The sequence below is a fragment of the Amphiura filiformis genome, chromosome 17 (genome assembly GCF_039555335.1).
Source record: "Amphiura filiformis chromosome 17, Afil_fr2py, whole genome shotgun sequence".
NCBI lineage: Eukaryota > Metazoa > Echinodermata > Ophiuroidea > Amphilepidida > Amphiuridae > Amphiura > Amphiura filiformis.
Genome location: NC_092644.1, coordinates 1,590,065 through 1,662,153, shown reverse-complemented (window position 1 = coordinate 1,662,153; position 72,089 = coordinate 1,590,065). Strand labels below are relative to the sequence as shown.

The window sequence follows — 72,089 nt, the reverse complement described above, 5'->3', positions numbered from 1 at the left end:
TATTGCATTAGCGCATCTGTCGCACACCACAAGGTATTTGCATAGTAGGAACACTGTAGCCATGTCATCATCCATGCAAATCTTGCAGAGCTGGCTGTCGTGGTGTCAAGTTCAGCTTTCTTGGACTGTGGAAGAAGAGTAAAACAAATGCTGAATTGGCTACAAAAGAAGTTTGCCTTTGATAAATTGGTTAAAAATTAAACCAAAGCACTTATTTGACAGAATGTATAAGAACAAAACCAGTGGCATGGGGGGGGGTAAATATTGACAAAATGGTAAAAAAATGGGCTAAAAAATACAAAAAGAGCCTACAAATCTTAAATATCAGGGAGGCCACCATCCCACAGGGGGACAAAAAGGAGGCAACCAAAGTCAGTTTTTGCAGGTCCTTGGCAAGCTGGCTGACATTGTCTCTTACTGAAGCTGCTTTATCTTCTGTGATACCTTCTACATGTGGTTCTTCTTCTCTTTCAATACTTCCTTCAACATCAAAGAAGGCCTCCTAGAGACCTTGGACATTGGCAAAAGGTGTGTGAGTGGACAGCATGTGCCGGTGAATGAGGGTTCTTTGAAACTCATGTCTAGAACAGATTGGGCTACTTTACTTTCATCATTTGTTCAATTGCAGACTATGATAAATAAATTCCCGGCCCCAACTCAACACAAAAGGTGGTAATCATGACAGTTACCAAATAGCACTGAAAATGGGTAATTTTTTACCAGCAGAGAGGACCGCAAAATTGGCAAAAAAGGGGGTATTCAATTAATTTTTGCACTGTCCGCGAAATTTGACTGTGAAATCAGCAAAATAGGGGGCATTTAATTTGCACTGTCCGCAAAATTTGGATAAAAGGGATACTTGGGAAAATCCAGTAATTTTATGTCAATATTTAGTGTTATTGAAAAAGGTTGTTTGAAATTCTAGTCATTGTAAACCACAAAAAAGGATTGTTTTTGGCCAAATTTTGTCCTTGATTTTGCATGAAAAAGGGAGGTAAATATGATGAAAAATCATTGCAAAGGGGGTCTTTGAAAGATTTGGTAACACACATGGTTATCAACTTTTGTGTTGAATTGGGGCCGGGAATTTTTTTAATATTTTTGATATTAACCCCATGGGCAAGTCTGAAACCTTACAATATTGTAACATAAATGTGGACCAGCATAACAATAAAATTTACAATTGAGGAGAGCCCGTACCGACAGTAGATTTCCTATTCAGGAACTTGCATGGCCCATTTTGACTCATTTTGAGCGTTGTACCAACCTCAAATTATTATTAACAGCCCCTTCATATCGTTCATTCTCCAAGTCTTAGCCACTGGCCTGCATATCATTGTGATCACATATTTTTAAAAACAGGGAAAATGTGACACAAAACATATAAACAAAGTTAAAAACCCGATGTTTCGAAAAGACAAAACTTTTCTTTCTAAAGGGATAAAATAAGAGACCTGCTTTCAGTATAGTATAAACCATCCGTGTCCACATCCCATTGTATTATCATGACAACAGAGAGCGATATTACCAATTCTACAGCGGGAAATTTCGATTGAATGAACACAGCTGCAAACAGCTGTACGCAATTCGACCGCAATCGTATCAGTGCATATTTCAAAATATAACACGAACACACGACCTTGGAAAATACTAACCAATCACAAGTGCGTTACCATGGTTGGATTCACTTCCGTGTTATGCACATGAGAGCGTTCATCACACAGTGTATGCGGACCATCGTCACGGTGTTGGGTAGCTGTGTTCATTCAATCAAAATTCCCAAAAAGAGAGCTTCATGGGTTAGATGGGGATGGTTTGTAATAACGTGGTAATCACCAGTTAGGCGATGAAAAAAGAAAACCCTCATCTACAGGCCCGACAGATTTTGAACAAATTGGGAAAAAAAATTTCCTGTACAAATGAATGCCAACCCAAATTTTGGAAATTTCAGGAACAATTTTTTTTGTATTTTCTCAAATTGCAAATTATTTACCGATTTTGGTGTTTTTTAGGTCATTTCAAAAAAAAAAAAAAAAAGCCGACCGACCCTACTTGAAAGGTCCGTCCGTCAGCTCGTAGAACAGGTTTTCTTTTTTTAATCGCCTTATGTGGAAATTACAACAATATCAATCCGATTTGCCCCTATAGAAAAGCATACAGGCATTTATAATATAAATTTCATCTTGTCAAAACCCATTACAGTTTTACTGACCTGACAGTTTTGACCATCCCGTACACCAGTAGAGGGTGCAAGAGCGCCTAGAAGGGGCTCCTAAATTACGTTCTTTCTCGAAGACATAGCCTTCTTTCTAATTGATAGCATCACTCTGAAGATGGCCATCGCCCAAGATGGTTGAAACTGTCAGGTCAGTAAAAATAAAATTGGTTTTGACAAGATAAAATTTATATTTAAAGAGTGTCTACAAACCTAATGAACCTCTTCAAGAATGAAAGTTTCACACTTGTTTTCTAGCTGCATCAGGTGGCAACTGCATTCCTTCGTAAGTACTAGTACACATGATCTCAACTCTGATGAACAGATGCAATATTTCACGAAAGCCACAAAATAACATCAATGTTATTATGAATAAATCACATAATAACAAACAAGGTTACCCTATAGCTTCATGAGTAAATCAAGACAATGAGAGTGATGCGACAGGTCTGCCAATTGGAGTTCCAGTCACATGTATCCTTGATAATATAGGTAGGTAGGTAGGTAGGCTGTGTTGATGACAATATTTATTCTAATATCATACCAGCACCTGGAAAAAGTAAAGAAAACAAGAATGCAATTCAATATTTTCATAGTTTTTTTAGGGGGGTGGGTGGGGGTGGGACTTGATCAAAGCATTAAAGAACCAATTGATAAAGATGACAGAAAATGCATTTTTGCAGGTTTCCTTATTTCGTTAGGTTTTCCTTATTTTGGACTCTGATAACATCTGTGCGAGTTTCAGTACCACTAAGCTGACACACCAAACAATAAATTTATGTTAAAAATTTAAAAGTATATCGACTATGAATGGAATGGTATGCTAAAATCTTTACATAAACTCAAATTATGCTAATGTGATTGTATTTTAGGTACTATATGGGCATGGGTGTCAATCCTGGGGGGCACAGGGACATGTGCCCAACTTAATGTTGACAAAATGAGCCATTTTTGTTCTTTTTGGCCACTTTTTGACAATTTAGACCACATGCCCCCACCCACACCCACTTTTCGTGACGGATTGATGCCACTGTATGTTGAAGGGCACCCCCCTTTTCAAGATGGATTGACGCCACTGTACACTGGTGGCACCTACATCAAATAAAAGCTTAATTAATCAAAGCATATGAAAAAGTTGGCTGAACAGTCAGGGGCGGATCCAGGAATTTTCAATAGAGGGGGCGCCGAGGCACCGCCGCCCACACAAAGTCAGGCGCTGCTCTGCAAAAAATAATCAGGCACCGATCTGCAAAAAATAGAGGGGGCGCGCGCTGGGTGCGACCCCCTCTAAATCCGCCCGACAGTGGTAGCATGAAGGGCAACTGCATGACCTTGTATTAGGCAAGCATGAAAAACTCCCATTGTACACCCAATATTTATCATTAATGCTGATCAATTTCCATTGTTTTAGGATTTACCCTGCAGTTTTGGTGATATTTATTATTCTTTTCAACCAAAAAGTTACCCCTTTTGCTGCAGACTAATAAACATGAATTTTATGAAAATTCATAGCATGTTCGAATGAAATGTTCTGAAATTATCAAAAATAATCTTCACCAAAGAAAAAAAAACTTGTATCACTCATAGTGGGAAATTGTAGACATTGTTTTTTATTGTATCTTTAAAAGTAATTATGATAAGTACATAAACATGATAAAAGTACATAAGTACATTTTCATAAAGGAAATGATGCAAGGAATCCAACTAGCATGGCAGATATCGGCAAAAATATTTTTTGAGAAAAGCGCAATAATGTACCTTACCATACACAATTTTGGTCAAAATGAAAAACAGTCAAAATTTTTAAAACAAAGAAAAAATTCTAACATTATAAAAATTCTAAACCATTACTAGTTTTGTGTCTTTAGAACACAAATATTCAATTTCTTTCGATTCGGATATTTAGGGTAAGTTGTTATGGTGGACGAATAAAAATTGGCATGGAAAATCAAATTTGGCACTGTTCTCAAAAACTGCTCATTTTTGCAGAAATCTGCCTTGCTAGTTGGATTCCTTGCATCATTTTCTTTCTGAAAATGTATACTTTTATGTACTTATCATCATTACTTTTAAAGATGCAATACAAAACAATATCTAAAATTTTCCACTTTGAGTGATCCTGCGTGCCACCTTAAAATTGGTCTAATTGGTTTTCCAGCTGAAGGATAGAAGAACCCATAGAAGCCAGCCAGGCCCGTACGCAGGATTTTTGTGGGGGGGGGCTGATTTTGAAAAAGTGGACTTTTTTCCAAAGGGGGGGCGATTTTGTGAATTTTTGGACCTTTTTTGACAAAAAAACCATAAAAAACCTGATATTTTTGCTCGCTACGCTCGCAAATTCTTAAATTTTGGGACTTTTTGTATACTTTTGCAAATTGGGGGGGGGGGGGTGCGGTCGCACCCCCCCTGCGTACGGGCCTGAAGCCAGCAATGTTCTTCCTGAATATTTGGCATAAAGGGCATATGAGTCATAATTCCTTGACTGCAAAAAATGAAATAATGTAACTTACATTGTAATATTCTTTGCAGCATTTTATTATATGTGACCATCCACATCGAAACGCTCGTAAAGTCGGCCCCTGGTCAATTTTGTTTTCTTCCGTGTTTAGAAAATATATATCATAAGCTTTACAATGATATATCATTTGACTTCAAACGATATCCAGAAGCGGAGTTATGGCTTGTTAAACTTTGCTCCTTCAGTAAAAAGGTACATTATTTTGGTGCTACAATATATCTCTTTTTCTACATTGCTGGTATTAAATATCAAATGGTCATAATTGGCGGTCACTTCAAATCATCCCCAAGTCAACGAGGTTCAGGAATGTCCTCTCATTGTTAATTGTTGGTTAACCCACCACTTGAACAGGATTTAACCAAAGCAAACAAAGACTAAAGCTATTTACTATAAGTATAAGCTTATTATCCTCTTCAACAATAGGATTAAAGATTGGTATTTGACTGGACTGAAATGAGGAACTTGTAGGACAATTATTAAGTACATTATGAATACAAGCTTTATGCACATTTTGGACTGTAACTCGAAATACAATTTGCCGACTTTACGAGCGGTTTGAGATGGATGGTCACATATATCTTTCATTGTATGTTTTATCATGCATTAAGTTATGAAAAATTGACATTTGTGAAAAATTGAAAGAACATAAATAATAGTTGTCATCACAGGAAACTTGGCCTTTGATCTGAACAAAGCCCAATATTCAATGTACCACACTTTTATTTATATAAAATTGCAACGCAACGCTGTAAATCGCATCGCAATACCCAGTCATGAACACAACACACAAGAGTTCGAGCGCTACCACATATAATGACATTGACTTTACAGGTCTGAACACACGATCATTGACAGGAAAATTTTGAAAGGTAAAGGTTGAAATTCTGTACCCCATAATAATTGCTCCGTTTTTTTCTCCGTCGGTGAGGAAGTGAGTAATTACTTTCAGTTTCCATTTCTTTTTTGAACAAACATGTAAGATATTACGAGTGCGTACACAGCAAACACTGACACATGTCAATATGTCATGTAGCTGAATCAAAACAGCCAACCCTTCCCAATTCTGCTCTTTTAAGCTTCCAAATTCTGCTTCTAGCTTCTATCAACAATTTTCTGCCATATATGAATGGCTTCATTTGTAAAATTTCTATCTGGTATTAAGACTGCTAATGTACAAAATGCTAGCTTTAGTATACTGCGCCAAGAAAGTATCCTTACACTTTACTTTTTATGCCCAATGGTGAATTGATGACACTGCTCTGAAATTTTGGGCACTTTTGGGATCATCTACAGTACTGATCAAAGGTCTTTAACTTTTCTCGTGGCATAACACGCGAGGCAAAATGGACACTCACATCAGCATGTGAGACTTTTTTTGCCACGCCAATAACCGAAACACATGGCCACGTGTTGGCGAGACCGAAGCAAATGCCTCACCATCCTAACCATTCATTCGCTACATGCAGCTGATGTAAATGTTAGGTTATCGCCAAATACACGATGCAATCTCCCAAGCAATTGCCAGTTGCAGACTACCTAAGAGCACCTTGCAACAGAATTGCACCATGAATTATGGATTTGCAAGGTGAAATTGTTAGTTAAGTTACCCTGAGCCCCGGTCCGCGCACTCCGTGCATCCGCGGGTATTCATGCTTGTCGGTGAACTTTAAAAACACCCCCTTTTGCATCTCATTTCGCGAAGTTTTCAGGGAAAACGCCTTTTTTTAGCGATTTCGTAATTATTTGCCCTTCGACAATACCCTATTTTCGCTAAAACGCGAACGATATTGCTAATATACCCTTTTCTGGCAGAAACGCGTAGGCTGCTCGATGAAAATACCCTTTTTTTCAATTTCGCGAACATGTGGTTTGAAAAACACCCTTTTTGTGTGTTTTGAATCGCGTTTTATTCATCTGAAAACACCCCTTATTTAGCGAAATTTTCGACGAGCATGAATACCCGCGGATGCACGGAGTGCGGGGACCGGGCCCTGAGCAACATGCAAAAATGTAGAGACATGCTCTACTTTTGGAGGTCACACCTTGCAATCCTATGTTAAGTAATATAATGTGAAACTCTGGAAATTGTAGTCTTTTTTAGCTCTAAAACCTATAATTTGGCCCAATTTTAGTTCACAGAGCCCCATAAAAATGTTGAAATTTCAGTTCATCAAGCCCCTATTTTGCCCCAAAATCAGTTCTTGGTTCCACACTCCTACCAAAATTTAAGTTGGGGGGGCATTCTTTGGTTATATACCCATGCTTCTATGATTGACTGTGACTAGCTCCAACAAAACCCGGAACTAGTCGCCAGGCGTGTTTTTCAGTTATAGACCTTCAAAGATGACATTCCCACAATATTGGAATTCTTAATTTCATGGTATTTGACCTTGGGACTAGTGGACTTCCAAATCCTTGAAAGTAATTATTAAAAAGAGGTTTATTTAATCAATACTTGACAGTTGAACTATGATAATCTCTATTCAATCCTGTGTAAAGCAGGAAACTAATTAGCCCATTACTCAGAAAAGCAATTTGGCAAAAATATAAAGGTATCATTTACAATTATCTTGAAAAGTATTGATGCTATGTATATAATTTTGGTATCATTTTAAAGCTTATTATCCCTTGCTTACATTTTACATTCAAATCATGAAATGTAAAAAATGTGTCTTGTTCCTGGTTTTGTCAGAACAGGTCACACATATCAACATCACAACATTTACCTATTTATACAGGTCACCGAGATGATATCAAATTTTTGTATCTCTTCAAGGAATTCCTATAAAAGGATATAAGATCAAGATGCAGGTCACAAAAAGGTATCAGGCTATATTCAAAATCCTTTGTCTCAAAGCTTCCGCACATATTATCTTTTTAGTGTAAAATTGTGTGCATTAGGTTATTTTAAAGTCCTATTTTTTTAAAACAAAAAGCCCAAAACACAAGATTTGTGATTATTTCTTTAAACAGTCATACTGCACATTGTACAATGTATATATGGATATCACAGTACCAAAATGCTTAACGGTCACCTTGACAAGCATATGGTCGAATCCAACCAAAAGTGTCCACGGGCCAAAAATAAAAGTCCGAAATAAAAATGTCTCCACAATTTTTTCCTTTTGCCCATTGATTGATGACATATTGGCCTTATAGGAACCAAAAGTGCCATTACTAATCTTGAAAAATAAATCCAGGACGTGTGATAGTAAATGTGATATCAAAACCCAATGTTACCTACGAATACCACTAGGATGCTTTCACTATCGCAATACTAATCAACCTAAAACAAATGGAATATTCCCATTAACGCTTTTTTTTTTTTTTTTAGACCACAGGGTGTCAGGAAAATGCTAACTCAACCATAAAATATGTGTTTTTATTTTATAACGCGATCAATATGATCTTAGTCAATTTATGCTAGTTTATTTTTGAAAATGAAGTTTAGGTCAGTTTCAGTATTTTATTTATCAAATGAGTATGAATCAATTTACACATTGCATAGGAACAAGTATGATATATGTTTTCAAGAATATTAGGAATTATACGCATACACCTAACGCTTTATACAATGAAAAGGTGAAGAAACCCGGTATTCGTAGGTAACATGAGCGATTTAACAATATCTATATTGAGTTTATAGGTTTAAATTTTGCTATTATGGTAATGAATTAATAAAATGGTAGTTTTTAGATCTCTTTCAGATGGTACATCCAAATGAATAAATGCTACTACCTTAGATCAAATTTTTTTGATGCTTTTAGCAAGATTTTGACCACTTCATTTTGATATACAAGTAGTTAATCAGCAATTTTACATAATAAATAATTGTTGAATGAATCCGTATATGGGTAATAATAGTGTCCTGGGGTACCGCTTAAAGTTTTTGACAATTAATTTCCATTGGTAGGGACACTTCATTACACATGTCATATATTATGCTGTATTCGTAAGTAACATTTCAGTATTTGTAGGTAAGAATTAGACTTTTGGTGGATATCGCAATCAAAACTTCATTTTATAAAGCACTTTGAATGTATTATTTTCTTTATGTGCGTTTATTGATACTTTAGACCCTATCATGTATTAATAATGTCGGTTCACAGCGGTTGAAAGAGGATTGAAGCAAGAAACAAAGGCACTAAAGTGACTTTAACTTGCTTAATTGCACACAAATCGCTTAAAACCGTTATTGCAGACTTGTGAAGTCCATCTTGGAGTAAGTTACGTCTTGTGGCCTTTCGTTTGAGGGCAACTACAATTAGCTTTATACCAGGGTCCATCAATGTGTTGTCTAGATCATGAGACAATGAGAACAGTCGTTTTTTCCATGGTATTAAGAGGTAACCTTAGCTTAAAAACGTCAAAAGTTACCTTCGAATAAATCAATTTGGACACAAATTACTCAGAAACCAGAAGGTCGGTAAACATTTAAAATGAAGCACACATGACAGTTGACAAATCCAAGTATTTATCCCCTTCTAATCTTCTTTGAATCTGATTTTTCTTTCAAATGAGCAGACCGTCGTCTATTTCAGTACATATTTTTCACCAATTAAGACGTATTCAGTTTTGCATGGTGGGCATGTATGTGAATTCGCAACTTTCATTGACATATGATTTGATAGCAAACATACAGGCCTTCGTTATGTACCAATATGGGCATTGGCATGAATGGCGGTGTTTCACAATACTGTCATGATGTCAAAGTGTATTCGTAGGTAACATTCGGTTACCGAAATTTACCTACGAATACTTGCTTTTATTGTTGACATCTCAGAAATATTTAAACGCAGGTTATTGAAACTTGGTAGAAATAAAGAGTGTATTACCCTGCACCTATTGCTTAACTATTGTTTACTATTCTCTCACTTTGTGGAAATGGCACATCTTTTAACATGTATTCGGAGGTAATGCATATTTTTTACCAAACCTACCTTTGTGCCATTTAGAATTTCTGGCAGCTAAACACAATAATAAAGATGTCCGGATGCAATGCATTTCAGTATTGGACATATCAAAGCTTGTATCAATTGCGCATTTATTAGTGATTTCCATTTTTAAAGATATATCTAGTGCTATGAAAAATTGTATTCAGTAGGTAATGTAAAAAATACCACTCAAAAAATTATCACAAAAATTCATAATTATGTACAAATATGTGAAAAATTGAACAGGCAATCTTTGAATACACACCTTTCAGGAAATCAATTTAGATTCAATCCAATGACTTCTTTTCATAACTGATTTAGATGTTTTTAAAAATACTTTAAGAAATATTTTGAAAAAATGGGTAAAAATAGCATGTTTTGGGGTCTCCGTGTCTAAGTTTTTCACAGAAGGTGGTCTTATTATATATGGCGTGAAGCGTATGATCAAGGCGAATAAACACAATACAAAAACGAATGCCAATTGATTAATACTTTTAAGTTATGGCCCTGAACATGCCGTGTACACTTTTGGTTGGATTCGACCATATCAAAATTCTATATTAAAAAAAAAAAAACAGGGAAAAAACCGCATTCTGCATTAGGTTCTTGAAGATTGCAGAGCTTTGAGGCAAACAATTAATTAATATAGCCTCATATATCAAACTTATTTTATTGAGTCATAAAGGGGCATTTCGTGATCCACAGCCTCATCCTCCCACTTTTCACAAAAAAAAGTGAAATATTTATATCACTTGAAACCTCTGGCTATATAATGTTTATGTACAAAAAAATTCTTGCAGATTAATTCGTTTAGCAAAAATATCATCAAATTTGTATTTCGATCTGGTTCTGTTCTAGTACATTTCATTCGGATTCATGAGAATCCTATAGTGTACACATAATCATGCATAACTCGCAAACACAAAATCGGAATCAACTGAAATTTTGGGATTAAGCACTTTTTGTGGATATCTACTGCAAAATGCCACAAAAACAGGATGCTGGGATCACAAAATATTCTTTGGAAGGGCTAAAAAATATTGTGATATATTTGAAGAGCTTGGTTCCAAAAGACCTTAAGTCCACAAACCCATGAATATTTGAGTAATGAGTCAATAGTTTATCAAATTTGCAAGTTGTTTCTTCATTTAATTGTTGAATACATCTATTATGACTGTGTTCCTAAATTTAATTAATAAAAACATGCAAGTTCCATAAATTATTGACTCGTTACTCAATGAATCAAAAACGTAAATGAGTAACATGGGTTTGTGGACTTAAGGTCTTTTGGAACCGAGCTCTTCATAACTTATTTTAATGAGTGCACCAAAGAGAGGAAATTGATTCTCTTTTGTACTTATGGGACCCTGCAAGTGGTAAATTCCATCAATTAGGTTGGACAAGCATGATCCAGAACCAAGTTCAACCCACCAAGATCTGGTTAACCCCACCCACCCAGCATTAGGCTTCATTGGCAAGTTAATTCAGCAGACTATTCCGCCCGGTGGGTTCAGTTTGTATTTAAAGGTAGGACGTATGACCGTTCCAGGATTTGAAAATGACCCCTATTTCACGGGGAATCGAGGACATTTGCAGCAATTTTACCCCCTATTTTGCGCAAAATCAAGGAAAATTTGCCCCCAAATACCTCCCCTATTTTTATCATTTTAAGGACGCATTTTCATTTCACCCCCTTATTACGAGGAATCGAGGACATTTTTCCGAAATAAATACCCCTATTTTTACCATTTCAAGGACGCTTTTGAATTTCCCCCCTATTTCACGGGGAAATGAAGACAATAACGAAAATTGTAGCGGTAAAACGCGGACGAAAGTCCTAGAAATACACCCTATTTTCCATTTCAAGGACAATTTTGCTCCAAAACACCCCTAATTTGGACAATCGCGAACAATTTTGTCCTCAAAAATTCCGCGGACATTTCTTGAAAAGTACCCCTAATTGGAACCATCATGCGTACACATTGTCAGTGAAGACTGAACCCGCTTGCTCCTACCCCAGAAAAGTTGTTGGGGTCGAGTGAGAAGCTTAATGAAAAAATATTTTCAACTTTTAACGTAAATTATTGAATCTCCCAATTCCAAAATGTAGCTCATCCGGAATATCTCATATCAAAACAATGTAAACATACATGTGTGTTTCTCTCAGTGAGGTCCTTATTTACATTTGCCATGCCTGATAAAACACCAAGTATGAATGAAAACTTGTCCATAAATATTTTTCATGACAGCAAACATTGGATCGGAACAAAGTTCACTACATTTTTGTATACATGATCATGGTTTGAAGGGACAGAAACAGGAAACAGTATTGAATCGAGTCGGCATACCAACTGATGCATATACAGACAGCGTGTGCGCCATCATGTGTTGCAAAAACACTGGGTCAAAGTTCAGAGCATGATATTCCTTTAATTCGTTTAATAACATTGCGATAGATAGAATCCAATAAAATCCAGTGCCTTTTGTTATTGATTATTTTCAAAAAGAGGTGAGTTGAACTAATTGCATATGGTCATATTTTACTTTCAATTTGTTTTGCTTTTACTGCAAATTTACTGCAAATTGTTGAAAAGTGCAGGATTTTCTCCAGGTGCTCTGGTTTTCCTCCTGCTTCTAAAATCGGACCTCTTCCCATATCCCTGTCCCATCATATCTGGAGGCATCCCTTGAATTTAGTAGCCTCTGAGTACTATTGGGCTTAGCCTGGCTTCGGCCGAATGTTATAAATAAATAAAAATAAATAAATAAATAAAGTAAATATTTGGCAACCTTGGCCAAGTAAAAGTCATACGATTTTTGATCCCAACAAAGTAATATTGGTATATATTGCAAGGGGTCTAGCAATATTCTGTGGCTTTCTAGACAAGGTGTAAAATAGCTACCAGGGAAAAAGGAGCAAGATCTATTGGACAAGTTTAATAATGATATTTGTTATGCCCCACACCACTTGTCCACACTGCCAAAAAACTTTGCTTCTAAAATGCAATGGCATTTTCAGCCAATCAGATGTGATGGGCCTGGCATGATGGCGACCCGGGGGGGGCTCAGAATTACACTTGTAAGCATCCGCTTGAAAGAAAAAACGAAAAAAGCAAAACGAGAATCCGTGATTAGGGTCTCAAATCACTCATTTTACTAGAAGGGGTGTTTTTTTTAAAGAATGATCCTCGCTTACGGTAGATTTTTAAAATTACCAAATTAACGGCCATTAGTGGTCACATATTTATCAAGTTACTTGGCACAAAAGAGTGGTTTCCGAGCAATTTTCAAGCCAGATTAAAAAAAATTATGACCCGACTTCAACAGTGCCAGGAATAGCCGATCATCATCACTGAATGACACTCATACCGACACACGCAATGTCTATCCTTGTTTAGGGGCAAATTTCAAATCAATTCCTCGCTTAGGGTATCTTTATTTGAGAAAAATCCTTGTTTAGGGTTAGTTTGACAAAATTTTGACATCCTCGCTTAGAGTCATTTTTGAAAGTCAGTAAACACAGATGCTTACAACTTTTATACACGAAAGTGCCCCTCCCCGATGACGATGCAGGCGTTTGATGCACTGAGAGTCATATGGAATAGTCTCCCTGTATTAGCCATATTTTATCTATTTGCGTGTGGTCTAATTCTGATGTCATTACGTAAATGACCAGCATATATTATAATATTTTAAAGCTGAAACTTTATTAAGCAAAAAATATTGTATATCTCAGAACTGGAGCCATTTCACAGTACACCTTTGTCTTTAAGAAATTGACTAAATAATTTTTGTCCCAATGTTTTTTAGTTTGCCAGATCTTCGTAAGTTATTTAAATCATAATTTCTTGGGCTTGCATCATTTAGTTCTGATCCTCACATATATTAATTGTGTCTCGCATTGTCTTACGCCCTGCTAGGTGAGGCATATATGACGCCTCGTTTCTCAACAGTATTTAAACAAAAATCAGTTAAAATAAGTTTCAAAAGTGTTTGTTGGAAGAATTTTGTGATAGGACAAAATTAACTTTGTGAAAATAATTCATCATGTGGTATGAATGTAATTTTTGAGACTTTAATGCATCTCAAGCTTATTTTGACTGAGTTTGAGTTGGGGGGAAAAGGGGAAACCCATTCTGCATTGGATTCTTAACTTTGCAAACCCAGAGACATACTTCTTTTGCCTTATAGTTTGTCAATTTCTACATATTTAAATATCTGAATATTATAGCTACAACGTGCAGAATTCTTACGACCATCAGCTGGTCCTGGACTGCCAGCTAAACTTTTAAAGGGGTTTGCATGTGAGTTAGGCACCCCTAGTTGCTGACACACTTATTAACGCATCCTTTGCTGAGGCCAAGTTCCGAAATATGGGTGGAAATACCAGCAACAAGTGCTAAGCTCAGACCTATATCCCATGCTCTTCTGGCTAGGGTCAATGAAGGTTTTGTATTCAGATGAATAGTTGAAGACATTTCCAGCTCAATTGGTCGTAACCAGTATGGGAGCATTAAAGGATCCTCAACTACTCACTGTATGATAGAACTTCTCGATGTGCTCTGTAAGGGTACTGATAAAGCTGCACATCTCATCTGGAATTTCTGCATGGGGATATGGCATTCATTTGGTGCACTTCTGCATGCGGACATGTAAATATTATGTAATACGTCAACACGAGAACATACCAGACAAACATGTGCAACTCATTTGGTGTTTATGTCCACATGCGAAATGCAAGACCATGCAGCTTCACATGCCGACATGTAATTTTTATGTCACATGTTTGCACACAGAAGTCTGTTATTAGCAACAACATGGGTTGATTGTAGAGTCTAGATTATTAGCTGGGAGTGGGGCCATTTGTTAGGAGTGGGGTGCAGATTATTAATCACTGGTGGAACCAGCATATGACATATTGATGATGTACATGTACAACAATTAGTCACCCCATACCTTTTTGGTGTGTTTTTTTATTGCAGATATAATCAAGTTGCTCCATACATGTTCTTGGTGTCTGTTTTGCAGATCAAGTACAGCAGACTCTTCTTGGAGTGTGTTCTCAATCCTGTGTACACCTGTTATATCAATCAAGAAAGTTCTGTAAGTGATGTGTTTATTTCCGGAATGTTTTTATGGGGAACTTTAAGCTGAGTACTCACATATATTTTTATGCATTGGCGATTACCCCTAAAATAAGTTTTACCCGATTAAAGACTTTGGAAGGCACATTATCTCTTGAGGGTTAATAAAAAAAGTTGCACAACTTCAAAAGGAGTATAAAATCAATCTAGTGCATAAAGTTATGGGAGAATTGGTATGGGTTAAATTTAGCTGTGGTAAACATGCAGGGGTTTAGACATGATCCAAAAGCTGAACATCCACAGACTCAATGGCCATTCCGATCTGGGATTTCAGCTTTCAGTGAGTGCACCACTACTACTACCAACAAAGTTTGCCATCTCCCATCCAAAATATGGGTGGACAGATCGTTGGCTAAGCCCTTATAAACATGAATATGGTAACACTCACATTTTCTAAAACTTGAGGTAGAGCCAATGTGGTTCAAAAGATTGACACATTCTTTCATATGCTTTCTTCTTGCAGTTCTCTTCAATCAGCAGCAATGGCAAGGCCAATAAATCTATCATACCCATGCCAAGAAACAACACCACATGACAGGACTCCTGAGATAGCGACGGCCAGGGATGGTTGGCAACCAACTGGCCATGTGAGAGGTGGTTTTCGAATACTAGTTGGCCATGAGCCGTTTTGTTATGTCTTCTGTGTGGGCTTAGTTGTGGTAATTTTGATACTAGTTTTCACCATTTACAAGTTCCACAATTGATTTTTTACATCCTCGTTCAACCAGTGCCTCTGAACTTCTAACCAAACTCCATTGGCTTCCCATTCAAGGCCGTCTCTAGAACAGCTTGTTGCTCTCAATTCAAAATGCCAACAGTTCATCGATGAGACTTTTGTACACTCTTAGATAGCGAAAAACAATCAGAGCAAATAAAACATTAGCAAATGGGCACGCACTCCACATACTATATGCGCAGTGCTTTCGAATGCGTTCATTTTTCTTGCGGGTTGATATATAAATTTTGCTTGTATTTTCCAATATTTTTAGTTACAATTTTATTATAAAAAGAGCAAAAATCATGGTATTGTTTTCTTGTGTATGAAATAGGTTAATAAAAATGTATCACTTGTTACTCGAGAAATTGTACAAAATAATGCACACCTACTGAGATGTTGATGCATCTAAATAGATGCATCAACATCTCACATTACTGGCATCTGTGGTGTGCATTATTTGTACAATTTCACTCTAACAAGTGATTAATGCATTAATTAACCTATAATTGTTGAAAACCCACTTCTTTAATCAAGATGTCTAGTTTTTATGCGGTTTTGGTAATTTATAGATTCGTAATGTTTGCTCAGTAGTATTAGATTTTATGATGTTTTCTGTTTATTTATGTATGTTGATATATTTTATACAGCGCATTGAGAAACATTTGTTTGTAACATATAATCTAAATGTGCATATCATTACTATATTAATTTTTTTTTAAATGTTTTGAACTTCCATATTAGTGAGCTTCTTTCTGCCTATATCTTTCAGACACAGACGGATTGCGATCCTTGTCTTATAAGACACTCCATTGTGAGCCAAGCCTGTTCAGGTCTGCTGGCGCAACAAAGTCTTTTGCTGTCTATGTCCCAACGGAATAGAATTAACTCCAAAAAACCATCGGAGAGTCTCCCACAATCCGGGTTTTTAGAAAATTCTCGTCTTCATTTCATTTTGTTGTGCTACTTTCTGGTTTTTTTTCCATGTGCAGCCATTTGATCATTTTAAAATCTGCATGGATTAAATTCCCAGAAAATTAAAACGGTTTGTTCCAAAACTCTTATTTAATGGATCTACTATACATGTAAATATGTATGTAATATGTAACTAGAATAATTTGTCAAATTTGGAATCAGATTAAAAGGGTATTTCATGATTTTGGCATGGTTGACATATCCACAAGAAAAAGCTTATTCCAAAATGGCTTTAGATTCAGACATTGGATTACAGTTTGTCCACTCTGAAGTACAAAGTGACAACGCGCACGTATACAGCGCGTAAACAAACAGTGCACAGTGCTGCATCTCTGCTGAGGTAGGCACAATGTGTGCGTCCGCGTTGGTACTTTGTACTTCAGAGTAGACTGACTGTAGTGAGTTCTGCATAGTTATATGTATTACAGCGCCCCATAGGCCACTGTGTTGTAATTTGGGGCTGTCAACAGTCGAAAATATAATTTGGACGATATCTTTGTCAAACTTCCGAATCTGCAAGAAAATTTTAATGCACGCAAACATTATAGTCCAAGGTTTTTGATGGTATAAAAATCTTTTTTTTAGGGGATGAAGCTATGGATCATGAAGTGTCCCTTTAAAGGGGGTTAATAAGCTGCAAATCAAAAAGGTGTACGTACATGTAGTATATGTTATGGTTTTTAATGTAATTAATGATTAATTAAACTTACACTATTTTGCAAAGACCTTTTGCACTGGCTGCCTGATCGCGTAAAAATTACTAGGTTATGCCTGCGTCATGTGATGCTACGCATATTGTTCGGCAAATGAGGATGATGATAACATGATTCCAATTAGCCAATCAAAATCCCACTTCATGTTATGCTGTAAACACGCTGTTAAGCGGTGCAAAAGGTCTTTGCAAGCAGGTGAAGAAATCTGAGCACATTACGCCAGTTGGGTACCAGCTGCACTGGCTTCCAATCAGGGAGAGAATAGACTTCAAAATACTACTGTTGACTTTCAAGATCCTTCATAGTCAGGCGCCGGTCTATCTCTCTGATCTAATTGTGGCTTACACTCCAAGTCGAATTTTAAGATCATCCTCACAGAACTTGCTTCGCGAGCAAACTAGCCACACAACTACCTATGGAAGGAGTTTCTCCATATTAATTGCACCCAAGCTATGGAACAATCTTCCATCTTATATCAAAGACTACGGTACAATTCACCAATTCGAACAACTATCAAAACTCATGTTTTCAATCAGCCTTACAGCTGAACTGCCTGTGAAGCATGCTATCTGATTATTATGTACTCTATGATTGATTCTTGTGTTTTAATGATTGCAGCATGTGTATATTTTGCTGATTTTAGTCATTTTAGCTTATGTGTTATTGGTTGAGCAATATTTGTGTATTATTATGATTGCTGGTTTTAGATTAAGATTATGTATTTGATGGTTTTATTATTTGTAGTTTTAAAATGTTTGTAGTTTACTGTATTTTTCCTTTTGTGCAGCGCCTAGAGACCCTTTGTTTTGTGCGCTTTATAAATTTCCATTATTATTATTATTAAGTATCCATTTTTACTAGATGGGGAGGAGCGTGATGGGGAGAAGTAAATGATAAAATTTCACAACATTTTAAAATTTTGACCCTGTGTGATTGACCTTTGACACATTTTGTCTTATACCTCCGTAACCATAAGTAGATAATAAAAACTATACAATTATTAATCCTTGTGACAAGATGGATAGTTTGATATGCATTTTACAGTAATCCATATTTCATTTTTGACCCCTGTATTATGGATTTACCCCTCTCCTGGAGCAAGCCCACACTTTTGGAAGAAGAACCTATATCAACCCTTAATTCTTCCTTTGCTTGTACTGTCAAGAACCTCCCCCACTACATTCACTGTTAATCCTTTGCAATGTCATCTTAAAATGGGATTCTACTTGCAAAGTGTGTTGTTTATGCCTTTGATCTATGCTTTTAATTACTGCATATGTTTTGTAAAAGCATTCTAGTGCACTGCATTGATGCGTGCATGTAAAGCACACAAATTGCAGGGAGAACCTTGTTTTGGTAGCAAGATGGCAGATTGGTGGAAAGGGTCAACAGTCACCAAAAACAAGCACATATCCAGCATGGTCATACTAAGATGGCAAGGCCATGATCATTCCAAGGTAGCAAGACCCTGGTCATTCGATGATGGGAAGACCCTGGTCATTCCGAGGAGGCAGGCTCTTCCTAATGACAATGCTCCCGAGTGGTTATGCCTGACCAAATTATCCTTGGTGTATCCAGTAATTTTAAGGGCTGCCACAGAATTAAAACCAGAGAGCCAGGACTCGACCACCATCTTGATACACGCATGGGGCAAAAATTGGGGGTATTCGTATTTTGCTTGAAATGCAGCTGAAACTAATTGGTGCTTGTGCGCAATACTAGGCACTGACTGCATCAAAGGGGGGACGCAATATCTTTAAGTGTGATTATCACCCAGAATTGTTCTCGATCGTTTCTGCGTACCATCGACAAGGACCCGAATATTTTTCCCCCATAACTGACCCCCCTATTGCACGTGGCGGTATAAGGAGTCCTGGTTCTCTGGTTTTAATTCTGTGGGACTGGCAATAATAGGCTTGTACGGAGAAAACATTCAGGAAAGTAAAACAGTACCTGCATGTACAGATGGATTCTTGACTATTGATCTCTCTGGATTGAAAAAATGTATCATAGAAGTGGCAAGCATCTGTCTCACATCATCTGTAATCAAAACATAGAAAAATGGGTTATTCACACAGACATCCATCATAATAATTAAACGTCTTGTTCAGTTGTTTTATTCAAAATTTGAAAAACTACAGCACTACAAATGTAAAGTCTTAATTTTTGCAGGGTATGTTAGTTTACTACAGTACATTACAATTGTGTAAAAAACAGAATTTTGAAAAAAAATTGAGGGTGTCCTCAGCAAATGTAGTTTAATATACATTTTAAATTATAAGTTGCATTTCTGTTAATATTATGTATTTGGGATTAAATTGTACATTTGTAAAGACTGCATTTTCATATGAAACTTGGGAGAATTCTAGATTAAACCTGTTTAGGAACAGAACAGACCAAACTTGATTTAATACCTATCATTTATGTTTGTCCTGTGTCACTCACCTTGCAACACATTATTATCAGATTTGTCATAGATCTCAATTTCAATTCAGAATTCTACAGGAACTTACAAACCACTACCACAAACTATTACATGAAGACTGGGGATCTACATGTATGAATAATGTACATTATGCAATCCATCCAACCCACCACTTACATGTATCACTACCATGTAACTACTGAAGACATATGGGGGTATGAATATATAATATACATAGCCAACCCTCTACCACTACAGTCTGTCCACTTAGAAGTACAAACCAAATCTGTGGCATCGGGGGTCGATGCTTTGCGTCACACGCGAGCGCGACGCGACGCGAAAAGAGCGGGGGTGTACTGACAGGGGATATGAATATGCATATATACATTACAGCCAACCCACTTGCACTAATGACTACATGGAGACAGGGGATATGAATATGCATAATATACATGTACATATAGCCAACCAATGGCTGTACTGACAGGGGATATGAATATGCATAATAAATTATAGCCAACCCACTTGCACTAATGACTACATGGAGACAGGGGATATGAATATGCATAATATACATACAGCCAACCCACTACTACTGACACAACGGCTGTCAGGGGATATGCATAATAAATATAGCCAACCCACTTGCCCTGATACTACATGCAAGCCTTGAAATAAGCAGGCGCTGGGAGCCCGGGGGTCATTCACTACTTGACTTGCTACGCACCCGCATCCAAGAAAAACGTCTAAAAGGGTATGTTTTTCACCACACAGCGTCGTCGACGTCTTTTTGAAAAAAAGGGTACTTTTTCCGAAGGCATCGCCATTTAGGGGTCCTTTTTCAGCCAAATCCTTAGACATTTAGGGTTAGTAATATTATTGTTTGAGTGAGTTTGCACTAATTTGATGAAAATTACCACTTTTTAATTGTTTCTTGTTACCTTTGTGCATGTTTTCTTTAGTATCTATAGGTCTGCAACATCAAAAAAGACACCTTGGGTATCAAGTTAGCTCATTTTCCTGTTTACACCACTTATGGTATAAATTAGATATTTCTCAGTTGATGCCATTTATGGTATGGTTTTTGCATGTGCTATGCCATTTAGGGTAGGAATTTGCATGTGTTTCGCCATTAAGGGGTGCTATTTGGTTATGTGAAAATTCGCCATTAAGGGTGCATTTCAGAGGTGGTTGGACACAGGTGGGTAGCATTTATGTGTGAGAGTGACACCCCGGGCTGTGAGCAAATTTGCCCTTGTAACGCTACCAATTGCTAAAAACAACTTGCCCCTGGTTCCAGTTTTGCAGTAGTGCTGGTATGCTGTATTGTATATGCAGAAAAGGAAAAACTGCACCTGTTCTTCAGAAATTGCCCCTGGTTCTTGTAAAATCCCAGTGAACCAGGAGCAATGTTCAAAAACAAATTGCTCCTGGTTCCAGTCCGCTTATAAAGGCTTGACTACATCAGAGAAGATGTAATAAAGAGGAGGGTCAACAGAATTATATCCTTGAGATAATCCCGTAGGTAATCCTGTCGCATCTTTTCATAGTCCTTTATTCTCAAGTAGTTAAACATCCACTTGAAATATCCTATGATGTTATGTGTGTGACCGCCCATGGTTGACCGATTTTAATTTCAGAATTGGAAATATTTCCAATGTTTCTATAGAGAATTTGTTGAAAAGTATGAAACGTGTGTGTCAAGGACCTGCTGCTTAGATGGAATACCACATGTGGGTAGAACAAGAAAGAAATCGAGTGCTGTAAAATTTGCCCCCAAATCCGCCCTTTTTTTGTAAATATATAAATTTCTAAAGAAGAAATTTTTAGGATTTTTTGGAGAGGTGATGATTGTTGATCATTTCTATTTTATTATTTTTATGTATTTTCCTGTCATTTCCTGCAAACCTAATAAAGATATTCTGATAATTGAAAACATTCTTTATCATAAATAATAGAAGCTGAAAGTGGCAACAAGCAGCAAAAATTAGAATTTGCCATGCAACTTCAGTCATATTTTATCCAAAATCTGACAAGATGACAGGGGTCTGCATGCATGCTGTGCATGGCATGATGACATGCACACACTGACCTATCCCTAAAAGCAGTTAGCAGCAACTTGTGTATCACACCCATCCCGGGTTCAAACCCCATTGTGGTATTCTATTGTAAAGCAGCTAAATAGGGTGATTCATCATTTACTTTGAATGAGCGGTCTCACACATATTTTGTTTGAGGATAGCTTGTTCAACCTCCTCTTTATTACATCTTCTCTGACTACATGAAGACAGGGGATATGAATATGCATGCATACATCTACTACATGAAGACCAGGTATATGAATGTGCATATGCATAAATACAAAGCCAATCCATTTGTCCGTAAATGGGATGGGGACTAACTACCAGTCACAAACCCAATCACACAATTCAGGATAACACTTTAAAATCAACTACATATATTAATTAATATCATGCATAGTAATTTTTTCATAATTAGACAGTTCAACAATAAAAATCAAAACGTAATTTACTATTTTACAGCCAGTACAAACAAAACAGATCCCCTTTGATAAAATAATTCAGTCCAATAGTTCATGACCTCTCATGATCCGCCATCTTAATATTTCATATCGAGCCATGCGATCATCAGGATAACCACGGACAAACATTTTTGCACCAATTTATGATTCAATTTGAAAAGGTAGGAATTATGTCAACATTTCACATTTAGCAGATTTCAATAACCGTGAATAAGGAGCCATTGTGTGCGACATTTTTCACTATGGAATGATTTCAACAGTGCGTAACACCGCTGTGCATTAGCGTAGTAAATTTTCACGTGATACACTGTTTGTACACAGTAGACTGTATACTAATTACTCAAAATGTTATTCATGAAATGATTGCGCTATTCAAAATTTCTTTTTTTAAATAAAAAATCTACCTAGATGTATGATGACAAGAATCTTTGGAGAATTTTCCCCACAATTAAATCAATTTTTTTTTTCACTTCAATTTTCAAAGAATGTCTGTAGAGAGTACAATACTCTCATTGACAATGAAATACAAAAGGATATTTGTCAGTTGACGACGAAACGGACCTTTCAAGCAGGGACTGCCTTTGAGGGACTGCCTTTTCCCAACCCTATTGCCAGTGACGGCGCCAGAAAGTTTATCGGGGGGGAAGGGGCAGAGCTGGGGGGGGCATTTTGACCTAATTTTGGCTAAAAAGTGGCTTTTCACCCCTCTTCAATTTTTCGGGGCATAGCTTCTGTCTGGGGGGGCATACACACAATAACTATCATATGAGATACCACAGCGTTTCTATATTTTGCACATTATTACGATTTGTGCATGCTCTAGTACCCCATATGATGTTTCTATTACAAGAAAAAAATTTGTTTTCAGGTAAAACCAAGGTTTTGTTTCCAGTACACTCACTTTCGAAAAGCAGTACACTAATTAGCGGGCCTTGCAGCTTGCTGTGGATATCTTTTACTGCATTTTTAAGGTAAAAAAATTGAAATCCAAAGTAAAAATTGAGATATATTTAATTTTGAGAATGACGATTATACTTTATAGGTATAAAGGAACACGTTTAGCCCATTCAGTTATGTTCCAGGTGCATTTCCTATAACACAATGCATATGTAAACTTTCTTTATCTGTGTCAATAATAGAATATTGATTTCAACGGAGTATTGAGCTGTATGGAAAAAATATTTATAATACAGGGTGTTGACACTGTCTTGGCGGCAGTAAAAGCGTAAATAATGGGTGAGGCGAGTCGAATCCATTATTTAAACGCTTTTACTGCCGAGGACACATTATTTGCGTGTAAAGGATAATGCTGCACCCTTTATTTCTATTCTATTACCACAAAATAGTGCGATTTAAAAAGAAAATATCTCATTTTTGCCCAAATATTTCAAGTTGTTTACCTCAAGGTGGAGCGCCTACGCGTAGCCAAAGCATAAGTGATAGCGAGTATTGCAGAACGCGTAACCAAGCGTAATGCTTTGCGTAGCATGCGTAATGGCGCTAATATACTGCATCGCGCTTTGCTGTGCTCTGTGATGCGAGAAGAACATAAAGTTTGTTGCCCTGGCCACTTTATTGCTAATTAATGGTCTTTAACGTGATGCGTTTCAACAAATCACAGTGCGCGATTTTGAATAATGGGTTGTGGGCAGCGTTCGAAATAGGGCCGGTCAGCCGGCCATTGGCCTGTAACTTTTTGGCCTGGCCGGTAACTTTTCTGACTGGCATCTAGTTGCAGGCCCGGCTGGCCGGTAACTTTTTAAGGTCAAGCCCGGCTGGCCTGTAACTTTTTGAGGCATATTTCGAACACTGGTTGTGGGGGCAATAGAATACATAATATAGGCCTATATAGATAAGTTATCTCAAATGACTGACTTTTTAATATATTATTGAAAATATTAACAAAGTGACATACCATGTCATTAACATAGTACACAGAGTACCAAACTGCGTATGGCAGCTGCTAGCTGGTGAGTACATGTATTTTCCAAAATCAGAATTTTATTTAGAGGACCCCTATTTTGCTCATTTGAAGTAGGGCCCACAAGATTGATTCTAGGGGAATTAAATACCCACTTTTGCACCTTCCGATGCACTTGGGGTAGAAGCGCTCACTGATGAGCATCTGCTTCTGTTCATTCTGATTGGCTTGGCACAGTGTAATTTAGCCATTACCAACTTCAAAGTAATGCGCCATATTGCCTTAGCTCCAAAGCTGCAGCACCCATATTTATCCAACTGTCAAATATGTTGAAAAATCACTCATGAACTTTCATGTTCATTTATTTTTCAGGTTCAAATTATTGTTAAATTATTCAAATGCTTAAATTTACCCCATAACGTATTTGAGATTAAACATTGACTTTGTTGTATATTTTACACAATGCTACGATTGATACACTCAGTCAGCAGTACTGGTGTTTATGCATGCAGCGCGTGCATAGCTGACCCCCGTTCCCACACACACACCCCCACACAGCGGCCATGCGAAAGATGGCTTTTTAATGTCACAAAAAACAAGAGAACCGCCAAATATTGTGTATGTGTAATAGTATGTTTAAGTTAGGCTAAGTATTGTTTTTAAATTTTTGTTCCCTAGGTTATAGTATGTTATGTAAACCGCCCAGAGGCTATTTGCGTTGGCCGCTATTACATTACAGAGATTTAATTACGCTATATTAAATCTCTCTTTATTATTATTATTATTATTATTATTATTATGTAAAATTTATAATACGTCATACAGAATGTGTGGTAGAAATATATTATCGATTTTAAATCATCAAGTATTCATCAGAACTTAGAAGTTAAAATAGATAAAATAACGAAGACATTTTATATCGCACATTCAACATCAAAGTCTGTAGCAGCCCATATTGGGTCTAGCTTTTGCACAATGTCATGCATCAATAATCAGAAAGTTCCAATAATTCTAGCAAAAAATAATTGCATATATATATAAACAGATTCATGTGTAAACTATTACATTGACCATAGGCGTAGATCCGGGGGGATGGGGGGATTTATCCCCCCCAATATTTTGCCAGGGGGGATGGTCCATACAATCATCCCCCCAATGTTGATGCCTGATAATGGGTTTCTGACCAAATTAACCTCATATTTGCCCATTTTAGACCCAAAAGTGCAAATTTTCGCACGCATTTGTTCTACTTTTACACCATATTTCATCAGTTTAGCTTCAAAATACCAAAATTGTTCACGCGCTTCGCGCGCAATTGTCCCATAAACATATTCTGTCACCAAAAGGTGCTGGATTGATATACTTCGAGAATTTTTTCCAACTCCATCCCCCCCAATGTCAAAAAGAAATCTACGCCACTGACATTGACAATTTGAAATTGCTACTAAAATTGCTAGTGCTACTAAAAGATAGTCTGATATTACTAATAAAAGATAGTCTGAAATTAAATATAAAGTGCTATTCTCATTCAAAAAATGAATATGTAAAAGATTTGGTCATTGTTTTCACTTAATGCGGATATTACTAATGTAGCATGTACACAACTTCAAAGGTACGCTAATTAAATATTGTTACAACATGAACCCTTTGATAAAAGTTGACTCTTCCTAATTTCAGAGAGTGAGGTCATCTTCTTACTTCCGCACTATACTGGCGCATGCCTAGTATGCCTAGTTCAGTCCATATAGTACAGCTTTCAGTACCAGTCGGCCTGTCCATGAGTGATGTTATCAGCACACATAATATTTTTCTTCATAGTATATATAATGCATGGCTACACAAATGGTGGATCAAAACATTGCAGAAGACCAAAACAGTTTGTGACAGCTTCATTTTATGAATGATTTTTGCAAAGTAAGTAAATCTCACCATTTTTCAAACAAATTTTGATATCAAAGTATGATTTAGAAAATATCATGCAGTGCTCATTTTTCTACACATTCCAATGAACTTGTGTACAAATACTAGTACCGGTAGTTTAAATTCCACACCAACACACAATGGAGTCAACATGTGGGCGGGCGTGTGAGAAGTACATTATAAAAGGCTCATTGTGTTTAGTACAAAAGATGAACTAATGGAGATGGCTGATGTCATTCTTTCATTTGTTTTAGTTTATACCATGAAATTAAAAAGTCAAAATTACAAACATGTACTGATACAGATTTTATGCTTGCATTTCATTATTAACTTGTTTGGTTCTTATCAAACAGATACAATACACCTACTAATTTCTTGTCTCTGGCCACTTCCTATTAGGGTCTATGTTAAGTTGGCTTGTTTTCCTTTGAATCTTTTTAGGCAGAGGTTTCAGAACTTTATAAGATGCTACTGATAGCTTTTTGAATTAATCTCAACATGATTTTAATCATCAAATAAAAAGATTTTAATACAGACTCCCCAGGTTTTGAGTTTGAGTGCTCGGCAGCAATTTGCAGATTGAGTGTGGGCTGCAATTCAAAGAAACATGATATTTTACCAATACTCAGGCATGAGAATGATTATCCATGAAAAAACCTGAAAAGTTTGAAAAAGCCTGAAAAAGCGTGTGAAATGAGGCTAAAAAGGCCAAAAACAGGCTGAAATTAAAAGAGTGCGGAAATTTGGACCACAAAAAAGCAGGAAATCCTGCAAAAGCAGGAAAATTCTCATGCATGAATACTGGACACTGTTAGGATAAATTCAGTCAAACACATGCTATTGGAATGAGTGATGGACTCCAGCACTCCAGCATATTTATAACATTATATTTTGGGTGTGGGCTCCACTGCCCACCATAGGTACAACCTGGCAGCCTCGGGGGCAGCCTCCCCTTGTTGGCACCAAATCACTTATAATGAGTATTTTATGATCCAAGCATCATCTTTTTACAAGGCATATTTCAGGAGATATCCACATTCATTTTGCAAATTTCAGGTGATTCCATTTTTTGCGTTTGCAAGTTATGCATGATGTGTATTACATTGCTCCATATAGACCAAACTGATCAGGTTTCTTTCTTTTGGTTTGAGTAGGGATCAGGAAAAAAATAAATGTATATTATCGCCGGAAATATCCCACAACAACGGCGTTGTGTTCACTAATTTCTTTATTCACAGTAAAATTTCACTTCAGGTGGTATTATAAATCCATAATTATTATGAATATTAATATGGTTGATTGCATACATGTAGATCATTATTACGGTAATAATCATTTAACATTAACTGATGCGAAACTTCCAATCGGATTTGGAAAAGCTAGAACGGATCAGGATGAGGTTAACAGAAGCTTGGATCAGCTGGTCCGGTGTGCAAAAAAAATGAATCGGTCAGTTTTGTTCCAAATTTTTCAGGATGGGTCGGGTCGTTATTATTCAGGGCATACAAGGATGGGGTGGAAAAAATCTTCACCCACAAAAAAAATGACATTCTTTCTAGATGAATTTTAAAAAAATTTAATTCACATTTTAAATTTGTCTAAGCATTATTTACTTGTCCTCCAAGTAGATTTCATTGTAATTATATCGACCCACTCTTTCTTCAAATTGAAATCCGGGGCACTCCAACTTTGGAGGTGACGCATATGTAGGGCTGTTAAGACCCCCTTTTTCAGCATTGCTGTCACCCAAAGACCCCATATTTTTTTACGAACACATGCTCTGTCACCCGAAGACCCCCTATTTTTCCATTTGATCTGTTACCCAAAGACCCTTTACAGCAACTTTCATTTATCACTAATTTTGTTACTTATGTTGAAAAAACAAAGAAATTTGAAGCCATTTAGAACTAGAAATTCGATTTTCAAGGTTTCTGTGGAGCTGTTTCGGTTCTCACCCAAAGATTCCATTAAAAAAAAAGGTCATGTTCGCATCCAATGACCCCATATTTTTTACATTTTGGTCTCACCGAATGCCAAAACTCATGCTCTCACCCAATGACCCCATATTTTTTACATTTTGCTCTCACCGAATGCCCCTTAGTGCGAAAGTGCCAGCCCTACACCTATATCCATTTCAAATTGAAGTGCCCCCGGATTGAAATACGATAGGAATTTGAGAGTCGGATTATAGTTCTGGATCTCCAACTGAACATAAAACTGATAAAATGCATCACTGACAGACCCCCCCTCAAAAAAAAAAATAATTAACTGCCTCCTCCGGGAAAAACTCAAGAAAACTCTAAATGCCTGATGCCACCACCATATTTTACATGAGAAATGATACGAAATCTTCGGCGTGTGCATATTTTTTGTTGATGAAGAATTTGGAGAATCATGTTTTATGTTAGATTCTTTATGCTTTCTTGGTCCAAACAGCCCAAATTTTTGGAAAATTGTTCACTTTTGGGGAAAAAGGTCCAATTTTCACAATCAGCCCTCCCCCAAAATAAATCCTGGCAACACCCTTGTAAATAATCATGTACAAAAGGTGTTTTGCAATTTCCCAACAGAACCCAGTGCTTTAACAATTAATTTTAAGCGAAAACGAGACATGACATGGACATTTGGATGCATGCCAAAATAGTACAAATTGTCAAATAGTATCCGCTACTTGTTTTTGACACACATTGACCTATATGCTTATCAACAGGAATCTAAAAATAAACCAAAAAACCGACATAATGCGCACGATGGTCCAACTCACAATTTCTTTGTGTGCGATCAATTGGGCCAACTGCATGGGTTGCATTTGGCGGGAAGCTAAGTTCCCAATACCATGAATACATATACCATTACACTTAACTAAACTCATTCTGTAGATGATCAATATATTGCTATAATAATTAAAATGATATTTTGATGTTGATCACTTATAAGTGGGTAACCTGATTGACTGCCTCATCTCCCACTTCACCTCATCAAAATGCAGATTTTGGTATCAAGTGAAAGCTCATATTTTTCTCATTAACATACTGAAATTAGGCGTTCCAAATCGGTTTATTTCTGAAGAAATTATTAAAAAACTGTTGAATTAGTCTCAATTATGTTATACCACAATTGAGACTAATTTGACAGTTGTTTTGATGATATCTTCGGAAATACACCGATTTGGAACTCCTAATTTCAATATTTTAATGAGAAAAATAGGATATTTCATTTTATATCAGTTTATTGCAGGATCTTTCCCTTCCCTGGCGGTTTAGGGTTAAAGGAAGGTGACCTGGTATATTTGCAAAATCAATTTCTTTAAAAATTATGTATAACATAAAATGTTGTCCCTTTGAACCATTCAGGGGCTTTTTGGCGATGGGAAGGGAAAGAAGGAAGGAATAAAGAGAGAAAACAAAGAAAGAAGTTGTTTGCTCTGGGTGGGATTCGAACCCGAGACCCCTCGCATGAAGAGCACTGGGTTGGCAACACTTTGCCACAGGTCTTGGGCTTCACTGGCCAATGAAACCGTGCCTATATATCACTTTAGGGCGATTGCATCATCACACCACGTGGAATGCACGCACGAACAGCGCATATATCAAGTAGTATTTTGTAGTACTCAGGCGCGTGTGTTAGGGTTAAGGGGTGAATCCATGATCCTACAAATTGATCTGACATGGATTACTTTATTATATGAAATTACCTTTCCAAAGACTCCAATATCAATAAACATCTAGTTGTAACAGAGATCGTTATGTAACAGAGATCATTCTGATGAGGTCCCACGGATGTGGTGATGAAATATTAAAAGTAAGTCGCTATTTTGTTGAGAGAACTGTTTAAAATATTTGTTCTAACAGAGATCATTGTCATTTGAACATTCACAGACAAGGCCATTTTGGCCAAATATGGAATGACTCTTAGATACAAAGACCATTTGTGACCAGCTCCAACAAAACCCGGAACAAGTCACCAGACATATTTTTGAGTTAGGCCTACAGGCCTTTAAAAATGACATTCCCATTTAAAAAAAAATCAAATTTTAGAATTCCTAATTTCATGGTTTTTGACTGTGGGACTAAGTGGACTTTCAAGTCCTTTAAAAGTGTTTATTAAAATGAGGTTTATTCAATAAATAACAGTTGAACTATGTAAGGTAGGAAACAAATTGGCTCATTACTCAGAATAGCAAGTTGGCAAAAATATCAAGGTATCATTTACAAAACTATCCATATCTCGAAAAGTATGATCCTATTTATTTAATTTTAGTATTATTTTAAAGCTATATTGTCTAGTGCTTATATTTTTTATTTAAATAATGAAATGTCAAAAATATGACTTGTTCCTGGCTTTGTCAGAGCAGGTCATATTTTTGTTCCATAATTTAATTGGCCAAACATGGAACGACCTTTATATACAAAAGCTAAAAGACCATGTTTGTTCTATAATTTATGGAACTTTTAAGTCGTTCATTTATGTTTTGTATCAATTGTAGCTCCTTATTTTTGCCAATATAATTTAGTTATAATTATAACAGTATTTTTTGTAACCAGTTCTAATAATTTGGACCAGTCTATAATGCTTTCAGAAGAAAATTGTGTTTTGTTTTAAGCAGACCATAGTTTTCTGCATTTTTTGTTTGAATCATTCTGGAAGAGTCACTATATATATAACAAAAAGTACTGTGCAATACACATTGCATATTTATTCAGTGTTAAATTTTACATTTCCTAGATTTAGAAATGTTAACTTCCCACACCAGACACCCAATTCAATCTTATTTCCATGAGTTTTCTTTAAATATGTTTAGTTTTTAAAAATCTTTGTTATATAAAGCAATTACTTGCCATTGCCAGTGATTACACAATTAATTATCATATTTATACTTACCTAGCAGTCTTCGTAACTAAATATTAATTTGTTCCAACTGTATAAACTGTAGCAAGTTTCCCACGCTTCGGGTCATGCGCCTCTTCAAATGCAGTTGATTGATATAATTTTGTGGTACACATTGATTACGGTCTGTGCATTATCTAGACAACTGAACTAACCTTTTGACCCAATAGGATTACACCGTGCACATCACATGACAAGTTCAGTATACTAAAAAATTGGCAAATAATCAATAGACAAAGTTCAAGTCAGGCATGTGAAAAATGACAAGGAAAGCTAGTGCAGACTTTTTGCGATAGCACACCAGCCAGCAAGCAAGCAAGCAAGCAAGCAAGCAAGCAAGCAAGCAAGCAAGAAAGCAAGAAAGAAAGAAAGAAAGAAAGAAAGAAGACAGAAAGAAAGAAAGAAAGACAGACAGACAGACAGACCGACAGACAGACAGACAGACAGACAGACAGACAGACAGAAGAAAGAAAGAAAGAGGGTAGATATCGGTGGTGGCCGTATCATTAAAAAAAAGAAAGAAAGAAAGAAAGAAAGAAAGAAAGAAAGAAAGAAAGAAAGAAAGAAAGAAAGAAAGAAAGAAAGAAAGAAGCCGAGGAAAGAAAGAAAGAAAGAAAGAAAGAAAGAAAGAAAGAAAGAAAAAAGAAAAAAAGAAAGAAAGAAAGAAAAAAAAAGAAAGAAAGAAAGAAAGAAAGAAAGACGAAAGAAAGAAAGATCGAAAGATAAAAAGAAAAAAAAAAAGAGAGAGAAAGAAAGAAAGAAAGAAAGAAAGAAAGAAAGAAAGAAAGAAAGAAAGAAAGAAAGAAAGAAAGAAAGAAAGAAAAATCAAGAAAGAAAGAGAGAAAGAAAAAAGAAGAAAGAAAGACAGAAAGAAAGAAAAAAGAAAGAAAGAGAGAAAGAAAGAAAGAGAGAAAGAAAGAAAGAAAAAGGAAAGAAAGAAAAAAGAAAGAAAGAAAGAAAGATGCCTTAACCCTAACCCAACTAGGACTCACTAAAGCTCACTATTAAAACCACTCTGCGTGCATGCATTCCACGGGACTTGATGACGCAATCAGACCAAGTCATATATACCCAGGAGTCGCTGGCGGGCCAACGCCACCTGTGTAGCTACATGCTGGGGATCTTCTGCGTGGCATGCGAGGGGTCCGAGGTTCGAATCCCAGGGGTGCCAAGTGACTTTCTTCTTCATCTTCTCTCCTCTTTCGTTCCTTCTTTCCCTTCTGATAGCAATAAAACCACGGGCAGGGTTAGGGTTAATCCCATCCCATACCTTAAACCATAACCTGGCCCCCCTATGCATGCATAGAAAGAGAGAAAAATGACACAAGAGTATAAGGACATTAATTTAATTGAGGGAGGAACTTTTATCTAAAGCATATTCGGCCTATACCATGGAAATAGGACACCATCAATAGTCTAAGTTATTACTTCAGGTATTGATCACTGTGATGACTAACAGTTTACCTGCTTCATGGTGTAAAGGGGAAGTTTTGCTGGCTGCACGTCAGTACACACACTGCGCTTGCAACCAGCAATCTGAGTTCATTATCAGCTAGTGGGTGTACCCATAAACAACTTGATAGCAAACTTGCTTTTACATGGATTCATAATATTAATAGTGCTACACGGTAAAACAATATTAATTGCTTACAATTTGCATGAACATGTAAGTATATTTATTACTAAGTATATAAAATGTATATAATTCATTTTACACCATGTTAATTTATTTTGTAATTCAATATTTTATTAATATATTTTTTTTATAAAAATGACTTCTTTGTCAAAATATATCATCTTGACTTACGCAATATCATGAATCAACTATGTTAACAAAGCCCAGTTATAAAAGGCATATTTACAAGAGGATACTAACTACAATGTATGCATTTTCAACTTTTTTCAAGTTTTAGCTTTGAGCTTTTGGTTGGCCTGAGCTTCTGGTTCTTTTTTTTTTTTCTTCTTTCAAATTTGAAGGTATTTTTTGATGAAATTTAAAAAATTCCTATGAATTACCAACTTTCAAAGAGAACTTACATGTCACCATGAATGGTGCATTGCTTGGTCTGGGTGGACATGTTATGATAAAAATACAATTTGATACAAATTATTGTGTGAAGCACAATATTAAGTTTTGTTATAATTCTCAAGTTGCTAAGTATATTATGTCAAGAATGCAACCAAAAACAGGCTGCAAAATACGGATTCTGAAGGGCGCCCATTTCAAGGCAATTTTGAAAGGGCACATCTATTTTACGAGGCTATTACATGTTAAAGAATAGCAGCAAGGCATCAAGGCAACTGGTAGAGGCCTTCAATTATTTTGCAGCCTGACCAAATATATTTTCCTGTATCACAGCAATATAGTGTTAATTGTTTGCTGGATACAAAGATATGACCACTGTCATGTCAAAGAAAGAAAAGAAAAATGAAATGTTTGAATTGGCTGCTTTAAGGCTTCCTTATATACTTAATAAGATTCATGTATTTTTAATTCCCCTTGATGATTCCTACTTTAGAGTGCATAAAAGTGAGGAAAGTGGGTACACCCCGTCTGTCCGAAACCCTGTCAGTCCGAACCACCGCTAGTCCGAATTTTAAGCTTACCTAACGCTAACACTAACCCTAACACTAAACATAACCCTAAACCTAACCCTAATGCTAACCCCAACCCTAACCCTTACCCTAACCCTAAAAAGTTGGACTTGCGGTGGTTCAGTCAGACTGACGGTGTTTCGGACTGACGGGAAGACCCTAGGAAAGTAAGAGTAGGGAAAAGAAGGCTTTATATAGTAAAGCTAAATGCTCTAGAATTCTGTAACCAATTTAAGACCAAATCAACACCACTTGATTTCAAATAAAACTATTTTATCCTTTTCATTCAAAATTGTTCAATAACCACTTCCCTGGAAAATTAAGCTTTTCATCCAATTTTACCATAATGTACTCCGCTAATATATCATAATACAGCATGCATCAAAATAGGGCAAGGATGACGCATGCGCACTAGCTGTACTATGCCCTACCAACCTATTGCCCAACCCAAAGGAAATGCGTCACACTGTCACACAGACATATTACACAAAAGATCGGTTTGTGAGCAAATGACTGCAAAAATACACACTTAGTGTCTATGGTGAATCCTGACATGTGCCAATGGATAAAAAAAATTGTATGTTATATTATTGCTAATATGTATTGATGATAAGCATAGGCCTATGTGATAAATTAAGCCACATCACTTGCCTGTCATTGGGTAGACAGCAATTTATGATCAGCACATAGCCCACATAGATTTGTCATACCACATGGCTAGGTGAATTTAACGAACAAGACAAAAGCAAAAAAAAATATGTTTTTTTAATTCAGCAGATCTCACTCTCCTGTTGTAAGCAACAGAGTTAGGGGGAAAGTAAATTTCAGAGCGAGCATAAAATTAACAAAAAAAATGCCCTATTACCTATATCCCCAGATTTTCTACTTGTGGGGGGATTGGGTCATAAAGTGAAAGATAATGTGTAGGCTACATGTCCCACCCCATCCTTGGCACTACCATAGTTAGGCCTAAAAAAATTGTTTGATTGGCGTAACATAAAAAAAATAGAGTAGGTCATCGGCTTTTTTTTTCTACACACACAATTTAAGCTGTAAATTGCGTATGATAAAGGCCCTGGAACTTTTTTGATTCTTAATTTAATTGTTTTTTAAATTTTTTAAATTTTTTTTTCAAAAAAATAAGATAAAAAGTATAGGGTCGGCCGGGTTATGCCAATCAAAACAAAAACTTTAGGCCTTAAATGCAGCAAAATCCAATATGGTAATAACAATTGCTTAACTTGCCAATTCTGAGACAGAAAAAGTTCAGCGGAGTATAGGGCAACTACCATGACTACCAAAGGCAACCTTTCCCACAAAACAATTAATTCCAATGAGCTTTTAAAAGACAAAATATTAATTACAACTTTCAGTCCCAAATCTTATCTTGGACTGGATTTTTTTTAAAGAGTAGTCAATAGTATCCTCAGAACAAAATAAAATCCAGTATAAGTGTGCACACAGAAAAGATCAAGAACACCAACACCACCAAATTTACAGTCAAAACAGACAATGTTCTACTGAGTAAGACTGGATACAAAAATAATGTCCACTGTTGATGTCATCTTTCTTTCTCTCTTTGCCACAATGGCAAAGAGAGAAAGAACAAAGAGAGGAAAGAAAGAAACAAAAGAATAAAAAAAATGGAAAACAAAGAAACTTTATTTATATATGGAGAGAAAGAAACTTAAGTCACATTTGTTCAGCTTCCACTCCCGGTTTCCACTGCACAAAGAACTGGGGTTGAATTGCATGATATTCTTGGGACAGCCTGGGCAATTCACCAAGTTGACTACGCACCAAAGTAATCCAAATGCACATGAACATAAGACAATTTATACACAGTATGAACAGTCTACACAGACACAAACAGACAACGCCACAACTATGTGCGCCCATGTAATACATGTACATGTATGTTGGGAGATTGCACCATTGCCGACTAATATACTGACTGCCATGTCGACATAACCAAAGTTGCATGCAGTTGAGAACATGAAGAGCAGAAGCAGCATGGTCAATCATCATACTATTAACACATCCTGTTTTCATTCTTGCATATACAAAACAATAAAACACATATTATGCATGAAATTTTAGTTACAGAAATCCATATCATATATTTTCTGTCTTTGTTAAAATCACCCACAAGGAAATTCATTTCATATTCTATAAAATACATATAACATTGGCATATCAGAAATGATTGAAATCTCTTACCTACATTACACATGTATTAGTCCAAAAATCCATGAAGAGAAAACAGTGGCAAATGTATAACTACAATATCAACATGACAAGGCCGTATTTTTTGGATTTAATTTCAATCCAAAATCCACCCTGAATTTATGGTGAAACACTCATGCTCAAATATAAAGCAACCGTCACAAGCAAAGGATAATGTGGGAATTTTGAACTCTGTCCTTTCCTTTATTAGTTTAGGGTCATGCCATAGACGACAGGGGTGTTCAAATAAAAGGAAGCCAGTGAATCATAAAATACGGGAATGTTTCCAGTTGAATGCAGGTGTATTAAGTGTAGGTTATTGTGGTAAATGAATAATGAAATTAATACAAAAATAATTCTGAAATGAAATTAATGCAGAAATGATAAATGAAACTAATACAGAAAATTTACATGCTCCTCAGAACAGAATGTAAATTGTAACCTGCAGTTTGTGTCCCTGCTTATGAAACAAAACATGAACACTTGATCACCGGTGCAGCATCCGGGTGCATGCAGTATGTGTTTCTGTTGAGAGACATGTTTCTATATATAACGATAAATCATGCAACAATTTTTGCCTCTGGAAGAATAACAACATTTACTTATTTTTATCAGGGTAATAGTTTTAGCCATAGTGTAAGATGTATGATAATGTAATGTTTTCAATGAATTTGGTTAATTTTGTTTGAACCTGATTCTTTGGAATATTTGTAAATGTTACAGATGTCCAAGCTTGGTCAACAGAACAATTTTGAATCGAGCTGCACGGTTTAGGGATTGGTCACCCACAGTTTTTGTGGGACCTAAGAGCACATCCGACATACCAAATTGTATTCTGAATATGTGGAATGGCCTTCTGATATCAAATTATTTTAATATTTTGAAATTCGTGAGTTATAACTAAGTTTATATTCATCAGTGTCAATTTCAGCAATTGATCAAACCCACATTTTCAGGCATTTCTCAAGTTATTCTAATTCAAAACAGAATATAAAATTGCTGAAAAAATAATAAGTTGAGCAATCATTTCCAAAAATGTTCTTTTAATATGGATAAGGATTGATTTTCCTTTTATTTTTTAACTAGTTGCTTTATGAATGCCGGCCTGAATGCTGCTGCTTTTGTTTTGTGTATTGTTTTTCTTGTTTTTGTGGATGTCTGGTGGGTGTGTATCGCCACATACGATGTGCACTGTGGTGCAATGCACTGGTGCGGTGCAGTGCACATTGCACTGTGGGGCAATGTGCATTTTTTTACTCTATTTGTTGTTTTTATGTCTCCTTTTTTATAAAAAAAAATCCTAGTGTTATAAGTCTTGCATTGATATATGTATATTCTTTAATAAAAACCATGCAAAGGCAACAAAAAATCTTTGAACTCAATATAGCCTTGAAAGAGAATCACACATTCATATAAAAATTGAATTAAAATGCACTATCCACATGTACTTGCACTATTAAAGAAATTTAACACACCCATCATTCTATTTTTCTCACCAATGACAACAGTTAGTTCTAGTTGTCATGGTTTGCACTTAAATGACCTTGTATTTTACCATATAGGGCTGATGTGACCACACGACCACACAAAAACACTGAATATATTTCAACTCATTGTTATTACAAGTAACAATCCTCCACTTGCCATAACTCTAAAGGGATTTTTTAGAGATCCGCCCATGCAGGATCAAAACAAACTGTAAAACAGTTGCTTAAGAATGATTCAAGAAGATACCCTTAACCCATTTTCTTTTTAGAACTATCGACAAATTATGAAGTAGGGATGGAAATAAGCACTGGCATAATTTCCTGAAACTGCTTTAACATTTCCTGAAAATGTGTATAGGGAAGATCCAAGCAAAATTTCCTGAAATCAGGAAATTTCCTGAAGATTTACTTACATCACTGATGAAGAAAACTGTTGCATCCCCTCCCTCTTGAATTTGCACAGAGTTCCTTATGCCAGGCCACTCCCCCAAAAATCAAGTGAACAATTTCGCTCTCATTCCTTGAGTCCAAAAATATTCCATGTCCCAAGTTAATTTCCATTTCAACATTCTTTTCAATAATATATCCATCAAACTCATTTGTTGAAGTTTAATATCAATTAAAACTTTGTTAGAAATCTCAGTCAGCTGATGTCAACCTTGGGAAATGATAATTTTATTTATACATCTGTCAATCATCTAGACTGAATGAGACTATTCAATTGTTAAACAGAGGGGGCAAAACCAAAAGCATTCTGAAATGGAAAAAAAAAAATCAGGCCAATTCTTAATATATCGCAAAGCAAAGACATGAAACATTAGATAATTTGTTTTTTCCACAAAACATGTAGTTATTAGTACTAGATTTTAAAGATTAAATACCACTCCGTTACACAAATAAAAGCCTCATGTCACCTTTGCCTGGCTATGGTATGATCAGGATGATCATGTGACCTTGACTGTGACGTCATAATTTTATGCCCATGTGCACAAATACACACCAGCCATGCCAAACACGATACCGTCACTCGTCGGACCTTTCTCTGTTTACATGGTTTAGGAAATAAAACCGAGACCGGTGTTTGACAGTTGGAAAACTTGCAGGATAAATTCAAATACTGTGCAAAAGTAAGTGAATCTCAACTCCTTTAGCATTGTACCACTTAAATTAATCGTGAATTAGGCAATATCATCAATGAAATGCATTGCTTTACGGCAATCAGACAGTGTGTACAGCACGGTGAACGCATGCAACAACATAGACACAATGTACTTTATATACGGTACATGGGTACTATGCAAGACATATGTACATGTACAATGGTAGAAACAACTTTATCGCAGCTAACTATAACCAAGAATTACACGGTCAAATAATACATGATTTTTAGAAATATATCCTTAATAACCAGTTAGGAAGCAATTAAAAAGGGGAAGTGGAAAATTGTGGGTTCACTGTAAGTATGTTTCAAAAGTGTTGGCAATGATATTTGAAAGTCATGTTATGAGTTTGCACTGACAGGATATTGCCTACATGTATGCATAGTATGAAATGGAATCATTTTTGAACTCAAACACTTTTGTCATACCTAATGCCTGGGACCTAATGTGCAAATATCAATACACATTTTTATGAGGGTTAATTTAGTAGTGCTGGTGCCTGTATCGGGGTGGGCATGTGAGTTCGGGATGCACGACTTCCGGGTGTATCCTTCATGTAAGAGAATACCAAACAAATCCAAACTCTAATCCTAACCCTAACCTTTATCCTAACCCTAACCCTAACCCTAAATCATAACCCTAACTCTAATCCCATTAGAATTTTGTGCTCTCTTACACTAAGGATAAACCGACTTCTGGGCACAACTTCAGCTTTTTTAGAAGTCGATAAGTCAACACCAGTCTGCACCAAATAGTCATGACTATAATGATAACCAACTATGAACACTTGAAATCCAAACTGGAGATCAGTGGCGGTGCCAGGGGGGGCAAATTCCCCAGTCAGAACTCTTGCCCCCCCTGTTTCCCCCTAAAAATCCAAAATTATGAAAATTCCCACTTTTTGCGGTAATTTTGTGCAAAATTTGTTGATTTTGCCCCCCCTCCCTGAAATTCACTTTGCCCCCTAATGCCCCCGAAAAAAATTTCCTGGCGCCGCCACTGCTTGAGATTGAAATCTGAATAAAAGCTGAAAGTAAGTTGGTGTCAAAATGCATATAAATAAACCTAAACCATGATTAGATATTCTTAGTCAGTGGGAGTGGTCTATTAGTAGACACATAATCTGATTGGACAATCGCATGATTTTGGGTGTCGTCTATCAGGCTGTAGACGACCCCACGTCATCATGAGTGTTGATAACGCGTAACACGCTCATAGAGGTGCGCGTATGTATCGCGTTGTATGCGCAGACGCAGTGCGGAATACTCGCACACGCTAGCAGTACGCGCAACAAAAGATGTGAAGTTGTAAACAAGTTTCGTTCATTTTAGAAAAAGGGGAGTTTTTATGACGGTAACTTAATTTTTGCTTTAAAAATAGTTTACAGTTATTAAAATAATATTTAACTGACTAAGAATGAGAATAACGATAGAATTTTTTTTTGCCTATCCTCTACCTATGATGAGCGACAGGCAGGTCCAATATTTTTATCGAAGTGGATGCCGGCTCCACTACTCAAAATATTGGACCTGCCTGTCGCCTATCACACGGTAGAGGATAGGCAAAATAAAAATTCCTATCGCTTATTCTCTAACTAAGTCAACCATCACCAGGTTATAGTCAAAAGTTGGAACTACCATTAATATTTGGGACTATGACTATTAGTCCACTTAGTTGTGCAATTCCATGATGTGCATTTTTGTCTCAGGTGTGCAGGGGTGAGGCTGCATGTGTGATGAGTGGGGTGTGTGCAGCTGTGTGCTGGGTTGTAGCTAGGATATCTTTAGTGCTGTGTGGCAATTTGTTGTCAAAATTGATCAAATTCTTGATCAACAAAATTCAATTCTAATTCAACAAAATTGTGCAATTTTGGACTCCAATGCTAAAATTGTAGCTGAGTGGTGGGCTCCAAAACTTGACTAATGGGCTCTGCTGCCCAACACCACCCACTGTAGCTACAACCCTGGCTGTGTGTCAGTGTACTATTGTGCCATCTTGTTTGTGAGTATTCAACAATGGTACTCCAAAAAGTGGTAAGACTACTTTGTCCAGCTTATTGTTCAACTCACTATGAACCGTTTCAAATTTTCAAGTTGGTAGTGCAATGTTGACTTTTAACATTAAAAATCAATTGTTTTAAACATGTTTCATACATGTGACAATGTTTATATCACAAGCTTTTCTTGACTGAATTCTTAGCCCACATCATGTTATCCATATGTGTCTATGAATTTTGTGGCAGACTTTGAAATGACCTTGGATTTGTTAGTGAAGAATTGATGAAAAGCAAACCTATTGTGTTTATCAAAATGCTGTATGACATTGCTTCATGTGTACGAAAAGTGTCATTTTTTAATCCCTTGAGTTACCGGTAGGCTTCTATTCTGTAAATGTTGACAAATGTGTTGGTGCATGCAAATTACACCACTGATATTATCATATTTAAGTTGCAAAACAAACAACTGAAACCAAATTTGTAGGCAAATAATACAATTTTCAAACACAGACCAAGATTCCAAGTGCAATAGGTCAAATAAAAACTGGAAGTATAAAACAAGTGTTTCTAAACAGATCCAAATTCACAGAAATCAACTGTATGAAGAAGGAAGTTTAAGTACATTGGCCAGGTCAGTTAGTATTGTATTGCAAACAAAGTTTCTAAACATTGAGAGATATACTAATAGTATATAATTTGTATTTCTAATGATAGTCTCACTTTAATACGGACATCTCAATTTTATTAATGGGGAGAGGGAGACGGGTGATGAAACTCCTGATCATCTTTGAAACGCTCAAGGTCATATGAATCAGCTAATCAATCATCACTGTATTCTACCTAATTTTGACCCTGTGCACTTAGGTCAGCCATATTAGGGGGTGCTTATTTGGGAATATGTTTTGTAAGTAACATGATGCCATGGGTTGGGTTTTTGTGTTCACTGGTTCTCCCGCTGAAAAAGGAACTCATTCAACTGGAATCCACCATACATTCAAGTCGTGGCATGGTTATTGTAAAATGGCTTGTTTGCACACATTCTGAACTCAAAAAGCTAGGCATTTTTTGTGGAACTTTATACTACCAAAGGATATTTTTATAATAATTTGGACAAAATTGCTGATAAATTTTGCAATTGCATGATGATAAAGTCAGGTAAAGTTAGCTTGTTCATCACCCAGCCTAGTATTTCTACAATTTTATCAATACTGGAGTTGAAAATGGGGGCGCTTATCAAGGATTGTTTTTTGCAAGTTCAAAAGGGTTGTGGAGGGTGCGAGAGTGAGTGCTAATTAGGTCGAATACGATACTGAAATTTGTACTGTCACAGACCTTTGCCACACAAACACACATAGTAACATACCCAAAAATAGCATTTTTGGGGCAGGTGACTAACCAATGTATCTACATATGTCAATAATACATGTAGTTCAATTCAGCTTCTTTATTGTTGTCAGGTTCACTCTCTAAACAATACATGGCTGGTTCCGGGAACTCATTGTGATTGTTAACTTATTGTTTTCCACTTTTTCATATTCATATATAATGTAGCTGATCTTGACTTGTGGACAAGATTAATTGTGACAAATTCTCGGCTGTTTTATGCAAGTTCAGGTATTCACCATGATAGATAGGGGAGCTATTATTACAGGTAGGGGGCCTATAGACATGGCTTTACACACACACTCTAAGTGGTAGAAGTTTTTAAAGGAAATCTCCGGCAATCACGACATTATGCCTTATTTGTTAGAAAAATAATTATCAAGCACAAATCACTTGGTTTTATTTAAAACAAATTCATTTTGACCATAAAAACCATATGATTTATGCTCGATAATAATTTTCCTAACATAAGGCATAATATTGTGAATGCCGGAGACTTCCTTTAACACAAAGGTTTGAACTTCAATTAAAACTAAAATTAACGGCCCTAGCTACTATGGGCTATTTGTGGGGAGGAGATAAGTTTAAGTGACCGCTTATGGGTTCGAATTTCAACCAGCCTAATCATGAAGCTCCCGTGGCCAAGTGGTTAAGGCATAGGTCTCGTAAACCTGAGGTCCTGGGTTCGATTCCCAGGTGGGATCACTTTTTCTGCTTGTCTCCTTTATTATTTGCGATGGCGAACCTGATGAAAAATGATGTTTATTTACTAAAATTAAAATTCAGTAGACCTTCATTTTAAAGCAAAGACAAACATGTTATAATAACTATCACATAGACTCATCCATATTGCTTGTTCAAAAACTATGCTAGCAGCAGCTCTTTGTTAATCTGTCAATGTGGAGGGGAGGACGAAGGGAGGGGTGTTCTATTTAGCTCATGGCCTGCAAACCACTGGTAGAAGTTGTCCAAATAAGATTTTTATTCTGTCCATTCACCTAAGCTTTGGTTGTTCTAGTGAGGTGAACTCTTTATTTTGCCCTGCATAATGACTATTTCTAAGCAGTCATCTGCATGGGAAGGGGGAGCAAGAAGGTACAAATCCTTGAAAAAAGGACAAAGCAGATTCTGTGGAAATAAAATTTGCCAACATCAAAATAGCACTTTTTTTACATTTAAATTTGTTAAAACAAGTGAAGCATCTGAAAAAAAAATACACAAATGTATTCAATAAATATTACATTCCAATTATAAGGAAGTAATCCAAGCTAATCAATGTCAGGGGCTATCCTAACCCTGGGATCTATTTACGCCCTCCCACGCAATGTGCTACCTGACTGCAGAATGCTAAAAATAACTGTTTGTGACGTTTTACAATGCTGCTGCCATTGGTGGCGCAGTAAAAAAAATTCTGCCGTTTGTGTTGTCTGTGCAGCTGTGCAGTATGACATGCTCAGCTGCATTACAGTACAATATAAGATCTTCCAGTGAAATATTACTCATGTTTTGCTTGGATAGGACTCATAAACTGTAAGTAAAATTAATTCTTGATATTTAAATCAAATAAGGCAGGTACTTGGATAAAAATGCTACTCATATATTTTTAACAATATTATTTCATTTCATGCTACACTTTTCAGCACACCAAACTTTGTTTTGAATTATGTAATGCATGCCAAGCCCTATTTACATTTTGGTGGGACCATCAAACAGTGACTTCTGTGCATCCTTCTAACAACAGTTGTTCTTGGCTTTATTGAAAGGGTAATTTGTGATTCTGAGTTCATCCTAGCCTCTTCTATTCAAAATATTTAAAAAAAATATCACACCAATACTTTTGATTTATTATTTGATGTATTAATTTTCAATCATGTTAGATGATAGTTACATTTCTTAGTATGTACAATACACACCTATATAATGTACAATTGTGCATGTATAAAATTATATAGATTTATTTTTATAACAATTTAACCAAGAGGCCTGGTGAAATACCCAATAGTTTATGAGCACTTAAATTAAAGGGTGGCCTAATTATTAAAAGAGAGTCTACATTTCTTAGTATATAGGCCTACATTGTACAAGTAATACCAATATTGTGCCATAAAAAATAGAAGAATAAATATATACAAGTATAAGACACAAGCATTTACAGAACTGTTTAAGTAGCTTTAAGGGCTCATATTGAAATACCCTACCACGTTTTCACACAGAAAGAAGGCAGGATTCCCCTCGCTAAGCGCGCGCCTCAGGAAAGCTCGGTCATAAAACGGATGTATCATATGCATCAGTGATACACCCTGCCCAGGATTTTAACAAAAGAAGGCTAGCACAGGAAAGCTGCAGGATGGCGCACACCTTCCTGTGTAAGGGAATTTCAATATGAGCCCTAACCCTAATTTAACAAAACTTTCAACATGTATTTTAAAAATATGGAGGCAATTAATGTTTATTTACCTCACATTTCAATCTCTAAATTTGTCTTCTTTTATTTTTAAATACACTATGCTAACAAATCACTGAATAAATGGGTCAACAATTAGCCAAAATGTATACAAATCTGTTGGTTTGTGCAGACAAAGGTATCAGAAACTCAGGTTTGTATTTTGCCAATACGTTAACATAGAAGTGAAACAACTGTACATGTACGTGGTGAATATACATGTATTAGCATAATCAATAGGAAACTGACCTTGAATTTTGTCCATTGAACTCTTTGAGTATAGATTCTTTTTTGTCTGTGACGTCACTTCATTGATACTGGATCCACCACAACATTTGTAAAAACACATTGCCCTGTGTTTTTCTTCTTGGTTTTGTCTTTCACCTAGCTTCCACAAAATTGTTGAAACATGCTCTGTGTATTGTTTAGCTTTTGTTTCAGCTTGTTTTGATCCTACAAAATACAAAAGAAAAGAAATGTAATACTATAAAAATGCAATTTTTTTTATTTAAAATAAAAACAAAATATTAATACAACGAATGAAAAAAAAAGAAAGAGTCGGTCCTTGAACCACAAGTCTAGCCTGCTTTCGCAACCGGCTTTTGTTGCGCTGACCTTGGGTAACAGACGAATATGTGGACAGAATCCTGGATAACCCTGAATGACCATGACCCCAAAATGTTCTTTTTTGTCTCACTTAGGTGGTCATTCCCACCAAATTCTATGAATTCTGCGACAATCTATATGGTAATTTGACCCCAGATGACCCAGAATGACCCCAAAACCTGACACCAAAATGACCTTTACCCACCTACCCCACTCTTCTCAACCCTCCCACCATACCCTAACCCACCAAAGTAGCTCACATTACCATCCTACCTCATCCCTGAACCCACTAATATTAACCGGTCTACATGCAGTATGATTAAGAGAGAATGACCATGTGCCAGATATGAGATTGAGAGAGAGAGATGTGCATAACTGATGCAAATTTCCAACTTCATTACCATATTTTGCGCTGAAAATCCAAGATGTGCAACCTGTAGATATCCTTCCTTTGACCAGGTTTCGCTACCATACGCCGACAAGATCTGGCAATAATTTGTCCAAATTTAACATTTTGTGACATATGCAAATGAGCTACCAAATTAGCATATTAATGACAAAAACTTATTAAGAATTTGAAGACCACAAATTGTCACCGCTCCACCAAGTCACATATTTGATGTACCAGTTCCAAGAAATTGTACTCGCAAACTCAGATGGATGGAATGAGAAATTATGCTCACAAGTTTTAATTTATACATAGAGGCTACCAAATTGGCATATTTTGTGACCAAAACCTAATAGAACCTGAAGACCATCAATTGTCATCCATCAAACAAGGCACATCACCATATGTGATGCGATCAAGCAAAATCAGTCGGAACTCGGAAACATTGAATTTTGAAGAAAACCCCATTCAGAGATGCCAGTCAGTTTCACTCAAAAAACCTGAAAAGCACGTGAATGCAGGCCAAAAAGCCCCAAAACAGGCTGAAAATAAATAAAAACACCGGAATTTGAACTCACAAAAAACCTGAATTCAGGTTAAAACCTGAAAACTGGCATCTCTGCCCATTGAAATTGAACAACCAGTTCCAAAGATATGAGCAATTAAAGAGCTTCCAAAACAACAGGAAACAAAAGGAAATATTTCCTTTCTTTGGCTATATCTCAAAATCAATATTCCGAGTTCCGACTGATTTTGCTTGATCGCATCACATATACCTACCAGTTCTGAGAACATTGTAGTTAATAATGTACATACAATACATTACAGATGTACTAATGAAACTTGTTTATTCATTTAATATCATTACAGAAAAGAATATTAATGTTGACAGAAGTTGAAGGATATGGCCACTGATGATGCAGAAAACATTTCTGACTCACCTGGACACTGTAAGTAGTATGCAATGGGCTATTCCATTTGACATTCACAACCCCTGTGGAAGATAACAATGCTATCTTAATTCCTGTTACACTCTTATTGTCAGCATTTCTGCATAATATGAATACCAGATTACTAGATATCGTCATATTTACTATTATCTGTTTCAACTGAACTTTGATGACACATCCGTCACTTTCAAAGAGGTACATGCACAGAGGAGAGAGAAAACAGAGAAAGTACCACCAAATCAAAAATTGTTCGATCGTACCGTGTCAAACAATCATGCCAGCGCTGCGTGACTTCGCTTATAGAGAGTTGCGTGCTTTCGCGATAGACCATGAAAATATGCGGTAATTGCGTAGCAGTCTCGCCTGTCGCATTTCATGGAACAAGTGGCCCTCATTATCGGATGATGCAGAGACTGGTGGTACGCTCTCTGTAGTACTCTGTGGGTACACGTATTAGGAGTGGTTTGATAGCAAATCACTTGGCTGTATTGATTACATATTTATTTGCTCCATTGCATTTTAAACACATACGTAATATGTTATTTACCTTGTACAATACATTAGTTCTACCTCATTTAAACTACTGTAATATAATTTGAGCAGATCCTAACAATTGTAATTTGAACTCTATTTTTGTTAAACAAAAGAGAATTATCAGGTTATGTACCAACTCTACGTGGCTGGCCCACACATCACCTTTATTTTCTCAGCTAAATACCTTGAATATTTTTGATATTCATAAACTTATCAAAGCTTTATTTATGTATAATTTCAGTATTAACAACATGCCTTGTAATTTTGCCAATTATTTTGTTAAAAATATGGCCATCCACAATTATTCCACTGCTCATCAAGTTAATTGTTTGGTCCTGCAATATTCAAATATGATTTGGCTAGAAATACCATTAGAAGGCAAGGTCCATTGCTCTGGAATGCCATGCCTGATGATATCAAAATTGCCTTGTCTCCTAATTCTTTTAAACGCAGTTATAAAGATTACTTGATTTCTTTATACTCATAAATTTATTATATTCACAGTACAAATATCATTTATCATAAAATTGTATCATTGTACTGTAAGTTAAGACACTTACTTATACATTTCTCAATTGACTTTTTATATGTCATTGCCATTGCCAACGTCTTTGTCTGTCTGCATTAGTCCTGTCAGTCTGCCGTTTTTCACCCCTGTCCTTGTCTGTTGTCTGTAGGAGTCTTTTTGTTTTTGTCACTGAGGGCAATCACGTCTTTCGATATTGCTCTTGTGATTGTCCTACCATCGTTTTCTCGACCTTTTGTTACTGTATATAATAATATTATGATATGATGGTGAAATAAACTTGAACTTGAACATACAAACCTCCTCTGACAGTGAATGGAATTTGTCCAGCGTGACGTCATGAGTTGTCACCGTAGCTGGATAGAGCTAAATTGAAATGACTTGTATACATTTTGCTTCCCCAAATAAATTTACAAAATAAGAAATTGTGGGAAATATTTATATTTGTTGCGAGAAATATGGCTTACGGTTTGGGAGTAACAGAGCTCTGGGTCTGTTTCTCTGTGGTCTTCTTCAATCCCTGAATACAGTTGGGGCATCCCCTTAGGCTTACCTGCCAATAACTGTAAGGTGCCGTTTCATACTTGTTTACTGCAGATTCTCTGGGTATCACCTCGCTGATCTGAAAGATATAATGTGGTCATAAATTCATAATCTTCTCAGAAAACAAAACTTATGAGGAAACATACAACCAGACATTTCTAATGTATTCATGGGTGTTAGAGGCCTAGCAGACAAAAAAGAGGACAATTACTAAAAAAAGCTGAAAAACAGTGTAAAATCCTGGTAAAAACACCAAATATGGGCTGAAAATAAAAGAAAACAAACAAACAACTCATTGAAAATTGATTGGAAGGTTGTCCTACAAACTATAGATCTTGTCAGATGGAAATTTAATCAGAAACACTATTATATGTTGCAATTAGTGGTGAATGATGAGAATCAAACTTGCAGCTGAGGAGACTAGGCAGTGGTTAACTGGATTTTTCCTAATAAAATAACAACAACAAAAATAGTTCTTTTTTTTAAATTTCCGAAAATTGGAAAATCCAGACTGTCTGTTTTTTATGTTTTCCGACTCGCAAACCTGGGCTGTCCAGTAGGGTGCATCAAGCGCCCCTCAAGTCAACCATATTTTTGCTCCTAGTTTCTGACTTGGAAACCTGGGCTGTGAGTGTCCGGCAGAAAACTGGACACTTGGCAATTATGTGGCATACACCCCACACGTTTAACGACACCTCATAGATGCATACGTGAAACAGCTGCCTCAGCATGTTGTCATCACTGCCTCACCAAGATGAAAAATGGTATAATTCCGCAAAATCATTTTAATCCCCCTGATATAGAAGTGACCGTGCCTCATATTTACATTCAGACATTAAGGGGTACTACACCCCTGCCCAATTTTGTGCCTATTTTTGCATTTTTCTCAAAAATTATAGTGCATTGTTTACAAGTAAGATATGTATATTATAGGGGCAAGGACTACAACTACTGCAATGGAAATTTTATTTCAGCACAGACAACAGTTGTGGAGTTACAGTCAAAAATGAGGGAAAACCAATATTTGATCAATAAATCAATAATTACTTGCCTTGAGTTGCTAAATTTTCAGCACAGTGTGTGTAGTCCTTGCCTCTATAATATACATATCTTACTTGTCACCAATGTGCTATAATTTTTGAGAAAAATGCAAATATAGGCACAAAATTGGCCAGGGGTATAGTACCCCCTTAATGTCATCACAAATATTCCTCATATTGAGATGAAAATCATCTCTGGTATCATCTCTTGATATGTTTCAGGTACTGGGAGTCCAACCAAATCTTTCATGAAGAGGATCAGCACATTTTCCAGGAATTGCATTAAAACCTTGAGAGCTGCTTCAGGATACTTATGGTGTAAAATTACAAGCATACTATTACACATAGCATCATTATTTCCTAATTTACACCAAATAACAATTGAATTGGATAATTTTGATCTCAGCGAACTTGGCAATCCTATAACATATCCAGAATTTCCAGAAGAAGTAGCTATCCTCGGAAGTCAGAATTTAAATGAAAGTGAAAAAATCATACCAATTTGGAAAACCTTGATTGTAGTACTCCTGTGGGCAAAATGGTTGACAACAAGTGTGTGTCAAAGGTCAATATCCCTTCTATCAGTATCAGGGATAATTTGCAGGTAATACTGGATGAACAACAAGGAGAGAGCATAAACGTGGTTGACATTGATAGAGGTGGGTGTGAAAGTGAAGGCATCTGTGACAAGGAAGAGAATAGCTGTTCTGAAGGTTGTGATAAAGAGACAGAAGAAACAGCTGGAAATGAAGTTAATGGTGAAGTTATTCCAATGATTCCAGATTTGGTTGATAACAATTCTGACACAGAGATACAGCATGGCAAGCAAGCCCATTTCTGTGAAGATACAGCAACAACAGACCAAGAGCAAATAGACCAGAAAGAATTACAGCAGGACCTGTCTATAAAGAAAATTGATGAGACACTAGATTTCAAAGACAACCCCAACCCTTCTTCATGTCTAGATCAACAGGAAAAGATCACTTCTGCTTGTAACGCAGAGAGAGCATCACTTCTTCTTGATGACTCTTCTTGTAAGCCATGTGCAATTGGAGAAGCCCATGCCTGCCAGAATGAACAGAAGGCTTCTCCAGATGAAACTAAGTCTACCGACAACAAGTCTTTGAAGGATACAGATAAAATGTCAAGGAATGAAGAGCATTCACTTGTGAACAGTCCGAGAGAAGATACATGTAGTGGCTTCTTGGACAAAGTTCATCAGTCCAACCAAACCACCAATGAAGCTTCATATGGAGATGTGAAATATTCAGAAGTAAGGTCTGAAAATTTGCCTGCAACAGAAGCAGATAAGATTTTGCCAGATACCACTACACAATCCAAACAACCTGAAAATGGAGATACAAACAAAGATGTCTCATTAGAAATGTGTGCTCGTCAAACATCTTCAATAAGAGATGCTCAACATCACCCAATTCAAGATATAGTAGCCGAGGGATCCACTCCTGCAATATCTGTTTATGAACCATATGCAGATATCCAGACACAGCAGAATGTGGCTTCTAACAGCACACCACATGAGTTTCATATATCTACTAACAACAACCTAACATGCGAAGATGAGAATGAACTCAATAATTTGATTATTTCATCCACCCTGGGTCAGGTACTGCCGGATGCAGGTTCTGACAACCCACTCGAGGAATCTGAGAAATCAAGCAGCCTAAAAGCTAAAGTGGGAGATGAAAATAAACAAAATTCTCTGGTTATGACACCAACCATAGCATCTAAATCTGCTGCTCAAATTCAAGATTCCCCAGATGCCTTTGCAAAATCTGAAGCACAAAGCATAATTTCACCAACTGATGCCTTTGCAAATGAACAGAATTCCCCAGCTACGAAGATCACCTCATCTAAACTTGAGGATGTGACAGTTACAGATTCAGAAACGGACACACTTCCTGATACACGATCTCAAGTTCCACCAGATGTTCATACCGAATGTAAACCAGACACTCTAGACTTACCAGCTGAATCCAGTCAAGGAGAAGGGACCCTTATTGGAAACGCAAATTCTCCCAGACATGGTAATATATCACAACCAACAGCTCCTGAACCAAGAAAAGAAAATACTTCTGCAGGAGACAAGACACCAAGAGTTCATCTGGAAGTGGAAAGTGAAAGTGAAAAGCAGCCATTTGGAGGAGCCAGAAAAAGACAAACCAGTCCAACACACCATAAACAAAGTCCCAATGAAGACCCTTCTGGGGAGTCTCTAGCAAGATCTGTAGACCCATCCACTAGCCAACTGGAAGCCAAGATGAGTACAGAGGCATATGCAAGGAAGCCGTTTGGAGGAGCTAGAAGAAAACCGACAAAATCCGCACAAAAACATAGAGAAAATAATGTGTTACCAAATGAACCAAGTGGTAGCCCTAATGCCAAATTACAACCAAGATCTGTTGGATTATCTGGATGTGGAAGCAAATCGTTTGGAGGAGCCAGAAAAAGACCAACCAGTCCAACACACCATAAACAAAGTCCCAATGAAGATCCTTCTGGGGAATCTCTACAAAGATCTGCAGACCCATCCACTAACCAACTGGAAGCCAACACTGGTAAAGAGTCATACGCAAGCAAGCTGTTTGGAGGAGCTCAAAGAAAACCAATGAAACCTGTACAAATACAAGGAGAAGATGATACCAAATTACAACCAAGGTCTGTTGGAAGCAAACCATTTGGAGGAGCCAGACGAAGACAAACCAGGCCAATACACCATAAACGAAGTCCCAATAAAGACCCTTCTGGTGATAATAATAAGTCTCTAGCAAGATCTGTAGACCCATCCACTGGCCAACTGGAAAGCAACATTAATACAGAAATTACAGAGCCATACGCAAGCAAGCCATTTGGAGGAGTTCGAAGAAAACCAATGAAATTGGCACAAAAACAAAGAGAAGATAATGTGTTACCAAATAAACCAGGTGGTAGCCATAATGCCAAATTACAACCAAGGTCTGTTGGAAGCAAACCATTTGAAGGAGCCAGAAGAAGGCCCAATGAAGACCCTTTTGCGGAATCCCTAGCAAGATCTGTAGACCCATCCACTAACCAACTGGAAGCCAAGATTAGTACAGAGGCATACGCAAGCAAGCTGTTTGGAGGAGCTCAAAGAGAACCGATGAAATCCACACAAAAACAAGATGGTGCAGGACAAAAAGAACGCTGGTCAAGACATACCAAGTGGAATAGAGTCAACCATGCACATCCTCAACTTCAGCGCCTGTCAGCGCACAAACAAAGAACTCCTACTGAGGGTAGTGAAAAAGACCATGATGATGATAGCTCATCAGATGATGCAGAGGATGACAGACAAGCAACACCAGAACAAAGGTGAGAATATATGGATTCAACTGCACCCTCTATGCAAGACACGATCGACCTTAATCTCCCACACAGGGAGTGTGAATTTCAAATGGGGTTACCTGAATGGGCGACTCTATTTGATATCTATAGTACTCCCTGTGTGGGAGATTAAGATCTTGTCTTCCATTGGGGGTGTATGGATTTCAACTGGAATATCCCAATTTTATACTGGGCGAGTATTTACTGATTTCTAAATTTTTGATTCCGATGAATATTTCTTGACTTACGTTCAAATGAATTCACCAGGTTTTTTTCACCCAGGATTTTTTTCTGGGACATACTGTACAGCATTTCCCTATTTATAGTATGATGGTCTCATATATAATTAAGTCAGATTTTACCGTATAGCTGTCACTGCCGTGACTTTTTGTTGCGACAAGTAACAAATTTAGGCAGCTAGTGGTGCAACACTAGTCAAAAGTACTTGAACCAAATTAATGGCGGTGAAAAGTTCTACTTTTGCAATTACAAAATCTTTAAAGCAATGCATCAATATCGATATACCTGTATGGCAAAAGTATTTGTCTGCGATGCATTGCCTTAACAAGGTGCGCAATTTATGGCTTAATAAACCATGGATAATTATTGTCATTGCAATTCGGAATGCTATAGCTAAAACTGACAGTCACAGCCAATACATACAGGTCAAAGCTCATTTACTATGATGAATTCTTTTCATCCTGATTTTCTGGAAGGGGCCAAATACAGTAACCATATTCTGTTCTTTCACACTAATATAATATTAACTAATTTTGCAAAAACATTTCTTTCTTACTTTCCTTTGATTATCCATCAAGGCTTCAAAAATCTTCAAAGAAGAAAAGGGATCAGCATTTTAAAGAGTTCCTCCACGACATTCCTCCAACCAGGCATCCAATCAACTCACCCTATAACAGGGATGAAAGGGTGTTCCGAGCACTGCGAACAAGTACACAAGTAGATGCCAGCCTTGCAAGGGTCTCTGGTCCACCGCGACACAATTATCATCCACCTGAACCATTAGGCCCTATTCAGCCATCAGATGAACTTTACCAACTCCTGTTGAGTATGTATAATTGGTTGATGGAATGATTGGGACAACCCCGAATGAATATTAGGAGACACCATTTTTGGTGAGTAAAAAAGTTTGAAGTTCAAAAGAGGATGGAAGCACACAATTTATTGACCACATTCAACCTAATTGGCATCCCTGTCATCTGAAGGGCTGGTTCATAATAAATATATTTAAATGTCACACTGGACCATTTTCATGCAAGACAATTTAGTAGTTAAAGAAAATAGAACTAATACTCAACAATGGTCACATTTATTGTAACTCTGTGCAGAAATGGGTTTCCTGTGATTTAGCATTTTTCCCTTTTTCATGCTAAATGAGCATTACAGGCAGGTGCTTAAACAGATGCAATAAAAAAAAAAAAAAAAAGTTCACAGGGGCTGCAATTAAGGAAGAGTTGATAAGTACAGGGATGTAAATGGGCAATAAATCCAATATAAATGGGCAATATAATATCCATTTCCTGAAAATCCATAGGTGTTCAAGGGCTTGCATGCGGTATTGAACATTTAGAGGGGTTTGTCCAGGGAATAGGCCGCCCCTCCTAAAAAAGTTTTGTTTTGGCTCTTTTTATGACTTATTATTATCATACAATTCCGGAAATGGAAAGAATTGTTTTTTTTACACTTCCGGATTTTTTTTTCCGTTAATTTCCAAAGATTTACATCCATGTAATTAGGTTATCTGTGCCGATTCACTGCCTAGAGACAGGGCATTTTTGATTTCAAAATTACACTACATTTCCCCTGATTTTGAAGTCCATTCTTTACCAATTTCAACCAAATGCAGTTTAACCATGAGAGCTACCTGCCGATTGGCCAAAATGAATATTGTGTCCAATTTTGAACCAATCAAGGAGGGTATTAATAAGATCAAGTTAGACCATAAATAGTTTAAAGCCTAGTCATAATTGGCAACTGAAATGAGCATTTCAAGTTATCAACCAATCATAAATGCTGTTAGATGACCAGTAGTGACCAGGGGCTTAAACACATCCCATACATTGATTACATTCATCAATCTTCTGTGTGATTTTGGTGATATTTGGATCAAAACTGACAGAGCCATTCTTTCATTCACACACATACATGTACATTTGCTTATTAAGTAAGGTACTTAGTAATCCATTTCGTTTTAATTCTCCATTCGTACAGAGACGCAGGATTTCAAGTTTACCTGATGTAGTGGAAGACATGTTGCTAAGCTACCAATCTGGAAGAAGCGATGCCAATTCTGAGCCTGATGTAACCGGCTAGGACTACTTCCATGATATCTGCAAGAACAAACCATTTACATGTAGTTTAATTAATTCTTGTACTTAAATATTTCTTTATTTCATGATTTGCATATTGAATATTGTTTCAAAAAAGTTTATCTTCCCCGACTTGAATTCTGGCCAGGTACCCATGCTCGATCCAAAAAAATAGTACTAGTCTGGGAGACTACTCTCACAAGGGCGATCAAATTCACTGTAGCCTCTTACATTTGTATTATAGTCCAGTTAGCTAGGGATATATGAAATTCACCTCTTCAAGTCTCCAAAGTGGTATCAAATTTTCTGATTCCATGCCCATGTATCTTATTTGTTGAAATTTTTGATAAACTAGTCCTGTTAGGGGTGTGTTTTTATAGAAATCTGGTCCCACTATGGGTATAATTTTACTTAAAACTAGTCCTGGTGGGGTTACCTCCAGGAACCCCAGATCTAGCATTGGTACACAGAAAATCTTTGAGAATGGGGGTATTATTCAGGAAAAGGATCATAAATTTTGTTATGCTCATCATTTTGTGGGAACAGGTCCTAATTCTGTTATGTCATGTATATGACTGCACTTTCACAACATACACAGTGGCGTACCGTGGCCGCCCCAACCCCGGGGGGCTGAAGAAAATTCAATTTTGCCACCCCTTCCTCAACAGCCCGAAAAGGTTGACCCAATTTTTTTCTCGGTCGTTTGAAAAAGTGAAGAGCAAAAAAAAAAAAAAAAAGGGTTTCAGGTGCTACCGCCATAAAAGCAGCAAATTTTGATGTATAGTACTATTTTTTCCAAATTTTTTATGCTTTATCAAATTTTTCCGCCCTTTTTATTTTTTATTTCTTTTTGCCGCCCCTTCGTTTTTGCTGCCCCTTCTTCTTCCGCCGCCCCTTCATTTTGGCCGCCCCCTGCTTTTTACCCCGGGGGGCTAGCGCCCCCAAAATATGCGCATGATACATCAAGGTATAATCAGTCATTTGGTTTCACTGTCTGAACAGAATTGATTATGTCTCACCTCCTTTCCAACCAAATCAACGGTAATAACTCTTGTAGTGAGCTATCAACATTTAATCACAAACTGCCTTTGGCAAAACTCTATGCCTGGGAACTAAATATCACAAGGTCATTTTTATGTACCTCATGGACTCATTTGTGTCATATACTGCTTCTAGTTATAATGACAGCCTGGTGATCTGTTTAACTCATTGACAGATACCTACCTCAGGTAGGGATTCAATTTTTGATCTTCAGGTAGTGAAACCTAATGGTAATTTGAGTTGGTACAAGCATTTAAATAATAATGTCGTCAGGCAAATGGTATACGAAAGCAATGTAATAAAAAATATATTTGACTTCTAGGTTGTATATCATTATCTGTTATATATGTAAAGGGACCTACACATAAGTGATGCTATTGAATCTAAAAAACATGTTTAACCCCATGAGAACTACCTGTCTATTGGTTAAAAAGAAGTTTTAATTATCAATTGGACCAATCAGCAACACTGTTGGGGTGACACAACGCTCCATTCTGATTGGTGATTAAAATGAAGCTATCGTGTAATTATTGACCAATCAGAGGCAATGTTAGATCGACAGGTAGTGTTCAGGGGTTTAACATGGGAATGTCATCTTGCTTATTGGCAACATAAAAATTTATTTGTTTCACATCCGCCTCCCTCTTCACCTGGGATCAGTCCATAATTTTTTTAAAGTTTTATACTTTAGTAAAATGTAAAAGTGTATGTGCCAAGTGTAGTGCACAGCAGCGTTCGAAATAGGGCCGGTTAGCCGGCCATTGGCCTGTAACTTTTTGGCCTGGCGGTAACTTTTCTGACTGGCATCTAGTTGCCGGCCGGCTGGCCTGTACTTTTAAGGTCAAGCCCGGCTGGCCTGTAACTTTTTGAGGCATATTTCGAACACTGGTGCACAGTACTTAGCAGAACCTACGACTGTGGCGAACACCTGCATAGTAGCAACATTGTGTGTAGCATGATTGGTTTAAATTTTTTTGAGTCATGCATAGTTTACCGTGTCTTGTACGTGTGGAATGTGGATGCACTCTTTGCTTTCAAATTGTATGAGAATTAAATGTAGCAACCATAGTCAGCATGAATTTCTTTCAAATCTTTTTACAGCAAAATAAAAGAGGGCCTCATTATTTTCTGTATCAATGTCAATTTAGCAACAACAAAAAAGCACCTCTCTCCCTCCTCACTTTTCCAAAAATGTGGGAATGTAAAATTTCTTTAATTTTATGTGGCCTTAACACTCTTAGAATTAGTTGTATATAGTGCTATCATCGGCACCATTTTTTAATGTTGACATGTCGATATAATTCATATACCGACGTCGACAGTCGACATAAAAAAAATTCTAAAAAAAAAAAAAAAAAAATTTTAATCTTCAAAAATTATTTTTGGCCAGAAAAGCAAGTTATAGGCCCAAAATGACTTTTTATTCAAGGTTGGAAACCAGAGAAATACTGCTACTAAAAAAAATGCCTATTTTTTTTACAAAGTTGGATAAAGTTGTACATTTTGTACATGTAGTTATGTTAAAAGCCATAATCAATTTGCTCTACAGCAACGCCCTCAATTTTCTTTGAATTTCTACTTTTTGCACTGTTGTAATGACCATTGGTGTACATAAATGCCATGTGAAAGACTAAGCCTGAAGAGCTTAAATTACAGTAAAATATATCATGTATCTTCTTATGTTATTAAATTAGCTTTAATTGAAGTCAACTGAATGTATTATCATAACAATGTAGTCACATCAATAGCATGTAGTAATATCAAAGTGTAGCCTTGAATTACAATCTACAGTAGTTAATGTTAGTTTGTAAATTACAGTAGTTAATGTTAGTTTGTAAACCTGTACAGTAGTTAATGTTAGTTTGTAAACCTGTACAGTAGTTAATGTTAGTTTGTAAACCTGTACAGTAGTTAATGTTAGTTTGTAAACCTGTACAGTAGTTAATGTTAGTTTGTAAACCTGTACAGTAGTTAATGTTAGTTTGTAAACCTGTACAGTAGTTAATGTTAGTTTGTAAACCTGTACAGTAGTTAATGTTAGTTTGGAAACCTGTACAGTAGTTAATGTTAGTTTGGAAACCTGTACAGTAGTTAATGTTAGTTTGGAAACCTGTACAGTAGTTAATGTTAGTTTGGAAACCTGTACAGTAGTTAATGTTAGTTTGGAAACCTGTACAGTAGTTAATGTTAGTTTGGAAACCTGTACAGTAGTTAATGTTAGTTTGGAAACCTGTACAGTAGTTAATGTTAGTTTGGAAACCTGTACAGTAGTTAATGTTAGTTTGGAAACCTGTACAGTAGTTAATGTTAGTTTGGAAACCTGTACAGTAGTTAATGTTAGTTTGGAAACCTGTACTATCAAGCTAGCTGTCATAAGTCGTTTAAGAAAAAGGTGAATAAGTTAATGCATAATGTGATCCATTCTGACAAAACCAGAAACAAGTTGCATTTTTGACATTTCATGATTTGAATAAAAATGTAAGCACATGACAATAAGCTTCAAAATAATACCAAAATTATATACATAGCAATGATAGCATCAGTACTTTTCAAGATGGTAAATGATACCTTGATACTTTTGCCAAACTGCTATTCTGAGAAATGGGCTAATTAGTTTCATGCTTTACACAATATTGAATAGGAATTATCATAGTTCAACTGTCAATTATTGATTTCTTCTTTTTAACAAGTACTTTTAAGGATTTGAAAGTCCACTCAGTCCCAAGAAATGTAAGAATTCCAAAATTTGATTTTATTTATGGAAATGTCATCTTTAAGGGCCTATAACTCAAAAACATGCCTGGCGACTTGTTCCGGGGTTTGTTGGAGCTGGTCACATATTTTTTACATTGTTTACATAATTGCATGTACGTACAAAATGGCCAAAAATATTCAGTGTGCCATGTTTCAGACCATAATCCAGAAAGACCAGATTTGCATCGTGGGCAATTAATAATATCAGTTTGCTTGTTTGTAAAGTCTTGTACAGGCATGGGCGGTTAATGGAACCAATAGAGTACCAGCAGTACAAAATATTGTGTACATACATTGGACACTATTTGCAGATCGAGCATCATTTGTTTTTTTGCATAATTTTCACTGTGTTTGTGTGATGTCATATATAAAGCAGAAACCATTCTTAATTAAAAATTAGTTGTAACGGCCAGGAATGACTTTCATTGGAGTTGGGTATAAACTATGTAACCGGTAATAAAAAATGTCTAAAATTCAAATTGTTTGAATGGTGTAACTCAGACACAAGCTAATTATGTAGAAAAGGGGCAGTTTTATTTCTAAAGAATCATGAGAATGGATGCAAGTCTCTTTACTTACTTGAGAACTCTAGCTTCGAATTTTTACACGATAGTTAAGCATTCAATGCTAGAGTACATTGCTATCGTTTTTCAGTCGGAAGTGTTGACATTTTTTTGCAGTGAATGTTATTTATTGTGTTTTAAAATGTTGAAATTTGGATGAAAGTTACTTCGATGAGTCAACTGTATCTTTTGAGTAACATTTGCCTGTTTTGAACAGTCTAAAATTTAGTTAAAGTGGAATTTTAGCAACATTTTTAATGCGATCGCCCATCGTGATCGGCTGTGTTTACTTCTGAGCTTCCATTACTGAATCCGACTAGATTTTAAATGCAACATCTCTTGCCTCGAATGTGAAGCTCTCGGCGAGCAAATTTGTGACTAGACTTCTCAAGCAAGTCTCTATCCCCGGGGGGATCACTTACATAAATGGTCTGTACGCATGCGTGACCAAAAAAACAAGTAAAAAGGGGTGTTTTTTAGGCAGGGCAAGTTACGCGCGTGACGCATTTAGGGTCTAAAAACACTGATTTTCAAGAATAAGGGTAGTTTTCTGAAACTGGACAACTTGTTTAGGGTACCTTTTCAAATTTTTGGTAAATTATAAGTCCAAAAAGGGTACATTTGTTGCATTTTCACCAGCCAAAATCTCATTAGGGGGTAAATTCTATATTATATTACCTTATTAAGGGGCTAAATTTGCTTTTAGGGTAAAACTCGTTTAGGGGGTGTTTGAAAAAAATTTGGTCACGCATGCGTACAATGTCTACCATAATACCATTCAATTCTCGATCACTTGTAATTCAAGTTGAATTGAAATGAATGATGAATATGGTGTCATTCAGCCCCTGGGGGGTTACTTTTACAAGATTGATTTTGGTAGGGGTGTGCCGCTGAGATTTTGAAAGTGGGCCCATAAATAGGCCTATACCAAATTTTGGACCCATTGATATACCAAAATTCAAAATTTTCAGCCAAATTTAACCAATATTGCCTTAGTTTTTATAAATTTTCCCAAATTTACTTGGACTATTTCGCAATTTTGACTAGATTGAGGCAAAATTGGGCTATTTTTCGAGGAAATAGACAAAATTTTGAAAAAAGGACAAGCCTTGAAATAAGCAGACTGGAACCAGGAGCAATTTGTTTTGAACATTTAATTGCTCTGGGCATTGCTCCTGGTTCACTGGGATTTTACAAGAACCAGGACTGAAGAAACAGAAGCAATTTTCAATATTAAAAACTTTTCTGCATATATACAATACAGCATACCAGCACGATTACATCAAGTGCAAAACTGTAACCAGGAGCAATTTATTTTAGAAAATTGCTCCTGGTTCATGTGAATTTTACAAGGACCAGGAGCAATTGGTGGCTTTACAAGGGTAAATTTGCTCCCAACGCCCGCTTATTTCAAGGCTTGAAAAAGGACCCAATGAAACACCAAAATTGGCTTAGAAAAAGGGGTAATTGGTATACCAAAAGGTCGAAAATGCTACCCATATTTGCGGCACGTCCCCGTATGGTCATTTGTACTAAGTACCCCCGGGCATTCAGCAAAGAAACGATGGACATTGTTCTATTTTGCCCTGGGTTTTCGACACATGGTGCTCCAGCTGAAATACACAGCAGATTCTTGTAAATAACTTTGAAAATGTAAATTGAAAGTAAACCTGTAACTCTTAGGCCAAGTAAAATAAATAATGTGTATGTCGTCCCCGCCCTCAGAGATTTTTAGAGATTTTTTAAATATTTTTGTTATTTTTCTTCTCTGCTCCCTTAATTTGTTTCTAAAATTGAATGAAAAGACATGTTAAGGGAACTTGGTTATCGTTAATAAACACATTGAAACATTCTCGTCAAAATATTAGGGCCCTCCACATTTTTAAGTGTTGACAAACACTTTGCAATTCAATTTTACACAAAAATGAACGGACGATGTATTTAACATGTTATTTTTTTACTTGGCCTAAAGGTCCGTTCAAACTATGCCGCAATTCATGAATTCATTGATTTGCGGTGCGATGCGCTGCCGTACTGCATTCTACTGTAAAGTACTGCATTGTGGTATCGCAATAAAGTTGAATACATTTTAACTTGGAAATACGACGAGTTGCAGTAAAAAGTACCGGTAATCAATATATCCATGCCTGGAAAAAATAGGGAACTTGGGAACCTGGTTCCAGGGAAATTTAGTGATTTGGAGGGAAATGTTTGAGTTCTAAATAAAGAAATACATAAGGAATAGTGGGAAATGGGGGGAAATCTTAACTCTTCTTCTTCTTCCAAATTAGTGTCAACTTCATTGATGAAGGCTCAGACACAGGACTATATGTTCCCGGGAAATTGTGCACTATTTCCAGCCCTCCCCTGGATATATCAGCAACGCACCACACCGCAAAGCAAGCCTATTGCGAGGTGGGGTGGTGTAGCATGAACGGAACTTTTTGATTTCAGTTCGGGGGCACTCGTAATTCACGGACGTCTCGGATTTCAAAGACGGGTCTGTCAGTCTGTGATATATCACATGCATACGTCGAGCTTCGTTAGACATGTCCACATTGCTTATTATAGAGGGCGACATTCGATCCAAAAAGTTGTGTCCACTGTAGTTCACAGTCAATGGCTTAACTGTGTAATCCCCATAGGGTAATACAAAAATTTGAAATTTGGACACCAGAAACTTGGAGACGTAGTCTAAAAAGTGCTGGTACTTTATCCTCGATACAGAAGTCAGCATGCAGTGAAAGTTAGATTTCATAAAATAAAATCACCTTTGTGTAAAATGGATCATCATGGTAAAAAATGATGCATTAAATGCTTGTTTTGTACAGTAAGTCATTGTAAGGTTTGGTCAATGATGGCCGCAGAAAAGTGCAGTTTTTTAAAAACAGACATTTGCCCATAACTTCGCTAATTCTTGACCTACAGACATGGTTGACCCCTCATTTTTTAAGTTAAATAATCACCTTTTTAAACAAAATAATTTCCATGTGAAATATCCTACTTGAAAATTTTGTGAACATTTCTAGCTTTGTTGACACCAGTCTCCCCTTTTATTTGTGAAGTGAAGATTCAAATTAAAGACAAAATTCTTCTGCTTCTTAAAAACAATGATCAACAACAGCAAGCCCATTCAGGCTTAATAATATAATACATATTATTATGGACTTGGTCGGTTTTTTTTTTGCATTGGCCACTCCGATTTTGGTGCCAAATTCTGCTCCACATCGAACAAAATTATGACGGTATTTTGACCCCAGGTATGATTATGGCGACCAATAAATGCTTTTAACTTAATAATAGTTACAATTTACATCTTCAGCATGTGGACGTTGGATCTGATTGATTCTCATAAAGCTGAACAGGCTGGTTTTATTTCAGAATACTACTACGGGCATTGCTGATTGATTGAGTTTTTAGAGACAGCTTCGTTGCTAAAAGCAAAGCTGGGATCTGTGCTCTGATTGGACAATGATACCTACGAGCTGTCCCTTATCAAAAGTGGTCAAAGGTTAAAAAGTTTATACATGAATAATTAATCAGTCATAAACCCCGTCATAAACATGATAAATCTGAAATGGTACTTTGTATGAAGTAAATAAACCCTGATATAATTTTCATCCTGGATGGAGTCATATGCAATTAGGCCTACTCAGCAATTACTGGAGATAAGGAGCTATACCACAATAATAGGGCAGGGCTGTTCCAGTTGATATCCAGACATTTGCAGAACTTAGATCTGAACAAACCCGGGCTGAACAACACAATGAATTGAGTTGACAGTGTGTTTATGATACCAATTGCACCCAGTGGCGGCACCAGGAATTTTTTTTTTCGGGGAGGGGCATGGGGAAGTGAATTTTAGGGGCCAAAGCGAGGGGTGTCTCAGAAGTAGGGGGAACTGGGGGTAAGAAAAATATTTGAGGAGGGCAGAAAATGCCCCCCCGTAGCGCCACCACTGATTGCACCCTAGGTATAAAAATAGATTTAGGAGTTGAACTTAAAACGTAACAATGTTCCAAATTATATAAACATATTGTATTGCTCTAAAATGGTTTAGACATGGTGGATTATGAAGAATTACCAACTGTTTCACTTCATTTTGTTAGGATTTACAGACACTAAATATAAAGACATTTTTGATTCAACATTTCTACAATAGTAGAGATGCAAAATATAGCTCAAATTGAGTTATTGGCATAACATTATAATGGGGGTAAAAATACACATTTTGGTGGTTGTTTGACCTTTATACCACCTTCCCTTCTGGAGATATATATTTCCTGTAATCTTAGAGAATTTCTGGAAACCAAAAGGAACTGTTTTTGGGTCGCTATGTTTGAAAAATCAAAAGTCGTAGTTTCGGAAATACTAAAAAAATAGGCGGTTCTCAAACCATGTGATCAGCCTGGCTGAGCGGTCAGTAAACTTGTACCTCAGATGACCCCTGGTGATCCCAAAATGACCTTCCAAAATTTGGCTTTAAATGTTGACTGTACCCACCAAGTTTCATGCCCATACGACAGTTTTTACTAATTTGACCTCAGATGACCCCTGGTGACCCTGAAATGACCTTCCAAAAATTTGGCTTTAAATGTTGACTGTACCCACCAAGTTTCATGCCCATTTGACAGTTTTTATTAATTTGACCTTAGATGACCCCTGGGGGCCTCAAAATGACCTTCCAAAAATTTGGCTTTAAATGTTGACTCATGCCCATACGACAGTCTTTACTAATTTGACCTCAGATGACCCCTGGATAACCTCAGTGACCTAGACCCACTAACCAATACAAACCGGTTCTGTCTCGGGTAAAGAGCACCCACCCACCAAGTTTGAGGAACGTGCGACCCCTTGTCTCAGAGAAAATAGGCGGAATGCAAAACCTAACCAAAATGGAACATACTTACACATACAGAAGGAATACACTATCACAATATCCCCTCATGGCTAAAGCCAGGGGGGATAAAAATGACATTTTGTCGAATTTAATTAAAAGTTCATAATTATTAAAAAAATAAATGAGCAATTTCAATTTTTCTTTTTGATTTTGAAAGCATATTAGTAAAGTTACATAAAGTAAGGCAAAAAATGGGCTCAAATTTGATTGCAAAGGTGGTTTCTAGAAAAGGGGTAAATTTATTTAGTTGCAAAAAGCCTTATCCACAAAAGGCAAAATAGGCTATAAAAGAAATAATAAAATAAATAGGAAGGCTGGAAAATTGTACCAAAGCTATTCTTTTAGATTCTATTCATCAACACTTTATCCAAAACCAAAATGAATCAAATCGAACAAGTAATAACAAAAAAAAAAAGTTTTTCTCAAGAAGTCAAAAAGTGGATGCAAACCTTACTATTTTTGTAAGGGCTTTTGCAACTAATCTCTTCATATAAAGATGTAACAAAAACATCCATATTCGTGACTAAATGAAGTAGCAAAGTAAAGGTGCTGTAGAAAGTTATTATTTGTACACTATTATACACCTACACATGATGATTATGGATGAATAAATATTGTATTTTCTGCAATGAAACTTAATATCTGGATTTGTATGATTTGTAACCTACACTGTAAATCCAAGTGTTTAGGGTTTCTGTAACACCTTTTAAACACTGCATATTGTTTAGAAAGTAAACACACTAAATATGAAAGTAAACATGTTGAAATGTTTAGAATCTAAAAACTCTCATGTGTTTACTCTTTGTGTTTATGTGTTTACTTTGGTGTTTAGGTGTCCTATACCTTTACTGTGTAAATGAAAAATTAAACACCTTGCAGTGTTTAAAAAGTGTTACAGAAACCCTAAACACTTGGATTTACAGTGTACATCGACCATTGGCATCAATCCCCACATTTTTAGATGGGGGATAAACAATATCAAATGCCCCTCTGTTTTGGCCCCTGGGGAAATTGGGTTAAATGGTTCATCACAGATAGATCAAACTACACTATTTCTGAATCCAAATGACCTAAGAAATGTATTGTTATAGTGTATTTTATTAAAATCTGGGCAATTTTGAAATTTTCCTCCATGTAAACTTTGGCCCCCGTTTTAAAGGTCCATATTTTAGAGCCTATTCTGAAATTAATCATAGTGACTCAAAGCATATGCATGTCCAGTCTTGTGATTTTGTCAACACTGTTGCCTTAATTGCTCCCACAGAAAAAAGTATTTTGTCAATATATAGCATGTCTTCAATAGATAGCGATACAAAGAAATACTTACTTCAATAGATACAACATGACTTCCATAAATACTGTCTCCAGGAGATAGTAATAAAATAATTATGGCTTGCACATAGCAATGCTGTCTTCGGTAGATAGCAATACATTATGGCTTCCATAGAGAAATGCTGTCTTCAGTAGATAGCAATACAATATGGCTTCCATAGAGAAATGCTGTCTTCAGTAGATAGCAATACAATATGGCTTCCATAGAGAAATGCTGTCTTCAGTAGATAGCAATACAATATGGCTTCCATAGTGAAATGCTGTTTTCAGTAGATAGCAATACAATATGGCTTCCATAGAGAAATGCTGTCTTCAGTAGATAGCAATACATATGGCTTCCATAGAGAAATGCTGTCTTCAGTAGATAGCAATACAATAAATTATGGATTCCATTGTGAAATGCTGTCTTCAGTAGATAGCAATACAATATGGATTCCATTGTGAAATGCTGTCTTCAGTAGATAGCAATACAATATGGATTCCATTGTGAAATGCTGTCTTCGGTAGACAGCAATACATTATGGCTTCCATAGAGAAATGCTGTCTTCGGTAGATAGCAATACAATATGGCTTCCATAGTGAAATGCTGTATTTGGTAGATAGCAATACAATATGGCTTCCATAGAGAAATGCTCTCTTCAGTAGATAGCAATACAATATGGATTCCATTGTGAAATGCTGTCTTCAGTAGATATCAATATGATATGGTTTCCATAGTGAAATGCTGTCTTCGGTAGATAGCAATACAATATGGCTTCCATAGAGAAATACTGTCTTCAGTAGATAGCAATACAATATGGCTTCCATAGAGAAATACTGTCTTCAGTAGATAGCAATACAATATGGCTTCCATAGTGAAATGCTGTCTTCAATAGATAGCAATACAATATGGCTTCCATAGAGAAATGTTGTCTTCAATAGATAGCAATACAATATGGCTTCCATAGAGAAATACTGTCTTCAGTAGATAGCAATACAATATGGCTCACACAGAGAAATGCTGTCTTCAGTAGATAGCAATACAATATGGCTCACACAGATAAATGCTATCTTCAGTAGATAGCAATACAATATGGCTCACACAGAGAAATGCTATCTTCAGTAGATAGCAATACAATATGGCTCACACAGACAGAGAAATGCTATCTTCAGTAGATAGCAATACAATATGGCTCACACAGAGAAATGCTATCTTCAGTAGATAGCAATACAATATGGCTCACACAGAGAAATGCTATCTTCAGTAGATAGCAATACAATATGGCTCACACAGAGAAATGCTATCTTCAGTAGATAGCAATACAATATGGCTGACTCACACAGAGAAATGCTATCTTCAGTAGATAGCAATACAATATGGCTCACACAGAGAAATGCTATCTTCAGTAGATAGCAATACAATATGGCTCACACAGAGAAATGCTATCTTCAGTAGATAGCAATACAATATGGTTCACACAGAGAAATGCTATCTTCAGTAGATAGCAATACAATATGGCTTCCATAGTGAAATGCTGTCTTCAATAGATAGCAATACAATATGGCTTCCATAGAGAAATACTGTCTTCAGTAGATAGCAATACAATATGGCTTCCATAGTGAAATGCTGTCTTCAATAGATAGCAATACAATATGGCTCACACAGAGAAATGCTGTCTTCAGTAGATAGCAATACAACATGGCTTCCATAGTGAAATGCTGTCTTCAGTAGATAGCAATACAGTATGGCTTCCATAGAGAAAGACTGTCTTCAGTAGATAGCAATACAATATGGCTCACACAGAGAGCATGTCTTCGATAGATAGTGATATAATGTAAAGAAATACGAACATGGCTTCCATAAATGTGATCATCATCAGATACGGGGCTGTCAACTCTCACGCACTGGCCGTGAGTCTCACGCATTGGGTCACTTTCTCACGGTCTCACCGTATCTCACGCCAAGGTAGTAATTTAAGCTCACGCAAAAAGCTGGAAAATGAGTAAAATCTCACGCATCGTCATGAATAATTTGTTGGGTACAAAATGAACATTGGAGTCGGCAAATCCCGGTACGTCTGTTTTACGCCAAGCAGTTCCAAAAAGTTGACAGCCCCTGAGCAGATAGCAACAAAATATGTCTTGCACATAGAAATGCTGTCTTCAGTAGATAGCAATACATTATTCAGCCATTATAAAGATTCCTTTTTTTCTTGGTTTTGGTGAATATATCTCTGGCAGCAGCTGCTGTAGTGCTGGGCAAAGTAACCTCTTTAGCCTTTGTTTCACTCAGGTTGGGATCCGCGTTCATCAGTCGTGTGTAGGCTGTTGAATTTAAATTGGATTGAGCATTTTCGCTCACTTTCTGGATTCCCCTTTTGAATTTGTATTGGGATTCACCCCGATTGGGGTTCAGGCTCTTCATTCAGCTGTACGCTGTAGAATATAAATTGGGTTGAGCATTTTCGCTTATACCGGGTGTCCCAAAAGTAACTTAACATTGTGAATTTGCCATAACTTGCGTTGGGTTAATAGTGTTGTTACAAAAATTGCACAGTATGTAGATAATTCTTTTAGAAATGTTATAATACCAAACATGCCTATGTGGTTATGACCCTTTGGCATGAAATTAACGGATATCTACCGTACTGTAAAACCCACTTTTATAATCGCAAAATAAGTCTCGTCATTTGAGATGTGATAACACGATAACGTGTTATCATTTTAAAATCTGTTTTGTTTAATTTTGCTGTGTTTGTTTGATTGTTTGTTTTCAATGTGTAATCTTCGTTTTCTTTATATCTGGATTTTACATGGAAACTGCTTAAGATCTTTTCTGAGGATTTGATGAACAGTTGTATGCGGTACGTTGTTCTCCATTGAAAGTCGACGTAATGGTCATCTTGGGCTTTTCGCCACCGCTCTTCGTATGACATTGATGTTTGTAGCTGATCTTCCTGTTCTTCCTCGTGCTGCCCGAGATAGATCATGAACAGATCCAGTTGATAGGAATTTCTGCACTAGTTGCTGGATTGTATTTCGGCTGGGTGCATAATTTACATTAAAATGTTCCTTAAACTTTGCTTGAGTGAGTTTGTCCGACTTTGTCTCGGCAAAGAACCATACCATCTGAATCCATTGATCTATAGGAAATTCATCTTCACTTAAACTGTTTTAAAGTAAAGTTTAATATTGTCAATATATACTAATTATAATCTAAAACAGCAGTCACGCTTACGCTAGGCCATGTAATCCATGAATGTTCTTACCTAAATGTAGCGTGTGCACTGTGCAGTGAGTGAACCAACTATGGTGTTCAGGGAAGCACATCATTCATGTGCTTGAACAAAGAACATAATCATGATAATTATGAGCTTGCTTTTGTGGGTTTGATACACACGTATGTACAGTCGCACAGTAAGGTCAAGGGGTCATCAATAATGCTGTTTTTGGTATCAGAATAATTCTAAAAGATCAACCTATGTGAATATGTTCTCCATTTTGGTATGAAGTAGGAAATATTTGAGATATGACAAATTCACAATGTTAAGTTACTTTTGGGACACGCTGTACTTTGGAATCTCTCCTTTGTCCGGATTTTTCCAGGTTGTGCGCAAACCCCTTGCTTTTACTGATATAATGGCTGAAAGCATTAATTGGAGTGTCTATGAAAATATAATTATTGTCTATCCTGATGAATGGCCAATAAGTATTGCCCAATAATTGTGACCCACTCTGACAAAACCAGGAACAAGTCTCATTTTTGACATTTCATGATTTGAATAAAAATGTAAGCACTAGACAATAAGCTTTAAAATGATACCAAAATTATATAAATAGCATCAATACTTTTCAAGATATGGATAGTTTTGTAATTATTGATACCTTGATTTTTTTCAAAACGGGCCAATTAGTTTTCTGCCTTACACAGGATTGAATAGGGATTATCATAGTTCAACTGTTATTTACTGATTAAATAAACCTCTTTTTAATAAGTACTGTCAAGGATTTAAAAATCCACCTAGTCCCGCAGTCAAATACCATGAAATTAAGAATTCCAAAATTGATTTTTTTTATGGGAATGTCATCTTTAAAGGCCTATAACTCAAAACATGTCTGGCAACTTGTTCCAGGTTTTGTTGGAGCTAGCTGGTATATGGTCACAATTGCATTCTTGCATTTCCTTGTCTCTGTCTGGGGTTAATTACATCGCTTCTACAGCGAATTTGAGCTCAATCAAACTAGAATAGGATTTCATTTAGTACACCATCAGACAGCCAGCTGTTGAAATTACAATATAAGAGGCTTTAAATTTCAGTTGTAAATGAACCTCGGGATTATGAATATGATTGCAAACAGATGTTACCGGTGTTGTCTATTCTATTCAAAACTCGTACTCCTTCTATGGAAGACTTTAGCTAAATCTTCCACAGGGGTAGTGTGGATTTTAAATGGAATAGTCTAAAGGTGTGTATGATTTAAATGTTTTAATTTGAGAATAAAAATGGGCTATTCCAGAAAATAGGTACAAACCCCCTATAGAAGAGTTTGGTTTCCTGACTTTTTGTCCAGTTGTGATTGTTGGAAATCCAGACTTTTAAAGGGTCCAAAGGCGAAAAATGTGCAAAGAAATTGGCTCAAAATAGATTGCAAAAGGTGGTTTATAGGAAACGGGTGAATTCATTGTGCTGCAAAAGGGCTTGCGTCCACAGAAGGTGGTAATTTTTTTATAAAATGAATAATAAAATAAATATGAATACTTGAAAATTAATCTTTTAGTTTCTATTCATCAACACTTGACTGAGGTAATAATTGCACAATTAAAAAAAAGGTGTTTTTCTCCAAGGTCAAAAAGTGGATGTAAACCCTTTTGCATATCAGCTCTGTTGATTTATTTTCCGAGTAAAAAATCAGTAAATAAATTCATCTTGCAGCTGCAAGATTTCACATATCATATACCACATTATTATTAGTCAGTCAATGGCTATTGTTAATACAAGACCCACTCAGTCATGATCGAATTTGGTGTTGAAATTAGCAACATTTTTAGTTACACGTTTTCAGTTCATAATTAAATTTCTCGGTCAAATGAAAAGCAATAAATGCCAGGAAAATACTGTAATGATTGGTACTGTATATTTTTTTCAAAACCTGGTGTTAAACTTAGGCATGAAATTTAGGCTTCTAGTGTAAGATTTTTGATTTTCACAGGCTTCAACTTGCCTCATGAGCTTTTTTTGGTCAATGTTTTTGCTTTTCAAAGTAACACAATTCGCTAATGAAAGATATTTCTTTTTAAAGCACATCTTATAGGGCTATATGTCAGAATTATGTTTTGATTGAACCATTTTTCAATTCCGACTACCAATTTTGTCAAAATCAACTCGTGAATGTACCCATGGATGGATGATTTTGCAAGCCACAAATGAAATATTGATTATTTCTGCTGGTTGTATTAGAAATAAAGTACTGATTTCAGTGGACATTTTGGCAGTTGCGAGTGAAAAAAGGTGAAAAAAACCCAGATATTCTGACAAAACTATAATATAATAGACCCACACGGTGTGCCATATAGAGTTGTAGAAAATCTTTCTTTACCGAACTATATTAGTTTGTGTGAATATATTTGATATTGGCCTTATTTTTTGAGATATTGACCATATAAGGCATCAAAATTAACTTTTTAAAATTCACAAACGCCTATTTGCACAAAATTATGCCTAAAATCGGAAATAGACCAAAATATAAAAAAATGAAAAAATCGTTTCTTAAGTCGATCATGCTTTTTATGATGAACATAATTGCTTACCTATAGATGCTGTATTTATTGAGTTATCGTGTACATAAATCGTCATTTTACCGAGAAAATGAACATTGAAATAAAGGCTGTTGAAGTTTAAAGTGGTCACATTTTGCACTTTGATCGAAGCTTACAGGAGAATGCGGCAGTTCTCGTTTTTCTACCTTACATTACGTGAACATCGGGTAAATTCACAGCCCCTTGAGAAGTTTGGGCGAAATCTATTCATGTCTTGATGTTTAAATGGGGGGGGGGGGAAACTTGAAAAAATTCACATTTTATCAACTAAAACGGAGCCATTTGACCGCTAGGTTTTTGTTTGTCATTGCTTCCGTGGTGCTTCCATAAGATGCGCCGCGCATGCAGAAAAGCGTTGCGTATGCGTAGCGTATCTGTGCGTTAACAAATTGCGCGACTACAAAACGTGATGCATTGTTGTGTGTGTGTACCCGGATGGTACAACAAAGATTTTCCTTCCTTTTAAATTGCGGAATTGAGTGAAATAGTGAAATAAAATCCATAAAATAGAGCAGTTGGAGTTTACAAATCTGGATTTTCTTTCCTTGTATTTATAAAAAACGTAACAAAGTACATACATTTCAAAAAAGCTCAATTTCGCGAAAGAAACAATGTCTAGAGTACACAGCCACGTTAAATGAGCCTATATTGTAAGCAAATCTATAACCTACATACATGACATAGCAGGTAACTATTAATTTAGGAGGATATGGCAATCAGCGTGTTTATACTTCATGCTTTCACCTTCACCCGTATTTTAATCCTCTCAACTTCATCAGGTCGTTTCAACTGCACTGTAAATACAGGATAACAATTCACTAGCCACGTATTTAGTGGGGAGTGCTGAAGTCCAGACGTTTTTGTGACCTTCAAGGTCAGATTGTGAATGCTCACACTGTATTGTAGTAGGCTAACTTCCGGTGTCACCTGCAAAATCGTCACTTGAACTGTTTATACTGTGAATGTTAACGCACATTCACCACTGTTAACCACCTCAATAGGTTGATGAATTCACTCGCATTACCACACATTCACCTTCACACGATATGTTTCTGCTGGGGCCGTTACCACATATTCCTCAAAGTCATCCCGAATTCACTTAAATTGACCCGCAACCATTTGCTCAGTAGAAACACGCTGAGTGATAGGCTAGGAGGATAATGTCAAGGTCAACAGAGTTCAATGAAGAATGCACCTCTTTCAACCTGTTACCTAGGTAATGAAAC

The 72,089-nt window shown here is 36.5% G+C and overlaps 1 protein-coding gene across 1 annotated transcript; it reads left to right on the top strand.

The window, feature by feature from the left end:
* The first annotated feature begins 49,558 nt into the window (after nucleotides 1-49,558).
* Nucleotides 49,559-55,215, top strand: LOC140138198 (uncharacterized). Its single transcript, XM_072160116.1, has 3 exons — nucleotides 49,559-52,137; nucleotides 52,968-53,282; nucleotides 54,379-55,215. The coding sequence occupies exons 1-2, from the start codon at nucleotides 49,559-49,561 to the stop codon at nucleotides 53,239-53,241; spliced, it is 2,853 nt and encodes a 950-aa protein (XP_072016217.1). The 3' UTR covers nucleotides 53,242-53,282; nucleotides 54,379-55,215.
* The last annotated feature ends 16,874 nt before the right edge of the window (nucleotides 55,216-72,089 follow it).

Coding starts and splice junctions, on each gene's coding strand:
- LOC140138198 (XM_072160116.1), top strand. CDS start 49,559: ATGATTCCAGATTTGGTTGATAACAATTCTGACACAGAGATACAGCAT. Junction 52,138..52,967: donor CAAGCAACACCAGAACAAAG/GTGAGAATATAT, acceptor TTATCCATCAAG/GCTTCAAAAATCTTCAAAGA.